General features: G+C 39.2%; 3 protein-coding genes across 3 annotated transcripts; all 3 read right to left on the bottom strand.

Annotated features, from left to right (window-relative positions):
- Positions 1-51,154: 51,154 nt before the first annotated feature.
- On the bottom strand, positions 51,155-51,601 carry LOC117341415 (uncharacterized protein F54H12.2-like). The gene has a single exon (XM_033903263.1). It carries the CDS (start codon positions 51,599-51,601, stop codon positions 51,155-51,157), a length of 447 nt encoding a protein of 148 aa, XP_033759154.1.
- Positions 51,602-52,984: 1,383 nt separating this feature from the next.
- LOC117341414 lies at positions 52,985-53,869 on the bottom strand. The gene has a single exon (XM_033903262.1). The coding sequence runs from the start codon at positions 53,867-53,869 to the stop codon at positions 52,985-52,987; it is 885 nt and encodes a 294-aa protein (XP_033759153.1).
- A 5,115-nt stretch (positions 53,870-58,984) lies between these two features.
- Positions 58,985-60,973, bottom strand: LOC117341313. The gene is made up of 2 exons (XM_033903167.1): positions 60,449-60,973; positions 58,985-59,971 (listed from the first exon to the last, which is right to left on the bottom strand). The coding sequence occupies exons 1-2, from the start codon at positions 60,705-60,707 to the stop codon at positions 59,721-59,723; spliced, it is 510 nt and encodes a 169-aa protein (XP_033759058.1). The 5' UTR covers positions 60,708-60,973; the 3' UTR covers positions 58,985-59,720.
- Positions 60,974-72,089: the final 11,116 nt, after the last annotated feature.

Here is a 72,089-nt window from a genome sequence, read left to right as displayed (position 1 = left end):
TTTTTTTACAGATTTTATGTACCTGTAAGGATTTTCTTTTCTCTAATTTATAAACTGATCCGTGTCCGTCTCCCTGTTGTGGTAGCTTCAGTCAATGTACCGTTATAGATAAATTTTACATTTTTATACAACCTGATTCGTATCGTGTAGGAGGGTTTTACAATTGACACCATCTGTTAATCGAGGTGGTTCAAGATTAATTCAACAAATGTATACAGTCGTATTTCGCGCTATCAGGAAACACTATACTACACTCACGTATCGTCCTAAACTAACCATACCCGAGAAGGACGTTTAACACCGATTTACTGTCAACTATTAGGATGTATCACTATTTTTTTTACAAATTGATTCGTATCCTTTTTGAAGCAAAATCTGTTTCCTTAGACGGCTATCCAGGAGCTCTGGAAGGTGTAGACTTTACACTTCTATACAAACTGATTCGTATTCCTAGGGTATTAACATTAACACCATACCATCTGGACGATCTGTGTGATGAACGCGACTGTTTTGGGTTTATTATTGTTCAATGTCTATCAACAGCTTAGGTCACTTTAAGACTGCCTCCCGCGCGTGCGATAACATGTGTGGTGATAGGCTATGGTAAGTCCTAGAATCCCTGTGTGACCAAATATAAAATATGCCAACACTCACCTCTTGCATACTTTAATACTGTTATATTTAGGTAGTAGTTTTCAAGAAAAGCGAAGGCCATGCATTCATTTGACCTCCAATACTCCGTTAAGTACCGATGTTACATAAAGTATTCCTATTTACTGAAGCGTGAAGCGAAGCCCGAGTGCATCGCATGCAATAAACAATTAACCGTTGAACACTTTTTATTGTATTGCGTTTAACTGCAACCTTCTTAGTGTCTATAGGACCATAAATCTTTCTGCGTCTGTTTGTGGAAGGCAACAAGCATGTATTGCACTGCAACTGGAAAGGGGAACAGGTCCCTATAGTGCTGGCGATATAATATTTCATTGTTTTCTTGTGAGCCACTAGGCAGCTGTCACTGGTCATACCAATACGATTACTTACTCTTTAAAAGAAGCCGATCCCAGTATTTGTAGTGATTTAAGTCAGCGTAAAATGACCATACAGACATCGTCAAACGACCATACCGATCCGTGCAGCTACTTTTAAATAAGGGAGCTGATTTGAATAAGTCAGGAGATTCAATTTCATCAGCACGCGGCTTTGAGGAGCAGATCCCAACAAGATTCATGATTCGATACTTCATTAATATTTTTATTGTTATCTACAAAGGACATACCGATACGGTTAACTTCTCTTAGATAAAGGTTTGTTTGTGTTTTGATTCCTAATCCTAGTTAGTCTGGTGAATCGAATTAATTACAGCGCCGTTTTAAGGAAGGGAATGTATGCATCTCGAACACAGAGCAGGCCGTCCTTAAATGACCATAGGTGCTATAAACAATGCAGAACCGGGTTTACAAGTACAGGAAACGGACTTGTCCCCTGCTGGAACATCAACACCCTCTAAAACAGGAATGGAATACCGCCAATGTATCCACGAGGATTTAGACTTTTCCCTTATTTACAAACATATCCGTATGTATTTACTTTTTACGTCTTATAAATAGCTTATGTCATTTAAAGACGCCCTCCTGTAGGTGCAATGCGGTACGTTCGTGTAAATTCTCCTTGTCATAGTCTGGAACGTTTTTTTTTTACAGATTTTATGTACCTGTAAGGATTTTGACTTTTCTCTAATTTATAAACTTATCCGTGTCCGTCTCCCTCTTGTGGTAGCTTCAGTCAATGCACCGTTATGGATAAACTTTATATTGTTATACAACCTGATTCGTATCGTGTAGGAGGGTTTTACAATTGACACCATCTGTTAATCGAGGTGGTTCAAGATTAATTCAACAAATGTATACAGTCGTATTTCGCGCTATCAGGAGACACTATACTACAATCACGTATCGTCCTAAACTAACCATACCCGCGAAGGACGTTTAACACCGATTTACTGTCAACTATTAGGATGTATCACTATTTTTTTTACAAATTGATTCGTATCCTTTTTGAAGCAAAATCTGTTTCCTTAGACGGCTATCCAGGAGCTCTGGAGGGTGTAGACTTTACACTTCTATACAAACTGATTCGTATTCTTAGGGTATTAACATTAACACCATACCATCTGGACGATCTGTGTGATGAACGCGACTGTTTTGGGTTTATTATTGTTCAATGTCTATCAAAAGCTAAGGTCACTTTAAGACGGCCTCCCGCGCGTGCGATAACATGTGTGGTGATAGGCTATGGTAAGTCCTAGAATCCCTGTGTGACCAAATATAAAATATGCCAACACTCACCTCTTGCATACTTTAATACTGTTATATTTAGGTAGTAGTTTTCAAGAAAAGCGAAGGCCATGCATTCATTTGACCTCCAATACTCCGTTAAGTACCGATGTTACATAAAGTATTCCTATTTACTGAAGCGTGAAGCGAAGCCCGAGTGCATCGCATGCAATAAACAATTAACCGTTGAACACTTTTTATTGTATTGCGTTTAACTGCAACCTTCTTAGTGTCTATAGGACCATAAATCTTTCTGCGTCTGTTTGTGGAAGGCAACATGCATGTATTACACTGCAACTGGAAAGGGGAACAGGTCCCGATAGTGCTGGCGATATAATATTTCATTGTTTTCTTGTGAGCCACTAGGCAGCTGTCACTGGTCATACCAATACGATTACTTACTCTTTAAAAGAAGCCGATCCCAGTATTTGTAGTGATTTAAGTCAGCGTAAAATGACCATACATACATCGTCAAATGACCATACCGATCCGTGCAGCTACTTTTAAATAAGGGAGCTGATTTGAATAAGTCAGGAGATTCAATTTCATCAGCACGCGGCTTTGAGGAGCAGATCCCAACAAGATTCATGATTCGATACTTCATTAATATTTTTATTGTTATCTACAAAGGACATACCGATACGGTTAACTTCTCTTAGATAAAGGTTTGTTTGTGTTTTGATTCCTAATCCTAGTTAGTCTGGTGAATCGAATTAATTACAGCGCCGTTTTAAGGAAGGGAATGTATGCATCTCGAACACAGAGCAGGCCGTCCTTAAATGACCATAGGTGCTATAAACAATGCAGAACCGGGTTTACAAGTACAGTAAACGGACTTGTGCCCTGCTGGAACATCAACACCCTCTAAAACAGGAATGGAATACCGCCAATGTATCCACGAGGATTTAGACTTCTCCCTTATTTACAAACATATCCGTATGTATTTACTTTTTACGTCTTATAAATAGCTTATGTCATTTAAAGACGCCCTCCTGTAGGTGCAGTGCGGTACGTTCGTGTAAATTCTCCTTGTCATAGTCTGGAACGTTTTTTTTTTACAGATTTTATGTACCTGTAAGGATTTTCTTTTCTCTAATTTATAAACTGATCCGTGTCCGTCTCCCTGTTGTGGTAGCTTCAGTCAATGTACCGTTATAGATAAATTTTACATTTTTATACAACCTGATTCGTATCGTGTAGGAGGGTTTTACAATTGACACCATCTGTTAATCGAGGTGGTTCAAGATTAATTCAACAAATGTATACAGTCGTATTTCGCGCTATCAGGAAACACTATACTACACTCACGTATCGTCCTAAACTAACCATACCCGAGAAGGACGTTTAACACCGATTTACTGTCAACTATTAGGATGTATCACTATTTTTTTTACAAATTGATTCGTATCCTTTTTGAAGCAAAATCTGTTTCCTTAGACGGCTATCCAGGAGCTCTGGAAGGTGTAGACTTTACACTTCTATACAAACTGATTCGTATTCCTAGGGTATTAACATTAACACCATACCATCTGGACGATCTGTGTGATGAACGCGACTGTTTTGGGTTTATTATTGTTCAATGTCTATCAACAGCTTAGGTCACTTTAAGACTGCCTCCCGCGCGTGCGATAACATGTGTGGTGATAGGCTATGGTAAGTCCTAGAATCCCTGTGTGACCAAATATAAAATATGCCAACACTCACCTCTTGCATACTTTAATACTGTTATATTTAGGTAGTAGTTTTCAAGAAAAGCGAAGGCCATGCATTCATTTGACCTCCAATACTCCGTTAAGTACCGATGTTACATAAAGTATTCCTATTTACTGAAGCGTGAAGCGAAGCCCGAGTGCATCGCATGCAATAAACAATTAACCGTTGAACACTTTTTATTGTATTGCGTTTAACTGCAACCTTCTTAGTGTCTATAGGACCATAAATCTTTCTGCGTCTGTTTGTGGAAGGCAACAAGCATGTATTGCACTGCAACTGGAAAGGGGAACAGGTCCCGATAGTGCTGGCGATATAATATTTCATTGTTTTCTTGTGAGCCACTAGGCAGCTGTCACTGGTCATACCAATACGATTACTTACTCTTTAAAAGAAGCCGATCCCAGTATTTGTAGTGATTTAAGTCAGCGTAAAATGACCATACACACATCGTCAAACGACCATACCGATCCGTGCAGCTACTTTTAAATAAGGGAGCTGATTTGAATAAGTCAGGAAATTCAATTTCATCAGCACGCGGCTTTGAGGAGCAGATCCTAACAAGATTCATGATTCGATACTTCATTAATATTTTTATTGTTATCTACAAAGGACATACCGATACGGTTAACTTCTCTTAGATAAAGGTTTGTTTGTGTTTTGATTCCTAATCCTAGTTAGTCTGGTGAATCGAATTAATTACAGCGCCGTTTTAAGGAAGGGAATGTATGCATCTCGAACACAGAGCAGGCCGTCCTTAAATGACCATAGGTGCTATAAACAATGCAGAACCGGGTTTACAAGTACAGTAAACGGACTTGTGCCCTGCTGGAACATCAACACCCTCTAAAACAGGAATGGAATACCGCCAATGTATCCACGAGGATTTAGACTTCTCCCTTATTTACAAACATATCCGTATGTATTTACTTTTTACGTCTTATAAATAGCTTATGTCATTTAAAGACGCCCTCCTGTAGGTGCAGTGCGGTACGTTCGTGTAAATTCTCCTTGTCATAGTCTGGAACGTTTTTTTTTTACAGATTTTATGTACCTGTAAGGATTTTCTTTTCTCTAATTTATAAACTGATCCGTGTCCGTCTCCCTGTTGTGGTAGCTTCAGTCAATGTACCGTTATAGATAAATTTTACATTTTTATACAACCTGATTCGTATCGTGTAGGAGGGTTTTACAATTGACACCATCTGTTAATCGAGGTGGTTCAAGATTAATTCAACAAATGTATACAGTCGTATTTCGCGCTATCAGGAAACACTATACTACACTCACGTATCGTCCTAAACTAACCATACCCGAGAAGGACGTTTAACACCGATTTACTGTCAACTATTAGGATGTATCACTATTTTTTTTACAAATTGATTCGTATCCTTTTTGAAGCAAAATCTGTTTCCTTAGACGGCTATCCAGGAGCTCTGGAAGGTGTAGACTTTACACTTCTATACAAACTGATTCGTATTCCTAGGGTATTAACATTAACACCATACCATCTGGACGATCTGTGTGATGAACGCGACTGTTTTGGGTTTATTATTGTTCAATGTCTATCAACAGCTTAGGTCACTTTAAGACTGCCTCCCGCGCGTGCGATAACATGTGTGGTGATAGGCTATGGTAAGTCCTAGAATCCCTGTGTGACCAAATATAAAATATGCCAACACTCACCTCTTGCATACTTTAATACTGTTATATTTAGGTAGTAGTTTTCAAGAAAAGCGAAGGCCATGCATTCATTTGACCTCCAATACTCCGTTAAGTACCGATGTTACATAAAGTATTCCTATTTACTGAAGCGTGAAGCGAAGCCCGAGTGCATCGCATGCAATAAACAATTAACCGTTGAACACTTTTTATTGTATTGCGTTTAACTGCAACCTTCTTAGTGTCTATAGGACCATAAATCTTTCTGCGTCTGTTTGTGGAAGGCAACAAGCATGTATTGCACTGCAACTGGAAAGGGGAACAGGTCCCTATAGTGCTGGCGATATAATATTTCATTGTTTTCTTGTGAGCCACTAGGCAGCTGTCACTGGTCATACCAATACGATTACTTACTCTTTAAAAGAAGCCGATCCCAGTATTTGTAGTGATTTAAGTCAGCGTAAAATGACCATACAGACATCGTCAAACGACCATACCGATCCGTGCAGCTACTTTTAAATAAGGGAGCTGATTTGAATAAGTCAGGAGATTCAATTTCATCAGCACGCGGCTTTGAGGAGCAGATCCCAACAAGATTCATGATTCGATACTTCATTAATATTTTTATTGTTATCTACAAAGGACATACCGATACGGTTAACTTCTCTTAGATAAAGGTTTGTTTGTGTTTTGATTCCTAATCCTAGTTAGTCTGGTGAATCGAATTAATTACAGCGCCGTTTTAAGGAAGGGAATGTATGCATCTCGAACACAGAGCAGGCCGTCCTTAAATGACCATAGGTGCTATAAACAATGCAGAACCGGGTTTACAAGTACAGTAAACGGACTTGTGCCCTGCTGGAACATCAACACCCTCTAAAACAGGAATGGAATACCGCCAATGTATCCACGAGGATTTAGACTTCTCCCTTATTTACAAACATATCCGTATGTATTTACTTTTTACGTCTTATAAATAGCTTATGTCATTTAAAGACGCCCTCCTGTAGGTGCAGTGCGGTACGTTCGTGTAAATTCTCCTTGTCATAGTCTGGAACGTTTTTTTTTTACAGATTTTATGTACCTGTAAGGATTTTCTTTTCTCTAATTTATAAACTGATCCGTGTCCGTCTCCCTGTTGTGGTAGCTTCAGTCAATGTACCGTTATAGATAAATTTTACATTTTTATACAACCTGATTCGTATCGTGTAGGAGGGTTTTACAATTGACACCATCTGTTAATCGAGGTGGTTCAAGATTAATTCAACAAATGTATACAGTCGTATTTCGCGCTATCAGGAAACACTATACTACACTCACGTATCGTCCTAAACTAACCATACCCGAGAAGGACGTTTAACACCGATTTACTGTCAACTATTAGGATGTATCACTATTTTTTTTACAAATTGATTCGTATCCTTTTTGAAGCAAAATCTGTTTCCTTAGACGGCTATCCAGGAGCTCTGGAAGGTGTAGACTTTACACTTCTATACAAACTGATTCGTATTCTTAGGGTATTAACATTAACACCATACCATCTGGACGATCTGTGTGATGAACGCGACTGTTTTGGGTTTATTATTGTTCAATGTCTATCAAAAGCTAAGGTCACTTTAAGACGGCCTCCCGCGCGTGCGATAACATGTGTGGTGATAGGCTATGGTAAGTCCTAGAATCCCTGTGTGACCAAATATAAAATATGCCAACACTCACCTCTTGCATACTTTAATACTGTTATATTTAGGTAGTAGTTTTCAAGAAAAGCGAAGGCCATGCATTCATTTGACCTCCAATACTCCGTTAAGTACCGATGTTACATAAAGTATTCCTATTTACTGAAGCGTGAAGCGAAGCCCGAGTGCATCGCATGCAATAAACAATTAACCGTTGAACACTTTTTATTGTATTGCGTTTAACTGCAACCTTCTTAGTGTCTATAGGACCATAAATCTTTCTGCGTCTGTTTGTGGAAGGCAACATGCATGTATTACACTGCAACTGGAAAGGGGAACAGGTCCCGATAGTGCTGGCGATATAATATTTCATTGTTTTCTTGTGAGCCACTAGGCAGCTGTCACTGGTCATACCAATACGATTACTTACTCTTTAAAAGAAGCCGATCCCAGTATTTGTAGTGATTTAAGTCAGCGTAAAATGACCATACATACATCGTCAAATGACCATACCGATCCGTGCAGCTACTTTTAAATAAGGGAGCTGATTTGAATAAGTCAGGAGATTCAATTTCATCAGCACGCGGCTTTGAGGAGCAGATCCTAACAAGAGACATGATTCGATACTTCATTAATATTTTTATTGTTATCTACAAAGGACATACCGATACGGTTAACTTCTCTTAGATAAAGGTTGGTTTGTGTTTTAATTCCTTATCCTAGTTAGTCTGGTGAATCGAATTAATTACAGCGCCGTTTGAAGGAAGGAAATATATGCATCTCGAACACAGAGCAGGCCGTCCTTAAATGACCATAGGTGCTATAAACAATGCAGAACCGGGTTTACAAGTACAGTAAACGGACTTGTCCCCTGCTGGAACATCAACACCCTATAAAACAGGAATGGAATACCGCCAATGTATCCACGAGGATTTAGACTTTTCCCTTATTTACAAACATATCCGTATGTATTTACTTTTTACGTCTTATAAATAGCTTATGTCATTTAAAGACGCCCTCCTGTAGGTGCAATGCGGTACGTTCGTGTAAATTCTCCTTGTCATAGTCTGGAACTTTTTTTTACAGATTTTATGTACCTGTAAGGATTTTGACTTTTCTCTAATTGATAAACTGATCCGTGTCCGTCTCCCTCTTGTGGTAGCTTCAGTCAATGCACCGTTATGGATATAAACTTTACACTTTGATACAAACCGATTCGTATCGTGTAGGAGGGTTTTACAATTGGTTTGGTTTGGTTTGGTTTATTTTGTTTAACGTCCTATTAACAGCTCAGGTCATTACAATTGACACTATCTGTTAATCGAGGTGGTTCAAGATTAATTCAACAAATGTATACAGTCGTATTTCGCGCTATCAGGAGACACTATACTACACTCACGTATCGTCCTAAACTAACCATACCCGAGAAGGACGTTTAACACGGATTTACTGTCAACTATTAGGATGTATCACTATTTTTTTTTTACAAATTGATTCGTATCCTTTTTGAAGCAACATCTGTTTCCTTAGACGGCTATCCAGGAGCTCTGGAGAGTGTAGACTTTACACTTCTATACAAACTGATTCGTATTCCTAGGGTATTAACATTAACACCATACCATCTGGACGATCTGTGTGATGAACGCGACTGTTTTGGGTTTATTATTGTTCAATGACTATCAACAGCTTAGGTCACTTTAAGACGGCCTCCCGCGCGTGCGATAACATGTGTGGTGATAGGCTATGGTAAGTCCTAGAATCCCTGTGTGACCAAATATAAAATATGCCAACACTCACCTCTTGCATACTTTAATACTGTTATATTTAGGTAGTAGTTTTCAAGAAAAGCGAAGGCCATGCATTCATTTGACCTCCAATACTCCGTTAAGTACCGATGTTACATAAAGTATTCCTATTTACTGAAGCGTGAAGCGAAGCCCGAGTGCATCGCATGCAATAAACAATTAACCGTTGAACACTTTTTATTGTATTGCGTTTAACTGCAACCTTCTTAGTGTCTATAGGACCATAAATCTTTCTGCGACTCTTTGTGGAAGGCAACAAGCATGTATTGCACTGCAACTGGAAAGGGGAACAGGTCCCGATAGTGCTGGCGATATAATATTTCATTGTTTTCTTGTGAGCCACTAGGCAGCGGTCACTGGTCATACCAATACGATTACTTACTCTTTAAAAGAAGCCGATCCCAGTATTTGTAGTGATTTAAGTCAGCGTAAAATGACCATACAGACATCGTCAAACGACCATACCGATCCGTGCAGCTACTTTTAAATAGGGGAGCTGATTTGAATAAGTCATGAGATTCAATTTCATCAGCACGCGGCTTTGAGGAGCAGATCCCAACAAGATTCATGATTCGATACTTCATTAATATTTTTCTTGTTAACTAGAAAGGACATACCGATACGGTTAACTTCTCTTAGATAAAGGTTTGTTTGTGTTTTAATTCCTAATCCTAGTTAGTCTGGTGAATCGAATTAATTACAGCGCCGTTTTAAGGAAGGGAATGTATGCATCTCGAACACAGAGCAGGCCGTCCTTAAATGACCATAGGTGCTATAAACAATGCAGAACCGGGTTTACAAGTACAGTAAACGGACTTGTGCCCTGCTGGAACATCAACACCCTCTAAAACAGGAATGGAATACCGCCAATGTATCCACGAGGATTTAGACTTCTCCCTTATTTACAAACATATCCGTATGTATTTACTTTTTACGTCTTATAAATAGCTTATGTCATTTAAAGACGCCCTCCTGTAGGTGCAGTGCGGTACGTTCGTGTAAATTCTCCTTGTCATAGTCTGGAACGTTTGTTTTTTTTACAGATTTTATGTACCTGTAAGGTTTGTCTTTTCTCTAATTTATAAACTTATCCGTGTCCGTCTCCCTGTTGTGGTAGCTTCAGTCAATGTACCGTTATAGATAAACTTTACATTTTTATACAACCTGATTCGTATCGTGTAGGAGGGTTTTACAATTGACACCATCTGTTAATCGAGGTGGTTCAAGATTAATTCAACAAATGTATACAGTCGTATTTCGCGCTATCAGGAGACACTATACTACACTCACGTATCGTCCTAAACTAACCATACCCGAGAAGGACGTTTAACACCGATTTACTGTCAACTATTAGGATGTATCACTATTTTTTTTACAAATTGATTCGTATCCTTTTTGAAGCAAAATCTATTTCCTAAGACAGCTATCCAGGAGCTCTGGAAGGTGTAGACTTTACACTTCTATACAAACTGATTCGTATTCTTAGGGTATTAACATCAACACCATATAATCTGGACGATCTGTGTGATGAACGCGATGGTTTGGTTTAATTTGTTTAACGTCCTATTAACAGCTAAGGTCATTTAAGGACGGCCTCCCGTGCGTGCGACATGCATGTGTGTGGTGAGTGCGTATGTGTGTTTTGGGAGGCTGCGGTATGTTCGTGTAAAGTCTCCTGGTGATAGGCCGGAACTTTTGCCGATTTAAAGTGCTACCTTACTGAAGCATACTGCCGAAGACACCCAGCAGCACACCCCATCCGGTCACATTATACTGACAACGGGCAAACCAGTCGTCCCACTCCAAATATGCTGAGCGCTAAGCAGGAGTAGCAACTACCATTTTTAAAGACTCTGGTATGTCTCGGCTAGGGGACAGAATCCAAAGCCTTCCTCACAGGGGCGAACGCTCAACTAAAGGCCAAAAGTGAGGCAGTGTCACGGGAGACGTTAGGAAGAAGAAAGTTGTTAAGGACGAAGAGAAAAGATAAGATCCCAAATTCAGTCGCCTCTTACGATCATGCAATGGGGGCAGCAGGTACACTGCGAGTGTGTTTTGGGTTGATTATTGTTCAATGTCTATCAACAGCTAAGGTCACTTTAAGACGGCCTCCCGCGCGTGCGAGAGCATGCGTGTGGTGAGTTCATGTGTTCCCGATTGAGTATCAAATTAAACTTTCCTTTATTTGTATTTTTCAACTGATCTCTTACTATCCTTCTCTTTCCTTTCCCATTTCTAACAGATTGTAAAGGAAAAACATAATGATACCCTCATTGCACAGCTAGAAAACTGTTCATGGCCAGAGAAAATATTCCTGACAGAAAATTCAAGTCACTAGTTGATCTACAACTTTCAAATGGAGCAACTGCCTTTCATTCCGATTCTGGTAAAGGCAAAATCTACACCTCTCATCGTGCTGTGTCAGATATGCTGAAGGCATTAGCAACTATTGCTAAGGAACAAGTAATAGCAGCTGTACAAGCCAGTCCTTTCGTTGGTCTTATGTTTGACGAATCTCTTGATGTTGCTATTAATAAAAAAAACTTGTAATGTACTGTAAAGTGTTGTGTCAGGGAACAGTCAAAATTAGTTTCTGTGGAAATGTTGTTGTGAAAGATGGAAAGGCTGACACCATTTTTGACACTGTTTCACAATTTCTTACTGATAACAACATTCCCATTTGTAAAGTTTCTGGAATAGGCACTGATGGTGCCGCAGTGATGACAGGCAAAAAGGGTGGTGTAGGAAAGAAGTTTGTTAAGTCAATCCAAATATAGTACATATTGCTCTGGTGTCATTTTGGGCGGCAAAGAATGTGCCATCTCTACAAAACATTCAGCAAGTGTTGACAGAAATATATAATTATTATCATTACTCTGCTCAGAGGTATAGCCGCATCAAAGAGATGCAAAATGTCATGAACTCATACTGCTCATACTCACAAAAATTGAATTTTGTCGAATATAACTTTATTAACGTCCTATTAACAGCTAAGGTCATTTAAGGGCGGCCTCCCGTGCGTGCGACATGCATGCGTGTGGCGAGTGCAAATGTGTTTAGGGAGACGGCGGTATGGTCGTAACACGAACTTTGAGATGAAAGCTCCAAATTTAGATCATATTTATATGATCCTTGTCTTTAAAATATCAACCACAAGATTTAACATTGTGATTACTATGAAATTATATTATTTTTCGTATGTTGCATGTATGTAATAGTTCATCTGACATGGAGTTTAATTTTTTAACAGATTTTTGACGAATTTGGAGACAGCTTTATGAATTTGATTGTGGCCATTCAGGGTCCAGTCTACGTGATCTCCGCAGACAGGATGTTGATTTCATCGAGTTGGTGTGTCGGAAGGAGATCCTTACCACCCTGAAAATATCCATATAGGGATTGTAGTAAGTTGATTTCTCCTTAAAATGCCTTTTAGCTCATCTCTTAAGATTAAGGAGAGCCAAGGTTGTCACCACGGCATTGGCCTTGGCATTTGTTCTAATATTAACATTTTGGTGGAAAAAAAAACTCCTTTTTGACATTTTTTGGACCTCTGTTGGAACGGCATTAACACAATATTTTATAATCGTTTTTTGCATTTTTTAAGATATTTAAGATTTTTCAGGTATTTATGAATGGTGTCAATTATTTTCGAAGTGTTAGAGCACAGAACAGTTTGTAACTAACCTCCTTTTTTCCTGACGATATTTTTACTGCATATTTGTTATAGAAATCATTGATATCCATTTACTTAAGATTACTTATAGCAAGTTATGTCCAATATGAGAATATATTGACAATTTCTCTTTGTTAATGATTGGTTTGGTTTGGTTTATTTTTTTTTAACGTCCTATTAACATCTAAGGTCATTTAAGGACGGCCTCCCATGCGTGCGACATGTATGCGTGTGGTGAGTGCGTATGTGTGTTTTGGGAGTCTGCGGTTTGCTAATGAAATGACACTTTGCTGTGAATACTTACAATGAATGAACCTTTTTATTTTGAAATTCATTTCACATTTTCATGGTTGATTTTGTTGCATCTTTTTTTTGTGTCAGCGATTTTCAACATTCCATGTTGTGTGAACTAAAGAGCAGACCAGTGGCAAGCCATTTAAAATTGAAGAATAGGGAACACATGCTGTTAGGGGAGATGATGTTTCCTTCTTTGAGGAAGGTGAAATTTGCTTCTCCCATTCATGTTGTTTGGGTTCCAGTGAAGCCAAATAGTAAATGAGAGAATTCATGTCAGAAAATCACAATATCCCAGTTACAAATATTACCAAAAACGGAAACTAGGAAACAACAAAATAGATATTTTTCATAAAAAAATTAAGACCTTTCTGTTGATACTATATTTTGTGAATATCGTGAGCTTGACCGTGACCTTTGAACTACATCTAAAGGCCTAGTTCAGTGTCAATCCACTCTCCCAGCTATGTTGTCTTCTGATATCTCACCGGCGGCAGCAATCGCACTCTGCATTAATTTTTATGTATGTATGTATGTATAAGCATGTCATTTTAAAATTGTATGTCACATAATATCACTCCTAGACCTCTAATGGATGTATAAACCAAATAAGAAGGGTGTGGACTTACAAGCTTTTCAAAACTAACCCCAAAATCTTTAATGTGAGTTTTTGTGTCAAAAAAGTAAGTCCACTAAAAAGTAAAATTCCAAAATGCCAATTTTTTCTGCATGATTTGCCACAGGATCACTCCTGGATCTCTAATGAATGCATAAACCAGTGTATACTTTTGGACTTACAAGTCCACAAAATGGTAAAATGCGAAAAAAAACCCTTTTTTTCTGCATTATTTTGCCGTAACAACACTCCTAGACCTCTAATGAATGTATAAACCAAATAAGAAGGGCATGAGGTATATACTTTTGGACTTACAAGCTTTCCAAAAACCAACTTCAAAAACTTTAAAGTTTTGGGATGGGACGCCGACGCCGGGGTGTTCTCCGTTACTCGTAACCGGTGAGCTAACAAACTATGAAATCAAATTTCAACGACATACCTTTAGCCTGACGAAACAATACACAATTTGTCAATTTGGAATATGAAAGAAGTTTTTGATGATGCTCTGTAGATTCTAAATATCTATTTTTTTCATAATCTTTCGAGATTTACCGACACATTAAAAACAACGAAATTCCTCTTTCTACTGGGGCCGCGCATACACGTTTTCGTGCAGATTCGATCCCAGTGCACGGTAATGTAATGAGGTTTCGTCAGTAGTTCGTCACGGGGTCTGTATAACCATCTGTAAGCATGGTTGTTACCTGTGATTACCTTCCAAATTGGAATTTCTTTAATGTTGACTCTATAGGATGTTATGTATGTTGTAAACGTTAGGCCCATTTTGTGAGTGCGTATGTGTGTTTTGGGAGGCTTGGATCGGTTTATTTAGTTTAACGTCCTATTAACATCTAAGGTAATTTGAGGACAGCGTCCCGTGCGTGCGACATGCATGTGTGTGGTGAGTGCGTATGTGTATTTTGGGAGGCTGCGGCTGCGGTATGTTTGTGTAAAGTCTCCTTGTGAACTTTTGTCGATTTATAGTGCTAGCTCACTGAAGCATACTACCGAAGACGCCCAGCAGGACACACCACCCGGTCACATACTGACGAGCGAACCAGTCGTCCCTCTCCTAATATGCCGAGTGCTAAGCAGGAGTATTAACTACCATTGTTAATGACTCTGGTATGTCTCGGCCAGGGGACAGAACCCAAAGCCGTCCTTCCAAGGGCGAACGTTCAACTGAAGACCAAATGTGATACATTGTCAAGGGAGACATTAGGAATAAGAAATTTGTTCAGAAATATAAAGATAAAAATATCCCAAATTTAGTCGCCTCTTAAAAAATCATGCAATGGTGGCAGCAGGTACTCGACGATACAGGGTTGTGAGCCGGGGGCGGTTTAAATTTGTATACAACAAACTGGGCCCGTCTCTATGGCGCGGGAAGGATGCCATAATTAAATATCGAATATTGCCTAGGCTGAAATAATTTTGCCTTAGTGATATTCGATTTTTCCTTGGCAGAAATAATTTTGCCTAGGCAATAATATTTCATTTTTGCTTAGGCAAAAATATTTAATTATGACATCCTTCCCCCGCCATACGTTTCGCTCCGTTTGTTACTGCAGTGATCTCGTAATTCGCTACAGAGCTGTGTGGATTGCTGAACATGTATGCGATGTTAAATAAAGTTATGGTTTCCATTTTCATCATGTGACGGTGTTCCCGTTAAATTTAGCTTAATACATATGATATGCACTCCATCCGGAAATATCTGATTTTTAAAGTGAATGTATATGCCCACTTCATAGGCCTGGTCAACACGAAAGCTCAATGTCACATGATGAACAGGAAATGCCTATGCACGTAGGGTAGACATTGGCTGTTATAACTACCATACCTTAGAAGTTTAAGAGGTGAAGACAGGAAAGCAATATGGCTATCTCTCCTTGACATGACCCAACAGGTTTTATACAATTGGGACGAGTTAACTCAAAGTAAATCACACGACATATTAAAAGAGCAAATGTGATCCAATATAAGGCACATATATAAAGGTACTTGAGAGCCTAAACAACAAATGACTTTTATAGAAAGTATTTGCTTTGACAAGTTATCGATAAAGAATGCACCGATTACCCTTTGTATTAACAATACTTTCATGCTAAATCTGGGTCGAGTTGACGTATTTTGTTAGGGTAATAGGTCATTTCGTCCCTCACAATGAAGTAATTTCGCCACTTTTTGATAACGCCCCGAGTATTAGGCTTGTTGTGACTTGTTCGTCATATATGAGTTAAATACCGTTAATTCATCGCTATAATTATAAACGATGATATCAAATAACATAATAATGGCCTCGGCTATTAATAGTAAGGAGCTGTACTGAAATGATTTTGACAAAACAAATTTGTGTTTCTATTTTTAGTAACGTGGCCTGAATTCCTTTGTGATTGCGAACTGAAATGCGTGGCGTGGCCACATGGACTCGGACAAGAAAGCAAAAGGTGTCCTGATGATTCTGTTAAAGATGATTGTTTAATTGCTAGATAGCGTAAATTATCTACAAAACTGGCGTGGTTAGGCAAACATTTTGCCATTTTCGTGATGGACGATTTCGACCACGACGCGAATGACATTAGTCCTACCTGAGGCGTCACAACTGTGAAACATCCGCCATATTGTCAATATTGTAGGCGGGGTCAGGAGACGAGAGTTCACCACACAAAAATACTCCGCCTTGTGTGTTTTTTTTTAGAATTACAGTTGGACAATGGCGGAACTTTAGCAATGGCCAACAATCCATTAATAGTTAAATTATAATTACAATGTATAGACTGTCCACATTGAGATACACATTGCCGAAATATTAATGTCATTTTCAAACACAATCACTAATGTCTGGCAATACGATGGGCACATCTAACTTCCCCGTGTCGGTAAATAAACGGTTGTCAGGGGCGTAACTGGTTGCTCTGTTATGTGGATTCACGAGCGCCGCAGGCGCGAGTGTTCAATTTTAGGCGAGGGGTCTGGGGGCCGCCTAGGCCCCCAGCGGGTCCAGGGCAGCGCCCTGGTAGGGGGCCCAGGGGGGCGAAGCCCCTCCGGCGGAAAATCATTATAGCAACTTTGTGATCATTAAGGAAGCTTTCCAGAGAGTAATTTGCTTTATTTCACAGATGTATTTTAACATGTAATTAATTCTATTATTGACGCTCTAGTTTACATTATAAGTCTGGAATACCATCCACTTATATTTTATTGTAAAACACTTCGCTTTGACAAAACATCACTCGACTGAAAACAGGAATAAGCTGATATATAGTATATTTGATACAATGCCAAAAGTTGCATGAAAAACCCTACAATTTGTCTCAATAGCTATATTAGCCCCCATCACGTGTCCATCGAATGCGTCCCGAGCTATACCTAACACTCGTTCTCCAAATATTTCGACATTCTCTTCCCTACCCTGTTTGATAGAGGACAGAATATCTAGTGCATGTTGCATGTCTACCACTTCCGCGAAACGGATTTGAAGTTGGCGGCGCAACTCTGCCCATGTTGCCTGCGGGAACTCGGTAAGGTGGCGCTGTATATAGTCTCCGACAGCCCCCTTGGCGGTCTGAAATGCTACAAATTTTACCCTATCGGCCGGTATTTGAGTAAGCGCCGAGTATCTTTCAATGGATTTTATCCATTCCTTAAACTTCTTTGGTTCGCCTTCAAAAGGCGTTACCAGTTGAGCGACGCTTTGTACTGTCATCGCCATATTCATGTTACCCATTTGTATTGAAAGGCCCTGTAACACCGCCCCCATAGCATCTTGATCAGCCATTTTTGTTTTACTTTTGAGGTTAGGTAATGAAAAAGCCAAAACTACTTACCTATGTTACGGTCTGGTTATTATTGCTGAGCAATCCTGTACCAATCTGGGCTGGACTATGAACGGTTCGGGTAGTCTCCGGTCAAAGTACTCGGGTCAAATCGAAATTTCTCTTCACTCGTCGGAATATTCAAAAAGTCTTATACTTGTATTTTCCATTGAAACACAGATTGTTTCAAGTAAATCCTGGTCTTAAGGCACCAAATCAGAAGATGTGACACAGTCACCGTCACAAGCTTCTTTGTAATTAAATAGTTCAACCACAGGTTCCAATTTGATTACTTTAATATGGTTTTCCAACATACAAGTTTTCACAACATACAGTTCTTAGCCAAAGAAAACCCGCACTCACTAAAATGACCCGTGATGTGTAGTGCTTCGGAGTAGTGGACACGACCAAGATGTTGTTGGCTTGCTGGTCCAGGAACCTACTGACTATACCTGGTGAGCTCCAGTATTTATAAAGCTATACATGCCCCAAAACTATTACCATATTTGGGGTCTACTGGGCAGCTTTCACCGAGGTAACAGACTACGTCATCTATCACCTCCTACCCAGGAATTACCATATTTGGTCGTACCTGGCCACGTTGTCCAGCTTTCGCTGGGTCAACTGACCACGTCATCTCCCGCTTTAATTAAATAGATATTAGAACTGGGCCCCACTTTGTTAAAATTCTTCAAAGGACTGTCGTGACTTTTTAGGCCAAAAGTCACGTTTGATCGGACATATATTACCATAGGTCGTGACAGAGATAACAATTATTAAAATTCTCCTAGGAACTATCATATCCCTCCAAGCACTTCACAATAGTCACTCCAGAGTGCTAAATTTAACTTACATATATGTTCTTATAACAAATTAATAAAGTAGTAATGAACTTATGAAATTGCAATTAAGTAATAATTAAGTTATGTAATGATTGCATAATGAACCTCATTTTGTTACACTAAACCGAAACCTTACAATTATTACTGGTGTTAAACCAACCTTTTATACCTTCTAAACAAAGCAATGCAATTGTTTCTAGCACTTCTGCCAAAAACGAAAGCCACATAATGATCCTGATCTAACATTAAATGGAAGCAAAATTCCAGTTGTAGAGCAAACCAAATTCCTCGGACTAATTTTCGATTCAAAACTCTCCTTTGTTCCACATATTAAACACCTAAAAGATAAGTGCTCAAAGGCAATGAATATTTTACGCGTACTATCCCACACCGTCTGGGGTGCGGACCGTGAAATGCTCTTGCGCCTTTATAGGGCACTTATTCGATCAAAACTCGACTATGGGTCCATCGTTTATGGATTCTTACACATTTGTGATAAATACTTTCGAGTCCCGAATATGAAAACCCTTTTCAGTTCCGTGGATTCGAAAACAATATTTAGCTACTTGAAAGAAATCGATCTATTTTATAGACTTTGATGTCTTTTACGTTACTGTCTTTGACGTTCTATTTATATAACAAAGTTCACATAATCTATTCGTACATATACATATTTTACCATTTTTAACCAACTTTTTATGGAGGCGTTTACGCCTGCCATATTACAATCACCTACGAGTTGTGACGTCACAATCTCTCACTTTCATTTTCGTTATATTTCCTTTCACAGTTCATTTTGTAGTTTCTTTCGGTTCATATATGATGTAGTTGAACTATATATACATTTATGAAAACTATCAAGACTACAAATAAAGTGCTATTACATGAAAAAAGGTATATTCAGTATAAATTTCTCTTCGGCGGAAGCCCGGAATTTGAGACACCTGGTGGTAATTTCTATAACTAGGGGTAATGATTCGCTTATACTATTAGTTCCAAGTATGAGGCACGTCATTGTAGTCCGTCATTCAAAGTAGATGTGCACAGAAATGTATTAACTATGCTTATAATGTTGTGAACATTTCAGGAACTATTTTGAATAAACAATAAGAATAATGTCTTGTAAATATCTACACCTGCATCGATTTTTGCAAATCTATATCGAAAATACTGTTTGAAGGGAGATAACTGCGAGATTCTGACGTTACCTTACAGAGGACACTTGTTTAACTACTAGGAATAAAGACGGCATAACAACCAAGTGCAAACAAATTCCCGATTTTCATAATACCCTCCAGGTTTGGGCTAACAACATTTCTTTTGTTTAAAACTTGGTAGTTTGTTCACGAGATTTTGTGAGATTTGGTCCGATATTTAGCGATCACGTGTTCCGTCTGTTTTCGTGAGCGAGCACTCTGTCAAAATGGAGGCACGTGGACACGGGCTTCACACGAAGCATCAAAGTGTGATGTTTGTCGCTAGAAATTAATATCTATCAACATGAATTAAAGGCAAGTTGCTTACAAAGTTTAAATCTTTTGTTGACCCACTGAAATAAGCGTTTGTTTATTTAGGACGAAACTGTTTACGATAAGTTGTTCAAGCCTGGCCAGACCACAAAATCACAATATCTACTGCGATTATAGTCCGAATTTTCTGACGATCTTCTTATATACTATATGCAGACTTTAATCAGCGATATCAACACCAGAACCCTTCGGATTACTGCGATAACTGATTGAAGTCCCTGTGTTTCAAATCTATGAATCGGTAGACCTAACGTGATCGGTGATGGCGTGATGGAATTCGATCGTTTATTTTTTAAAACTAAGAAAACTGGCACATATCTGTCGTGGTGGTCATTTGTGCTGTACCCTCCCCGACAGAGACAATATACATAATCTGGGCTTTTGTGATAAGGTTTACTGCAGTAGCTACTCGCACTCGTAATATATATGAAAATGCTAAATTATTATTGAACCAGCTTGTCTTATTTATATATTATTCAGCTCACGATTCAACCTTTTCAAATGTTTTCATGTAATATAACTTTTTGTTGTTTTCATGAAAAATGATAAATACATGTATATCTATTGGCAATCGATATATCAAATCCATATAATATAAGACTTTCTCAAATATCAATATTCCTCATAACTTTCAAAATAAATCTATATTTGCTTTTGAAATTTAATTAAAAATGTTTGATTTTCATGTCACGAACAAATCCCTTAAAATGATCATCAATCTCCTTATTGGTCTCCAGAAAGTGTGAAAATAAATGAAACTTTTTTGTCAATAATTCTATTTATTATGAATTCATGTATAACCATTTAGGTTTTTTCCAATGTTGACCTTTAAAACTATATATATACAAGCAACAATCTGTGGGATGTCAAATATGGAAGGCTATATAGCTGTTTCAGGATAAATTGCCAAAAATGCTTATAAGTACTGTTTCTTATCACTGATCACATATATTGGGTTTTTGACTATTATGTGTTATTGCTACTTAAGTGTGAATTTTTTCGGCTTAAGTGATAATGTATTTCTTTGTACTTGTGTGCAACAGACATCGCAAGAGTTGAATTCTCCTACATATAATATTGACTCCTACAAAAAGAAGTTGAGTGATCATGAGTGGTTGACTACGAGAGGCATTTTATCAAATCTCATATTGACCATACTGATTGCTCATGATCATATTTCATCCGGCCTAGTAAACTCTAGAAAAAACATCTTAATTTATGAAAGTAGCTAACTCCTTTAATGTATGTGTAAAAATTAAGTATATATATATATCGTACAAAACATCAAACTTCTAATATGGTAGATATGAAACATACATTTAGGCTGACTGCCTGATAATATGATACAATTTGTACAGAGTTTACAATCCTTTGACATTCAGCTCATAATATACACCATTATAATTTGATCTGTCGTCATGCGTCGGTCTTCTTCTTAAGACCAAGATATCGCAGAAGGGTGTACAAAAGGTTCTTAAGCTATTTTATCAAAATTGTTAATTTCATGGCCCCCTATGTGTCGCATTCCCCCTGGGGAGAGGATACATTTTACTATAGTTTATATAGGAAACTCATCACACATATTTTAGCATAATTTGTTTCATTTTCATTGGAAATTGTTAGCACGTGGTTAGGGCAAACTTTTCTCAATGATATATTGTCAGAGAATGTCAAGGCCAACGACTTGTTATGGGTTCGAATGTCAAAAATAAAAATCTTATATTGATTATTTTTTTCATTTCATATGAACGAACATAGTCCACTGAAACAGAATGTGCATATTTTATTGTCATCAGATAAAAATATGGCAGAAAGATATGGCACTTGGAAAAGAATCCTAAAGCTATTTTCTCCAGCCAAAATTAAAAAATAATCCAAAATTGCAGAATAAAGGTTTCTGCTCTTTTATCTATAATATACACATGAAGGCTTGATGTTTGGCGCATCGATAACGTATGGCTGGCTACAAATGTTATACTTATATTTGACCTTGACCTTCATTTAAGGTCACGGGGGTCAAATGATGAAGAAAATTCAAAGTTCTTTCAAAATTATTAATTTGGGTCACATTTTAAAGAATCGGCCCTTTTAAAGGTGTGTGCAATGTATCAAGGTCAAATAATCAAAATGACGCAGATATGGCACTTTTAAAAAGAAATTCCTACCAAAATGAAAAAATGACCCAAAACTGCACATACACATGAAGGCTGGATATTTGGCAAACAGATACATGTAACATGTGTAACTGGCTACAAATATTGAGTTTATCTCTCTGACCTTGACCTTCATTCACATTTTAAAGAACCGGCTCTTATGAAGGTGTGTGCGAAGTTTCAAGGGCAAATTATTAAAAATGATGCAGACATGCCCTTTAAAGAATGTTTTCTTGCCAAAATCAAAAATTATCCTTAAACTGCAATTCAATTGTTGGCTCAAAAGGGGTCAATTTGGCTCAATTGACATAAATAACTTCTTCTTTGAAACTAAGCAATCGATATAGCTCATACTTGACTGGTAGCATCCTTTTGGGTAGGGATTCAAAATTGTAAAAATGGTGGGGTTGATCCCCGGGGGGGCAGGGTCAAAAGGGGTCAATTGGTTTCTCTGAAACTAAGTTATGGATATAACTCACATTGGTGTGGTAGCAATCCCTATGGGGTTGTACCCAAAGTCAATTTCATTTCATGGATTAATTGCACAATTTGGTATAAAACCTGCATTTGTATGGTAGCATGGTTATGGGGTGGGTATTCAAAATTGTACGAATGTTGGGGTTAACCTCCCGGGGGCTGAAGGATGGGACCAAAATAGGTCAATTTCGCTAAATTGACATTTTTTCACAATCCTGATGTAAAAATAGGCCCAGGGTTCTTTCCCCACCCCAAGGGACTTATATAATCGTATTGAATTGATATCAAATATGAAAGTTTTCTTCAATATTTTGCATGTAAAACGCTGTATATTTATATACAGTATCTATAGCTACTAGGCTATTATCTACATCTTGGTGGTAAATTAAAAAGCAACAAATCACAGTTTATTGTTAATATTGACATTGGATCTATTAAAATAGATGGAATTGATATCTAATTTTGAAATAATTGTCCTTAAAAATGAGGTCTTTGTTAAAAAAAAGTGTAATAACTTTTAAAAGCTGTCAATCTAATTTTGATATTATTCTAAGATCAAAATAGAAAGGAATAACCAATTTTGTTTACAAGATATTGAAAGACATTGTACACTTTCAACAAAAAAGTAGCAGACACTCCCTGTATTTTCAATACATATCGTGTATTGCTTAACTTATCGAAATGCATATCTTATTGTTTCGTCATTTCTAATACCCAGGCCTATGAAATATAAGTTTGTTTTAAACACATAAATGCAAATAAGAAATGTTTAACTTCTTTTAGAAGTAGGTTTGCAACTTTTCAGATGGTTAAAACCATTATGTACATCGGAACAGTCTAAACCATTACATTCATCAGGACTGTGAAAACCATTATGTCCGGTTGGTTTGACACATTTAAGTGGAAATGTTTAGTCATGTTGATATCAGTTTAATTTGTATTCTTGCTTTATTTCAAATATCTCCTTTTACGTCTGACTAACGCCTCCTACAGTACTTTCAGTACTTTGATTTATCATAATGATCTAAATATACAATACGGATGCTTTTAAAAATGACATTTTATCTGATTTTAACTTACAAAATAAAACATGTTAGTATATTGTTTGGCCCTAAATGACCCTAGTTGTCGATGGGCCGTAAAACATAAACAAACAAACAAACAAACAAGTGATAATAATATACTATTTATTCTATTTGATGATATGTGTAGTTATCTTAGAGTTTATGGTGGCATACTATGGGAGAGTTTAGGTGTATTGGTGGTATCTTGAGAATGAACAATACTTGCTTGCTTGTAAATAATCAGTAGTGTTTATATATAACTATTTATATGATTCAGGAACGCCTTCGAGAAGTTACAACAATGGGTGACACTGTCGAGAACACGAACACCCCACCGAGTGACACCACCACCATCTTGAAAGCAGTGGCTCCCTCTATGGACACCCCAACAAGGGTGGGTTTTCTCAATAATGTATACTTTGAATAAAGTTGGATTTTCTTTTCCCGTTAGCTGGTCAACATCCGTTATGAATTATGTATGGTGTTGGGAGTTGGGAGACGAGGTTATTCAGTTGCTTAATAGTGAAAGCAACACTTGGAGGAAGATAAATTGAACAGACAGTTACTTGTCTGTGTAAAGTTGCACATACAGCGACAGCATGTAAATTTGTGCTTAACGTGATCATTCTGTGAGGAATATTATTATTGACAGCTACAGCTGCGCCACCTGCTGCTTTGATTCCTATAGTTGTACTATTATAAAGCGAGAAATTTCTAAGGGTAATTGGGTTTTTTTAACATGACCTCCTGTAGGCAAAATAAGGCAGGTCTAAACTCTTTAGATAAATTTTGAAACTTCTATATTTGCCCGTAGTCCGCGTATATTCCATTGTATGATAGTGTTGTTATTATTGGCCATTATCCTGGTTCATGCTGGTCGTTCTTCGGGCTGCCTGGTATAGGCTGTCTAGTAACAGCAACGTTGGTTATATGTTGTTCACTGTCGTCCATAAGAACGCCATACCGGTTTTTAGGTCACCTGAGACGAAGTCTCAAGTGACCTATTCTAATCGCCTTTTGTCCGTCGTCGTCCGTCGTCCGTCGTGCGTCGTGCGTCCGTAAACTTTTTACATTTTCGACTTCTTCTCCAAAACCACTGAACCAAATTCAATGAAATTTGGCAGGGAGCTTCTATGGCTAAAGTTCAACTAAAATTGTGAATTATATGGTCCCCATCCCCCAGGGGCCTGAGGGGCGGGGCCAAAAAGGGTCAAATTGACTAAAACTTCAAAAATCTTCTTCTCTACTCTCAGATAAGGTGGAATCAATCACTCTTCATAGATGGAAGGGTCTTAAGGTGCTTTACCAAAATTGTGAATTTCATGACCCTAGGGTCTCACGCTTGCCCCTGGGGAGGGGGTAAACTTTACTATAGTTTATATAAAGAAATCACATTTTTGACTATTATTTGTTGGATTTGTATTGGAATTCATTCTAACTTGGTTAAAATTATCAGCATGGGATGACACTTTGATGGTATGTGCATGTTGGCTCTAATTGACCCCCAGGGGCTGGTGGGCGGGCCCAAAAATGGTCAAATTAACTAAAATTTCAAAAATATTCTCCTCTACTCATATCTTCAGATATGATAGAATCAAATACTCTTCATAGATGAAAGGGTCTTAAGGTGCTTAACCAAAATTGTGAATTTCATGACCCTGGGGTCTCATGTTTGCCCCTGGGGAGGGGGTAAAGTTTACTATAGTTTATATAGGGAAATCACATTTTTGACTATTATTTGTTGGATTTCTATTGGAATTCATTCTAACTTGGTTAAAATTATCAGCATGGGATGACGGTTTGATGGTATGTACATGTTAGCCCTGGTTGACCCCCAGGGGCTGGTGGGCGGGGCCAAAAAGGGTCAAATTGAATGAAATTTCAAAAATCTTCTTGTCTACTCTCAGATATGGTGCAATCAAATACTCTTCATAGATGGAAGGGTCTTAAGGTGCTTTACCAAAATTGTGAATTTCATGACCCTGGGGTCTCACGTTTGCCCCTGGGGAGGGGGTAAACTTTACTATAGTTTATATAGGGAAATCACATTTTTGACTATTATTTGTTAGGTCATCTGACCCGAAGGGTCAGGATGACCTATAGCCATCGTGCTTCGTCCGTCGTCGTCCGCCGTCCGCCGTCCGCCGTGCGCCGTGCGCCGTCCGCCGTCCGCCGTCCGTAAACTTTTCACATTTCAATCTTCTTCTCAAGTTCCACCAGTGGGATTAAGCTGAAACTTGCCAGAAATGATCCTGAGATGGTCCTGACCAAGTGTTGTTATTTTTCGGGTCGGTCCGAAATCCAAGATGGCCGCCATAGCCGCCATTTTGAAAACATATTTTAAACTTCTAAAGTTCCACCAGTGCTGTTGGGCTGAAACTTGCCAGAAATGATTCTGATATGATCCCGACCAATTGTTGTTATTTTTCGGGTCGGTCCGAAATCCAAGATGGCCGCCATAGCCGCCATCTTGAAAAACACATTTTTAACTTCTTCTCAAGTTCCACCAGTGCTGTTGGGCTGAAACTTGCCAGAAATGATCCTGAGATGATCCCCACCAAGTGTTGTTATTTTTCGGGTCGGTCCGAAATCCAAGATGGCCGCCATAACCGCCATCTTGAAAAACACATTTTAAACTTCTTCTCAAGTTCTACCAGTGCTGTTGGGCTGAAACTTACCAGAAATGATCCTGAGATGATCCCCACCAAGTGTTGTTATTTTTCAGGTCGATCCGAAATCCAAGATGGCCACCATAGCCGCCATCTTGAAAAACACATTTTAAACTTCTTCTCAAGTTCTACCAGTGTTGTGGGGCTGAAACTTACCAGAAATGATCCTGAGATGATCCCCACCAAGTGTTGTTATTTTTCAGGTCGATCTGAAATCCAAGATGGCCACCATAGCCGCCATCTTGAAAAACACATTTTAAACTTCTTCTCAAGTTCCACCAGTGCTGTTGGGCTGAAACTTGCCTGAAATGATCCTGATATGATCCCGACCAAGTGTTGTTATTTTTCAGGTCGATCCGAAATCCAAGATGGCCACCATAGCCGCCATCTTGAAAAACACATTTTAAACTTCTTCTCAAGTTCTACCAGTGCTGTGGGTCTGAAACTTACCAGAAATGATCCTGAGATGATCCCCACCAAGTGTTGTTATTTTTCAGGTCGATCTGAAATCCAAGATGGCCACCATAGCCGCCATCTTGAAAAACACATTTTAAACTTCTTCTCAAGTTCCACCAGTGCTGTTGGGCTGAAACTTGCATGAAATGATCCTGATATGATCCCGACCAAGTGTTGTTATTTTTCGGGTTGGTCCGAAAATCCAAGATGGCCGCCATAACCGCCATCTTGAAAAATACATTTTAAACTTCTTCTCAAGTTCCAGCTCTGCTGTTTGGCTGAAACTTGCCAGAAATGATCCTGAGATGATCTCCACCAATTGTTGTTTTTTTTCGGGCCGATCCGAAATCCAAGATGGTCGCCATAGCCACCATCTTTAAAAACACATTTTAAACTTCTCAAGTTCCACCAGTACTGTTTGGCTGAAACTTGCCTGAAATGTTCCTGATATGAGTCCGACCAAGTGTTGTTATTTTTTGGATTGGTCTGAAATCCAAGATGGCCGCCATGTCCGCCATCTTGAAAAACACATTTAAAACTTCTTCTCCAGTTCCATTGGTGCCATTGAGCTGGAAATGGGTGAGGATGTCGAGGAAGGCGAGCCAACATAGTGTTGTTATTTTTTTGGCCTCGAAAAACTTTGACATGGCAGCAATGGAGGCCATTTTGTTACATGATTGCGCAATCATGGTTTTCCTGAACAACACCTATTTCAAACTTCTTCTCAAATTCCACCTGTGGGATTCAGCTCTAACTTACCAGAAATGATCCTGAGATGTTCCAGACCAAGTGTTGTTATTTATTGGGTCGGTCAGAAAGCCAAGATGGCCACCATGGCCAACAGTGCCACTATATACTTGCTAGAGAGAATACATACTACAATAATATAAGGGTTTTTATTTAGAGTCAGATGACCGTTAAGGCCCCTGGGCCTCTTGTTGGATTTGTATTGGAATTCATTCTAACTTGTATCAAATTATCAGCATGGGATGACACTTTGATGGTATGTATATGTTGGCCCTAATTGACCCCAGGGGCTGGTGGGCGGGGGCCAAAAAGGGAAGGATCTTAAGGTCCTTTTCCAAAATTGTGAATTTTATGACACTCGGGTCACAGGTATCCCACTGGTAAAGTTTACTATAGTTTATATAGGGAAAACACATTTTTGAGCATTATTTGTTCAATTGCCGTAGGAAATAATACCAATTTAGTTAGAATTATCAATATGAAATGCCTGTTGAAGGGTACGCACACATTTGCGACTGACTGACCCCCCGGGGCCTGAGGGGCAGGGTCAAAAATGGTCAGATTGATTAAAACTTCAAAAATCTTCTTCTCTGCTCTCAGATATGGTGCAATCAAATACTCTTTAAAGATCCGTCTTAAGGTCTTTTACCAAAATTATGAATTTTATGACGCTGGGGTCTATTAATTGTTTCCCCCTGGGGAGGGGGTAAAGTTTACTAGTTTATATAGGGAAAACACATTTTACAGCATTGTTTATTCATTGTTATAGGAAATAATACAAACTTGGTTAGAATTATCAATTTAAAATGACTGTTGACTGGTACCTACAGAATGCCACTGACTGGCCCCTGGGGGCCTGAAGGGTGTGGCCAAAAATGGTCAAATTGAATAACGTTAAACTTTACATAAATACATATTAATCCCTTTCAAGACCTTTTTACTAGCCTAAATAGTCCACGGACATAACAATTAATTAGTGTTATGAAGGTGACGTTCACAAAACATGCTAAAGTCCGTAATAAAAGCAAAGGCAAACGTTAAGCTTAACTAGGCCTAAGTTTTACGAAAATACTGAGTACCGTCAGCTGGGCTGGTCAGCTCTCTGGACACCTCGACTGCTCCGGGCCAAAAACTCTCCGGGTAAAATATATCCCCATATTTGTATATCCTCCTTTCCCATAAAAAAAACACATTTTAGTTTTTCGAAATAGTAATCCTAGTTTTCAGCATTTCCAAGAACAAAATTATCAGGTTTTTTTTTTTTTGCGTTAATTTCCCGCGAAAAGAAATCACGTGATCACATCTCTGTACCACAGAAAATCTCCACAACCATGGCGAAAAGAAAGCTACCTTTTGAGGAAGATGACGATGCCCTGACGGGTTACTTGTACGATATATCTGATGTAACCTTAAGCCAGTCCGGGAAAGTGAAGTATTTCACTGCAAAATTCCAACAAGACAAAAACACAACAAGGAAATTAGTATCCTTCGTGCCAGAAAAACACCCGAACTTTGTTACCGCTGCTGAGAGTGACAGTCCAGTGAAATTGAAGAACGTGAAGCTTAGTCCTGGCAATGACGGAAACATTTCGGTAATTGTTCAGAAGAGTTCCGAAATGACAGTTTCGACGAAGTCGTTGCCGTTCAAGAAAGTACAACACACATCGCCAACACTGAAGAGAGTGACAGCTAACGAGGCAACGATCTCTGAAATAATGAAAAAAAATGGAACCGAGGACATGAAGGTAAGCCTGCACTTCCTTTCTTAAACTAAAATTTGTCTTTTCTACATTCCTGTTAGAATACTGGTATATTTCACAACACGGATAGATATATGGTCTGATGATTACCTACCACATCGCTCAATTTCGGTCACTACTATAGTAACATATAGCCTACCATCACATGGACATGTCTAATTTGACATGTAAAAAAATAGAAATAATTAGATATATGTATTGATGAAGGTATCTCTAACTATTTTTAAAAATATAAAACTATAGATATGCCCTTGTGCCCCGTAGCTAGGCACATAAATCCGTAGAATAGGGCTAGCTACTTTTTCTTGTATTGGGTAAGATTTCAGCAATAACAAATTCAAATTTATAGTTTGTAATCCTAATCACTGATGCACCCCTCCACAAATGTTATCATGTGGTATATTTGTGAAGAGGTGGTATATTTGTGAAGAGATATCATAGTTACAGGTATATATTTATACAACCATATGTTTGTAATAAATCTTCAAACTTAAATATCAATACTTTGGCAAAGAGCATTAAAATGCCCATGGCCAATATACATTTTCCAGGTTCAGCACACTCGGTCAATACAGCTACATATAGGCCTATATAGCTACATATAGGCCTATATAGCTATATATAGCTAGCTGTAAAGACTTTACTATATAATGGCTATATTGAACTATCTGATAAACGTCTTTTGAGCTATTCATGAATTTTCGTTTTTAAAGAAAACCACAGAAAGTAGCATTTAAAGGGAAATCACATCTTGATAGTTATCTTAAGTTGATAATAAAAGTAATGATAGATGAAATTTCATAACAATGATTCTGGAAAAAAAGTCCATTTAATAATCATGCAGAAATAAGGCTAAAACGATGTCAAGATGGTTGGTAAGTATCAGGAAAATTTTGATAGAAAATCTCAAAGAATGGAAAATAATTTGGGTGTTGTGCAACTAAAAATATAAACCTAAGTTACAGGAATTCGCTGGTGGTATTAATATTGCAGGACACCACATGACTATAGACATGCTCCTTGTCACGTGGCCTATTTGAACGATGTTTAAACAGAAACAGTGGGGAACAGCATTCATGCCAACATAAGCTTTTTTTTAGCTAGCTACATTAGTCTAATATTAACCATCTTTGTCGAACTGGAGAATACTATAGATGGTATCTGTTAAAATATATGGTTTTCAACAATTTGCAAATATATTGTATATTACAGTATACAGTTACATTTTCTTGACAAAATTTTAATAGATACACGTACGTTAACCTGTGGCTATTTATCAAGTATTTGAATTGGATGTTCTAGCACATGCACTTTCACGGGTACGTGCCAAACCTCTTGATAAACAATAACATGCACACTGACCTAAGACATTCAACAACAGGTCATGAACTTTCCAACTTCTGTATATTCGACAACAATTGTTAATTATGTCACAGTATGTTTACAAACGATAAGTTTCAACTGATGCTGTACCAATACTTTTAAAAGTCTCATAACTCTCACAGCTATAAGTCAGTTTGAACTATATCTATATAAGTAATCAATATGAATGTTTGTCACCACTCCAATGACTTCATTCTTCCATGGATTTTCGTCAAACTTTGCATACTTCATTTGTAAAGGATGAAAATATCGTGGGACAAACTTAGAATCTTTATTATTATTATTTATGAATGAAATACTTTGAAATTTTCAATAACTCCACCTATATAGCTAGGCCTTCACGGCTTCAGTTGTTGTGTAGTTACAGTTTACATAGCTTTATGTGATAAAATCATTAAATACACAAATAAATTCAAGGTTAACTGATTCAGTCGTCAGTACAGTTCGTTCCGTGGCATGAAACAACTTCACATTCTGAACATTTCAGTTTTTGTTTGTCATTTAACTTTATTACATATGCATACCAATTGAGAAAAATTGGGGTCAAATTAAAAAAAAATCACAAGAGGGAAAGTACCTAAGTCGTCTGTTTAATGGCTAAAAAAATCACTTGACTTGTGCCACAATATGATGTGATACATTTCAATACAATACCAATGATTTTTCAGCCTTTATAATATTAATGAGGCAGGGTACTGATCCCATTCTCAATGAGATTTCACCAAAATAATTCCAAATTGCCCCATTGAATTCCCAAGTCCATTCAACGCAACTGCATTATATTGAAAATTAAAAGTTCACAAGTTTACAGGAATATTCAAGTGATGTTAAAAATGAATAGCCATCTTCATCTGGAATATTTTTATGACTGAATATTTTACCGTTTCCACAGCCTTTGGTATATACTGCTAAGGTATATACTTCAGAATAACATAGTCTCATTAAGAGCCCGGGTACCCCACTCTCAATTACCCATGCCCTGTGAGCTCTTATCAGGTCATATAAAATATTGCTGAAATATAAATTGTGATAGAAAAAAATGTGTTAACTCATTCTGCAACCCCTGTACTGCAGTATAGGACATGAATCAAAATATCTTTTTGCAAGACTTTTTCTCAGTGGTTTGGGAAAGAGCCTTGTTGGACATCTCATTTTGGGCAAGAAAATTTGTGAATTTTGTATCAAATTTTTTATGGAGCAATTAGAAATATGTATTCAGGCAAGTGTATGTTTGGGCTAATTGCATGCCTGGGGCAAGTTATTAGTCCCCTGCCATTTGAAAAACGGGGGGACTATAGGTTTACCCTCCGTCCGTCTGTCTGTCGGTCTGTCATGCAATAGTTGTCCGGACAACTCCTTCTAAAGTACTACTCCGATTTTGATAAAACTTGGTATACATGATCAGTATAACATGTAGTTCTGCATCCCACTTTTTTTTTTTCACAAATTCATTTTTCAGAATGGCCGTCGACTTCTCATTGGTTGAGACTTGTCCAGACAATTCCTCCTAAAGTACTACTCCGATTTTAACGAAACTTGGTATACATGATCAGTATAACAGGTAGTTGTGCATCCCACATTTTTTTTTCTTCAAAAATTCATTTTTCAAAATGGCTGCTGGCTTCTTATTGGTTGAGGCTTGTCCAGACAACTCCTCCTAAAGTACTACTCCGATTTTAACAAAACTTGGTATTCATGATCAGTATAACATGTAGTTGTGCATCCTACATTTTTTTTTTCGAAAAACCAATTTTCAAAATGGCCGTCGACTTCTCATTGGTTGAGACGTGTCCACACAATCCTTAAGTACTACTCCAATTTTAACGAAACTTGGTATACGTGATCAGTATAACACATAGTTTGAAAAATGGGAAATAAATAGTTGCACTCCTGGTTCAGACAGGGGACTTTGTATTGCTGTTGCAATACTATCCATCCTTGTTTTAATAATTTTTAGTATCCCTGCAAGGGATGCTGGGTCTCATTAAATTATTAGTTAACATTGCCAAATCCATTCAAACCTGATGTACAAGATCTAGAATCAATCCTGAATGGTTTCACTGCAGTAAAACCCCAAAATACCTAGTAAATACAAGTCATCAGTTTTCGCCTTAAATTTTTTCAATTTTTTAACAAATGTTTTTTCCCAAAAATAGCCTGAAATCACTGGTCCATACAAGTTAAATTGGATTGCCCCAGCCGGGTATCATCTTTCACAGAGGTAGAAATAAAGAAATTACTGAAAAAAATATTAGCTTTCTTTTCTAATGAGTTGCCATATTTGATGTATTGCTTGACTTCTACCCAACATCATCACCGAAGCATATTTGACACGTTGACAATGATTTGCCATCTAGATCTAGCTGAGGAAAGATCTTTGAGTGCTTTCTTTCAAGTTTCACCTCCACCATTGTTACATGACTACAAACTTTGATAAAATAGCTGCTATTAAACACATTTATTATAAGAGACAATCGATTGGTACATTACCTGCAATGTGTCACTTCTAGTCCAAATGAAGTCTATACTTTAAACCAAACAAAATTGAAAGACAGCAGAGCTTTTTTTGGGGGGGGGGGGGGGGGGGGGGGGGGCAATTTCAGCCCCCATTAAAATTTCCAAAAATCTGGATAGTGCGGCCTCTTTTCCAATTTAGTGGTTACCTTGCAAAAATACTGGACAAGACTAACGCTATATATAACCATATTTGTGTCTACTTCAAATTCTATATCTTAACTTTATATAAAGCTTTTTCCAAATTTTACCTTTTACCACAGATTTTTCCCAATCCAGAAGCCATGGACCCCAATTCTAAAGTATTGGAAAAGCTCTGGACAGCAAAACCGAATTGTATCTCGAACCGAAGCAATTAAGCAAAGTTTTTGATGTACTGCGTATGCTTCAACTAATCTCCTCCCCCTCCATAAATCACCTGTTAATATATAGGACATAAACAAAAACAACAAGAGTTTCATTGCTTGCCCACAGTACTGCCAACACCTTATGAAACATAAACACCACATGCCTGCTTTTATATTTTCATGACAAATCCTTTTTCTCTTTTCTGTTTTCAGTTTACCGTACATGCCAAATTTCTGGGCTTCACAGAAGACACAGTTACAGTAAATACCAGATTTGGTGAAAGAACAAAGCGATCCAGTCTAATAGCAGATGCCAATGACACAATCAAGCTCACCGTTTGGGGAGAATGTGGGAAAATCTTGGAACAAGGACAAACATACCAGATGAGGAATGTCTGCATAAAAAAGTTTGAAGGCGAACTGCTTTTAAACACATTATCAACAACCTCATTCACTGCTGCAACTGAAATACTGACAGAGGATGTTAACTTAAGGGAACTCTTAGAACCTCAAACAAAGCCAGTGACCATCAGTCATCTACAAATAAATGCGGCATCATATTGCATCAACAAGCGTTGCAATGCAGTGATAAATACGGATGTCTCTGCAACAACGACGTACAAATGCACAAGATGCCAATTCAAAATGAATAGCAGGTTGCTGACAAAAACATTAAAAACAACTATATTTACTCATGATGATGAGCAATTCAACATTGCACACAAAGTCATGGAAAGCTTCCTTGTAACAGAAAATCCCTTGGACCTCATGGACAGACTTGAAGACTACCTTCTTGAAAAGTCAGATTTCATACTAGAACTGTCTCCCAATACAACCACTGTGTTGAAAATTACAACAAACTGACATGCACACTTGTATGCAACTACAGCGGTGCAACAGCACAGTCATATTTTGTTTTTTAAAAGTTAGTTAGTACATGTTAAATTATTATAAGGCCTGACATGCGGCTGCGGGGCCATTTTTCTGTTTTGAGAAAATTAGATAGTATATTTGTTAAATCTTGATTAGGTCTAGATCTGACATGCAGCTGTTAGGCCATATCTTGTTTTCAGCAAAAAGTATGATAAACTGTTTCATCATGATAATGTATGACATGAAACAGCATAGTCACCTTTCTGTTTTTTAAAAGTTAGTTAGTACATGTTAAATCATGATAAGGCCTGACGTGCGGCTGCGGGGCCATTTTTCTGTGTTTTAGAAGATCAGTAGAATCATGATAAGGCGTGACATGCAGATGCGGTGCCATTTTTCTGTGTTTTAGAAAATTATATAGTATATTTGTTAAATCATGATTAGACTGACATGCAAACAGCCTTCCTATTTTTCTGTATTTAGAAAATTAGTATGTTAAAACATGATTAGGCCTGACATGCGGCTGCGGGGCCTTTTTTCTGTTTTTAGAAAATTAGTTAGTATATTTGTTAAATCTTGATAAGGTCTGACATGCAGCTGTTTGGCCATATTTCTGTTTTCAGCAAAAAGTATGATAAACTGTTACATCATGATAATGGATGACATGAAACAGCATAGTCACCTTTCTGTTTTTTAAAAGTTAGTTAGTACATGTTAAATCATGATAAGGCCTGACGTGCGGCTGCGGGGCCATTTTTCTGTGTTTTAGAAGATCAGTCAAATCATGATAAGGCGTGACATGCAGTTGCGGTGCCATTTTTCTGTGTTTTAGAAAATTATATAGTATATTTGTTAAATCATGATTAGGCTGACATGCAAACAGCCTTCCTATTTTTCTGTATTTAGAAAATTAGTATATGTTAAAACATGATTAGGCCTGACATGCGGCTGCGGGGCCATTTTTCTGTTTTTAGAAAATTAGATAGTATATTTGTTAAATCTTGATAAGGTCTGACATGCAGCTGTTAGGCCATATTTCTGTTTTCAGCAAAAAGTATGATAAACTGTTACATCATGATAATGGATGACATGAAACAGCATAGTCACCTTTCTGTTTTTTAAAAATTAGTTAGTACATGTTAAATCATGATAAGGCCTGACGTGCGGATGCGAAGCCATTTCTCTGTGTTTTAGAAGATCAGTAGAATCATGATCAGGCCGAACGTGTAACTGCGAGGCCATTTTTCTGTGTTTTAGAAAAGTAAATAGTATATTTGTTAAATCATGATTAGGCTGACATGCAAACAGCCTTCCTATTTTTCTGTATTTAGAAAATTAGTATATGTAATAATGTTAAATCATGATAAGGCCTGACATGCGGCTGCGTGGCCATTTTTCTGTTTTTGAAAAATCAGTATATAAATCATGATGAGACTCCACTGCAACTGCCAGCCCATTTTTCTGTTTTTTAGAAAATCCTTAGAATATGTCGATCTTGATTACGCCTGACGTCAATGCAACTGCCTTCCTATTTTCTGTTTTTTAAGAAAATTAGTATATATGTTAATTCTTGATTAGGCCTGTCATGCAGCAGCGGGGCCATCTTTTTTTTTTATAGGCAATTTGTAAGTTTGGTAAGATGTTTAGTCAGGATTAGGCCCATCATGTAACTGCCGTGTTGCAGGGCAAATTTTCTGTTGTTAGACAATTTATTAGTATGGTAAGATGTTCATTGAATTGTGATTAAACTAAGCCATTTTTCTGTTTTTAAAAAATTAGTTAAAATAATCAGATGTTGAATCATGATTAAGTCTGACATGTAGCTAAAGCGCCATTTTTCTCCTTTTATTTTTAGACAATTCATCATTATGATAATGTGTTGAATCCTTATTAGGCCCGACTAAAACTGTGAGGCCATTTTCCTGTTTTAAGACAATTTGTTAGTATGATAAGATGTTAAATCTTGATTAGGTCTGACATACGACTGCAAGGCCATTTTTCTCTTTTTAGGCTATTTCTTAATTTGCTATTACCTTTAATCTTGATTAACCCCAACATGCAACTGCAGATTCATTTTCCTCTTTTTGAACAGTTTGTTGGTGGAAAGATTTTGAATCGTGAATAGACCTGACATGTAATTCAAATGTTAGCCCATTTCCCCCTCTTTTATTGGACAATTTTTAGCTCACCTGGACCGAAGGTCCGGTGAGCTTATGCCATGGCGCAGCGTCCGTCGTCCGTCCGTCCGTCCATCAACATTTGCTTCAAATCGCTACTAGTCATAAAGTTCTTATTGGATTTTGACCAAATTTGGCTAGAAACATCCTTGGCAGAATGGGAACAGATTTTGCATAAATGTTGACTCTGACCCCTGAGGGGCCAAAGGGGCTGGGCCCAATAGGGGAAATAGAGGTAATTCCTTTAAATCGCTACTAGTCATAAAGTTATGAATGGATTTCAACCCAATTTGGTAAGAAACATCCTTGGGGGAAGGGGAACAGAATTTGCATAAATGGTGATTCTGACCCCCGAGGGGCCAAAGGGGCGGGGCCAAATATGGGAAATAGAGGTAATTCCTCTAAATCTCTACTAGTCATAAAGTCATGAATGGATTTGAACCCAATTTGGTCAGAAACATTCTTGGGGGAAGGGGAAAAGATTTTGCATAAATGGTTGCTCTGACCCCTGAGGGGCCAAAGGGGCGGGGCCCAATAGGGGAAATTAAGGTAATTCCTTTAAATCGCTACTTGTCTTAAAGTTATGAATGGATTTCAACCCAATTTGGTAAGAAACATCCTTGGGGGAAGGGGAAAAGATTTTGCATAAATGGTGGCTCTGACCCCCGATGGGCCAAAGGGGCGGGGCCCAATAGGGGTAATAGAGGTAATTCCTTTAAATCACTACTAGTCATAAAGTTATGAATGGATTTGAACCCAATTTGGTCAGAAACATCCTTGGGGGAAGGGGAAAAGATTTTGCATAAATGGTGGCTCTGACCCCAAAGGGACCAAAGGGGCGGGGCCCAATAGGGGAAATTAAGGTAATTCCTTTAAATCGCTACTTGTCATAAAGTTATGAATGGATTTGAACCCAATTTGGTCAGAGATATCTTTGGGGGAAGGGGAACAGATTTTGCATTAATGGTGGCTCTGACCCCAAAGGGGCTAAAGGGGCGGGGCCCAATAGGGGAAATAGAGGTAATTCCTCTAAATCGCTACTAGTCATAAAGTTATGAATGGATTTTAACCCAACTTGGTCAGAAACATCCTTGGGGGAAGGGGAAAAGATTTTGCATAAATGGTGGCTCTGACCCCCGAGGGGCAAAAGGGGCGGGGCACAATAGGGGAAATAAAGGTAATTCCTTTAAATCACTACTAGTCATAAAGTTATGAATGGATTTCAACCAAATTTTGTCAGAAATATCCTTGGGGGAAGGGGAACAGATTTTGCATAAATGGTGATTCTGACCCCTGAGGGGCCAAAGGGGCAGGACCAAATATGGAAAATAGAGGTAATTCCTCTAAATCTCTACTTGTCATAAAGTTATGAATGGATTTCAACCCAATTTGGTAAGAAACATCCTTGGGGGAAGGGGAAAAGATTTTGCATAAATGGTGGCTCTGACCCCCGATGGGCCAAAGGGGCGGGGCCCAATAGGGGTAATAGAGGTAATTCCTTTAAATCACTACTAGTCATAAAGTTATGAATGAATTTGAACCCAATTTGGTCAGAAACATCCTTGGGGGAAGGGGAAAAGATTTTGCATAAATAGTGGCTCTGACCCCAAAGGGACCAAAGGGGCGGGGCCCAATAGGGGAAATTAAGGTAATTCCTTTAAATCGCTACTTGTCATAAAGTTATGAATGGATTTGAACCCAATTTGGTCAGAGATATCTTTGGGGGAAGGGGAACAGATTTTGCATTAATGGTGGCTCTGACCCCAAAGGGGCTAAAGCGCATGTGGGTTAATGTTGCATTTATAATTAAAAAGAACAAAAAACATCATGTTTTAATAGAAATTCAATATTTAATAATTTCCCGGTTAGTTCTGTTTGTTTTTTTGATCGGATTTTAATGTTAGGTGTCCAACGTCTTTATCGGGATGTTTTCGTCGTTCCTCGTGTTCTCGCGTGGTCACGTGACCGGCACGAAGGACTACATTAACACTTGGTCGGTAAATATGGCCAGAGCACCCGACCAACGTATTTTGTCGTACAAACAAATATGATACACTTATTCATCGTGCTAAGAAACCGATAAAAAGTGATGTACATTCTTCTATTTATTCAAGTATGGTTACATAACGGCGTTATAAACTGGTGTTAATTGAAGAAATGCCGATTAATTGACTACTTTTTAAGTAATTTTGACGATGTTTGTCATTTTCGTAAGAATGTACAGCACTTTTCGTTGCTCTCATACAATTACCTTCACGCTCGTACCTGTTTCATAAGTATTGATTTAGGGTAGTCGGGTGCTCTAGGACGATTCATAGAGCAAGTGTTAATGTTCATTCTCCAATATTGGAACTCTTCAGTGTTTTAAGTATCGAAATCGGCATATAGAAACGAACAAACGTTAATAAACGAATGCAATGGATCGTAATTAATTCAATTAATTATTTACAGATGATTCCCAAAGACATAAGGTATAGTTAGAAGTTTTCGGCTGTACACATGCAAGTTTGTAAATTCGTCACTGTGATGAAACCACCGTCCTCGTCGTTGCCATGACAGCCGATCGAAGCTGCGATCACGAATGCACTGACAAAGTGAAAGTTGAAGTATTTTTCGCAACATGCGGTTTAAACTTAAAATTACAATCACACCTCGTGTTGATTGGGGTTGTTTAATCATACCTGATCAATTGAATTATCAGAAAACTAACAAAAACATTAAAAAACACAGAATGAAGCCTTCGTGTCAGGCAGTGCAGACACAACGCGGGATCTGTAAACAATGTGACGTCATTGGAATGTACAAGTTGCAACAATGTACAACAATGTATATTTTACATGAATACACTAATGAGCAACAAAACGGGACGCAACATTAACCCACATGCGAGGGGCGGGGCCAAATATGGGAAATAGAGGTAATTCCTCTAAATCGCTACTAGTCATAAAGTTATGAATGGATTTTAACCCAACTTGGTCAGAAACATCCTTGGGGGAAGGGGAAAAGATTTTGCATAAATGGTGGCTCTGACCCCCGAGGGGCAAAAGGGGCGGGGCACAATAGGGGAAATAAAGGTAATTCCTTTAAATCACTACTAGTCATAAAGTTATGAATGGATTTCAACCAAATTTTGTCAGAAATATCCTTGGGGGAAGGGGAACAGATTTTGCATAAATGGTGATTCTGACCCCTGAGGGGCCAAAGGGGCAGGGCCAAATATGGAAAATAGAGGTAATTCCTCTAAATCTCTACTTGTCATAAAGTTATGAATGGATTTCAACCCAATTTGGTAAGAAACATCCTTGGGGGAAGGGGAAGAGATTTTGCATAAATGGTGGCTCTGACCCCCGAGGGGCCAAAGGGGCGGGGCCCAATAGGGGTAATAGAGGTAATTTCTTAAAATCACTACTAGTCATAAAGTTATGAATGGATTTCAACCCAATTTGGTCAGAAACATGCTTGGGGAAAGGGGAACAGATTTTGCATAAATGGTGATTCTGACCCCCGAGGGGCCAAAGGGGCGGGGCCAAATATGGGAAATAGAGGTAATTCCTCTAAATCTCTACTAGTCATAAAGTTGTGAAGGGAGTTGAACCCAATTTGGTCAGAAACATCCTTGGGGGAAGGGGAACAGATTTTGCATAAATGGTGGCTCTGACCCTAAAGGGGCCAAAAGGGAGGGGCCCAGTGGGGGGAAATAGAGGTAATTCCTTTGAATCCCTACTAGTCATCAAGTTATGAATGGATTTGAACCCAATTTGGTCAGAAACAGGGGAACAGATTTTGCATAAATGGTGACTCTGACCCCCGAATGGCCAAAGGGGCGGGCCCAATAGGTGAAATAGAGGTAATTCCTTTAAATCGCTACTAGTCATAAAGTGATGAATGCATGTTCTATAAACAATTCTTGAGGTCTTTCAGACCTTAGAGAGTCTGGACTTCATTAATCTTTAAAGCAGTTCGGATTCCCACACTATAACCATATATAGCATTGTTAGAGTTTTACAAATAAAACAATTTGAATATGAATATTATTTCAACATTTGGTCTAATCCAACCAGGTGAGCGATACAGGCCCCATGGGCTTCTTGTTTAGTATTATGAAGAAGTTGATTTATGATAATGTCTGACAGGCAACTGCACAACCAGCTCTGTCTTATTGTGACAATTTCTTGGTACTTTATAACCTTCAATAATGATCAGGCTCAACATGCCATTGCAAAGCCATTTCCCTCTCTCTTTTTTAAAACAATTTGTTAGTATCTTAAAATGTTAAATCATGATTAGGCCTGACATGCGGCTGCAACCATTTTTCACTTCTTTTTAGCTCTATTCTTAATATTTTCAGCAAAGCCATATTTGTATCATAATTTATCATCATTCTTGATCAACTTTATCAGCATGTAATTGTTAAATAACAACTGCAAAAAGAAAAAGTGCATTCATAACGTTAATGCTCCTCTCTGCATCCCTTTTGCTTCAAATATGCACACCGGATTATGATATTAAATGAACCTCATTCATTTACTTAGCTCATTCCTCCAACAAATTATTATATATAGTACCAAATTAAAAAGCATTCCAATTCATCATTTCATGGTGTAACTCTTTTCATCTGTTTCCTTCACTCTGTGACAAATATTTTCACAAAAAACTCTCTTAACTATGTTTATTGAGACAGTCTTGCATTAATTTTTCAAATAATATTTCAGTATTTGTTGTCATTGCTTTCTAACACTGTCTGAATGTATGTTCTCCTCTTCCTAAAGGTTAATTGAAAAAAATAATTGACAAGCACAAGCTTGATAATTGTACTCATCCCCTCATTCTGACAAATGAATTTAATCTGCCAAAAGCTTCTCAATATGTACACCCTGCCTCATTTCGTCCATTCAGATGTTGTTTTCCAGATACTAACTTAACATGGCATACACTGGAATGATTTAAAACAAATCAGTTCCAAACTTGATACGAAAATTTATCGGCCCAAACTTCAAGCGAAGGGAGGGTTACTTATCAGGGTTCATCTGTCACACTTCGTTTTCATACATTAAAGAGGCTTACCCGCAGACAGACCGGTAAACGGCACATCTCCGATCACTAAATAAACTTCAGTACACGTTTCTATGTGACAAAATTAGAGGCTTTCCGACTTTATTTCTTGAAAACAATTACAGAATATGTATTTAAAAGACGTTTTAAAACTCAACCTGAGAGGGAAATGTATGGAATATAACGGCAAATCTTCTTTGTAAATCGCCGCTGCCTTTGAGGTTATCACTGTGCGGCACTGTGCACGTGCTTGTTTCTTTGATGTGTCAATCAAATTAGACTTATTGCGGGTTGCGATTAGATAAATAATATTTAAAATGAGGTTTTAATATCACTTTTCAGTGTTTTATAAGGAAAATAAAATGAAAAACTCAACAATTCCAACAATCTGTCATGTTTAAAAAATCTTTTTCTATTAGCCAATTTTTCTGATCTCTCTGCGGGCAAGCCTCTTTAACTGCAATGAATATCAACTGATTTCCTTTAAAATTATTGCTAAATTTCAAAAATTTAAGAACTCTGCTAACATAGATTGACAATTTTGTCAAACTTTGTTGCAGACTTATATAATTATAGCCTCTTCATTAACAAAAAGTGGTTTTGTATTTGCCAACAATATGCAAGGGATATGAATTCCACCATTTTGTTTGTTGGCATCAGAATTGAAACATTTTAACCACTTAACCAAATTCAATGAAATTTGGCAGAAAGTTACTATAGCTGAAGGTCAACCAAAATTGTGAATTATATGGTCCCCACCCCCCAGGGGTCTGAGAGGTGGGGCCAAAATGGGTCATATTGACTAAAACTTCAAAAATCTTCTCTACTCTCAGATATGGTGGAGTCAAACACTCTTCATAGATGGAAGGGTCTTGTGGTGCTTTACCAAAATTGTGATTTTAATGACCCTTGGGTCTCACATTTGTCCCTGGGGAGGGGGTAAACTTTAGTAAAGTTTATATTGGGAAATCACATTTTTGACTATAAATTGTTGGATTTGTATTGGAATTCATTCTAACCTGGATAACATTATCAGCATGGGATAACAGTTTGATGGAATGCACATGTTGGCCCTGACTGAACCACAGGGGCTGAGGGGCGGGGCTAAAAAGCTTCTTCTCAATACCTATATAAGATATAATCAAATACTTTTCAAAGAAGGAAGGGTTTCATGGTGTTTTACTTAAATTGTGAATTTCACGACCCTTTGGGTATCGAGTTTGCCCCTGGGGAGGGAGTAAACTTTACTATAGTTTATATAGGGAATTCATATCTTTGACAATCATTTGTTTTATTTCTATTGGAATTCATTCTAACTTTCTTAAAATTATTAGCATGGGATGACAGCTTAATGATAAGCACATATTGGCCCTGACTGACCCCAAGGACTGATGGGTGGGGCTCAAAAGGGTCAATTAAATTAACTGAAATATTTCAAATCTCAGGTGACCGTTAAGGCCCTTTGGGCCTCTTGTTTGTTTAGGGAGGGATGCCTATTGATCCGTACCCTAGATTTTGGTGTTCTTTGATGTTGAGGGGGTGTAGTGGCAGGTCGTTTGGTAATTCTGGAGGTGTCGACCGACGGCTGTGACAGAGTTCGTCGCCTATGGTGGTCGGCATCTACCTTAGATTTTCGTTCGTTTGTGTTGGTTTTTGTAGTCGATGGTGATGGTTCGATTGGTGGTGGTGTGTGTTTAATGGGTTTTGAAGGCTCTGGAGGTTTGGTGGTGGCACTCCAGCGTGAGGCTCTCCCAAATGATTGTATTTTATCATTTATAGTATCGGCATATACAATACAGAACATCATGTTAATTGCTTTGATTAGTTATTCTTCAAATTCGTGAGTTAATGAAAAAATGAATTTCATAAAGTAACTTTCATACGTACCTTTTTATGTGGGACTGTATCTCTCCCAACAATTCATAGTTCTGCACAATGTCTACAAATTCATGTGCGCTAACGGTGGCGCATCTATTATTCCGTCCATTTATATGGACATAGGTAACGCCCCTGTAAACAGACAACTGGGCATACCTGTCCATTACCGAAAAATATCTTGCTGCCATATTTTCAAAATTAAAATCTATACAGATGGTCAAGCGATTGTGAGGAGAATGGAGTTGTAGTCTCTTTTATAGTGCGGGGGATCTGGAAAAGCACCATACATAATTCTCGGAGATTTTAATGGGCATAACAGTCTGTGGGGCTCCCCGAACACAGATGAGAGAGGAAGACGTATTGAGGAATTTATAGATAAAAACAACCCGTGTCTTTTTAACAATAATACCCCAACATATCAGGCTCCCATACCCACATAGACCTATCATTATGTCATCCATCCATTTTACTCGATTATGACTGGAGGGTAAATGATGATCTATGTGGGAGTGACCACTTCCCTATATTTCTTAAGAATATTGGGAACCCTCTTGATAAACCACTTCCTCGATGGAATGTGCACAAAGCAGATTGGGGCCAATTCCAACACCTATGCAACGAGGAGCTTACTGTTGAAAAATTCACTAACCTCGATGACCCAATTAAAACATTCAATGAAACGATTACTTCTGTTGCCACAAAAACCATACCAAAGTCCGTCCCAAGTTCCTTTTATCTGAAGAATCTTTTATCAATAGATCCGGCCGAAAGGCAGCTCTAAGACGATTCCTGACTTCCCCTACAACTGAAAATTACAATAATTTTAAAATTTGGAGGGCGAAGGCTCGGCGATCTATTAAATCCGACAAAAAGAATAGCTGGAAGGAATACATTTCTAAAATATCTTCAAACACATCATCAAAAAAGATATGGGATCAGATACGAAAAATAAGTGGAAAACGAAAAACGGCACCAGCATCCCATCTTATCAACAGTAACCAAATCTTCTCTTCTACATCTGAAATTGCAAATGCATTTGCTAAAAATATAGCTCAGAACTCATCCGCCAAAAATCACTCCAAAAAATTCCAAACTTTCAAAAAAGACAAAGAAAAGAAACGTCTTAACTTTAAATCATCCAACACAGAAAGTTACAACAAGCCTTTCGATCTACAGGAGTTGCTTGAATCGCTAAAAAGATCGACCGATTCAGCAGCTGCGCCAGATGAAATTCCGTACCAATTCCTGAAACATTTACCAGAATCATCATTACGATCCCTGAGTCTTGGAAGGAATCAACAATTATTCCGATTCCAAAACCTGGTAAGGACGCCAATGAACCAAATAATTATCGCCCCATCTCTCTAACAAGCTGCATCTGTAAAACACTTGAACGGATGATAAACAATAGACTAGTTTGGTTCCTTGAATCCAATAATATTTTGAGTCCACTCCAAAGCGGATTCAGAAACCGCAGAGGAACAGTAGACCACCTGGTCAGATTAGAAACCTTTATTCGAGAAGCTTTCGCAAAGAAGGAACATCTTGTTGCTGTGTTCTTTGATCTGGAGAAAGCATACGATACTACATGGCAGTATGGTATTATGAAAGACCTGCATGAAATTGGTGTACGTGGGAATCTCCCAAAGTTCATTTCAAACTACATATCTGACAGACATTTTAAGGTTCGCGTTGGCTCAACGTATTCTGAAACAGCTAAACAGGAAATGGGAGTCCCTCAGGGTGGGATCCTTTCCGTAACTCTTTTCGATCTGAAAATCAACAGTATAACTAAATGTCTCGGTAAGTCAACTGAAGGGTCTCTATTTGTTGATGACTTCTTGATCTGCTATAGGTCGAAGAACATGCACACGATAGAACGACAACTTCAACAATGTTTGGGCAAACTACAAACATGGGCAGATGAAAACGGCTTCAAATTTTCTAGATCAAAAACTGTCTGCATGCACTTCTGCCAAAAACGAAAGCCACATAATGATCCCGATCTAACATTAAATGGAAGCAAAATTCCAGTTGTAGAGCAAACCAAATTCCTCGGACTAATTTTCGATTCAAAACTCTCCTTTGTTCCACATATTAAACACCTAAAGGATAAGTGCTCAAAGGCAATGAACATTTTACGAGTACTATCCCATACTGACTGGGGCGCAGACCGTGAAATGCTTCTGCGCCTTTATAGGGCACTTATTCGATCAAAACTCGACTATGGGTCCATCGTTTATGGATCGGCACGGAATTCTTACCTGCAAATGTTGGATCCTATCCATAATCAAGGATTACGTCTAGCACTTGGTACTTTCCGAACAACACCAGTGCAGAGCCTTTATGTAGAGACAAATGAACCATCTTTAAATGACAGAAGGAAAAAAACTTTCTCTTCAATATGCCGCCCAATTGAAATCCAACCCGAAAAATCCGGCTTTTGACCTTGTTGTCAATCCGCAATACCGAAACATATTTACTCAAAACCAAAAACTCTTACCAACATTTGGCATTAGAATTTCGAATTTTCTTCATGAACTTAACATAAGCTTAGACAACATAGGCGAATACACCGTATCGGATGTACCGCCATGGCTTGTCGAAACACCTGATATTAACCTTACTCTACACGTGAGGGCAAAATTGAGTGTATTACCCGAAGAACACAAATCCTCCTTTCGGGAATGCATTAAAGATTTTCCCGATCACGTTCAGATCTACACTGATGGCTCAAAAGATGGAGTAAAGGTCTCTGCAGCATGCTATTCCGACCACCATTGCTCTTCAATCCGCTTACCAGATGATGCCTCTATCTTCTCTGCGGAAGCATGTGCCATCGATTTGGCCCTCGACCATATCGAAGAACAACGCATTAGAAAGGCAATAATTTGTTCCGACTCTCTATCTGTCCTTCAGAATTTACAATCACGAGATCCAAAGAATATACTCATACAAAACCTTGTTTTACGAATATCTCGTATCTTAAAAAAGTGCAAAATAACATTACTTTGGATTCCGAGCCATGTCGGAATTAAAGGCAACGAACTTGTTGACCGCCAAGCAAAACTTGCTCTAAATCTGCAACAAACAAATATTAAAATACCATATACAGATTTCAAACCTGTAATTAGTTCTGCCATTCACAGTAAATGGCAGCAACGCTGGTCTCTCGAGACGAGCAACAAACTTTTTAAAGTACAACCAAAACTTAAAACATCAAAACCAAGTCGGAAGGATCGTAGAGAGGAAATAGTCCTCTCTCGGCTCCGTACCGGGCACACATATCCTACTCATTCGTTCCTTTTGAAACGAGAGGATCCACCGATGTGTTATGCATGTGATGCTCAATTCACAGTGGAGCATTTTGTAATAGAATGTTCCGATTTCAAGCACATTCGTGATAAATACTTTAGAGTCCCGGACGTGGAAACCCTTTTCAGTTCCGTGGACTCGAAAACAATATTTCGCTACTTGAAATAAATCGATCTATTTTATAGACTTTGATGTCTTTTACGTTGCTGTCTTTGACGTTCTATTTATAACAAAGTTCACATAATCTATTCGTACATATTACTTCATATAATCTATTCGTACATGTATATATTTTATCATTTTTAACCAACTTTTTTATGATAATGATCTAAATATACAATACGGATGCTTTTAAAAATAACAAATTTGATCTGATTTTAACTTACAAAATAAAACATGTTCGTATATTGTTTGGCCCTAAATGACCCTAGTTGTCGATGGGCCGTAAAACATAAACAAACAAACAATCCAGCACAACCGTTAATACGTCCCAGCGGACGTTACAGTATAGTGTGTATCATTATTAGACGAAATTTACTAATTGAGAACTTACGAGTTACAACATAAGGATAAACATACCAAATATGGAAGCAGGTGTGTTGAGTGAAGTGGTCCGTAAGGTAGTGGTCGGAGAAGTTTCACCAGAAGTTGGAGACATTGTGGTCCGTAAGGTGGTGGTCGGAGAAGGTTCACCGGAAATGATCAGGTGTAGGCATTCCAGTGATAGCCCGTACTTTCTCCATATCCAGTTTCAGTCCACAATCTGTAATGACATGTCCCATGTATGGTACTGACCTTTGGCGCACTTTACACTTTTGAAAGTTCAACTTCAAGTTGTAACTGGTTGCACGTTCTACAACTTCATGTAGAAACCGGTCATGATCCTCGATGTCTTTTCCTGCTATCAGGATGTCATCAATAATGGCCTCAATCATGTTGTCCATAATCTTCTAGTAGATTTCAGGGGCTGATTTTATTCCAAACGGTAGGCGGAGCCATCTGTACCGTCCTGTAGGCGTATTAAATGTTAGTAGTATATACGTACGCCCGTTACCCCGGACGCGCAAATCTACCTGTGGTTGCTAAGGAAAACCACGTGACCGGAAATCAGATATACAGTTAGGGACATAAGCAGGAGACATTAAAGGGATGAATGAAGGCTGGGTTAATCCCTTGTTAGAAAAGCTTGATCGACAAAGTACCGTAATGTAGTGCGGGTATATTTGAATGGTCGATTGATCCTGACGAGTGTCCGAATAATGAGATTAAGGATAGAACCTTTCTAAGGGGGAGATGTTTGTAAAATGATTATATGGATGATTGGTTGTAAACGAAAACAATAAACGTAGAGAGACGTGTAGCAAAAGCAATATAGGTTTTTGTTGTAACGTTCATTTGAGTTATATTTTTTTTGCGGGAGAAGATACATAGATACAAAAGCGACCCGACTGTCGAACTGTTTAACGATTCGGGTCGTGTTATAGCTAGTCGGTGTCTGATGAGATAGTATTTCAAATGCGAATATACGGATGCTCGACGGTAAATTAAAGGTAAACCGATGTAAGTAGAGAGATGAGTTCCGGGTGTATAACGTGTTTTTACGGATAATTGATTTCGGATCGAGTCTAACAATAGGATTAAGAGGAGTATGTGGTTGTAACGAAAGGAAGCGAGTAAATGTTTACATTCTGCTCAGCGGTATGTTCAGAGAGAATGATGTAATGTTTGATATGACTATAGGATTAAACGCAATTAGAACATGGATCGTGAAGAGGATCATACGGAATTGCGATTCCTGAGAATACACGTTCTCGTAACAGAAGTTCAAGAGTCCATGCTTGGTTCGTTAGTGGAGATATTGACAGAATTGTTACATTTGATAGGAATAACGATGGTGGATACGACGGTTGGAATATAGGTGTGAATTTGATTGAAACTGAAGGCTATGATTGGTTGGGATATGTCAAGCAACATTAAGATAACCTAACGTGGCACGACAGATCTCACCACAACTGCTCTCGACTTCGGACAGTTCACTATGGCAAACTCAGCTTTGAAATCTATCGGAGACGATGTGTATGTGTATCTTGGAAACTACCAAGAGGAGGCACGAATCAAAATCAAAAAGCTGAAGGAAGACGCAGAAGGGAGGAAAGAACAAGATGGATACAAAGGTAAATGAAATGTTATATCCAAACATGTGTCGCTGTAGTTGTCTATTTCACAAGTTTTCATATATATATTTATATATTTTTTAAATTACCAGTTTCATTGACAGTGATTTTGATTTCTATCTTACAGGTATTTCCCTGACGATAGAGCAGTGGGAGAAACTGTGTAAGGCGAAGGAGGAAATTTCCGAGCATCTGTCACTCGTAGAGGACAGGGATGGCGAAACAAAGAGGGCGTGGCGTATATCGCCAAACAGATTCATTTCTGTCGACCGAATCAGGTCGGCGTTTATAAACGCTTTCGTGACCCTGATTAACATCAGGGTGTATTTCATGGGAGGCACCGATCTACACTGATGGCTCAAAAGATGGAGTAAAGGTCTCTGCAGCATGCTATTCCGACCACCATTGCTCTTCAATCCGCTTACCAGATGATGCCTCTATCTTCTCTGCGGAAGCATGTGCCATCGATTTGGCCCTCGACCATATCGAAGAACAACGCATTAGAAAGGCAATAATTTGTTCCGACTCTCTATCTGTCCTTCAGAATTTACAATCACGAGATCCAAAGAATATACTCATACAAAACCTTGTTTTACGAATATCTCGTATCTTAAAAAAGTGCAAAATAACATTACTTTGGATTCCGAGCCATGTCGGAATTAAAGGCAACGAACTTGTTGACCGCCAAGCAAAACTTGCTCTAAATCTGCAACAAACAAATATTAAAATACCATATACAGATTTCAAACCTGTAATTAGTTCTGCCATTCACAGTAAATGGCAGCAACGCTGGTCTCTCGAGACGAGCAACAAACTTTTTAAAGTACAACCAAAACTTAAAACATCAAAACCAAGTCGGAAGGATCGTAGAGAGGAAATAGTCCTCTCTCGGCTCCGTACCGGGCACACATATCCTACTCATTCGTTCCTTTTGAAACGAGAGGATCCACCGATGTGTTATGCATGTGATGCTCAATTCACAGTGGAGCATTTTTTAATAGAATGTTCCGATTTCAAGCACATTCGTGATAAATACTTTAGAGTCCCGGACGTGGAAACCCTTTTCAGTTCCGTGGACTCGAAAACAATATTTAGCTACTTGAAAGAAATCGATCTATTTTATAGACTTTGATGTCTTTTACGTTGCTGTCTTTGACGTTCTATTTATAACAAAGTTCACATAATCTATTCGTACATATTACTTCATATAATCTATTCGTACATGTATATATTTTATCATTTTTAACCAACTTTTTTATCATTATGATCTAAATATACAATACGGATGGTTTTAAAAATGACAAATTTTATCTGATTTTAACTTTAAAAATAAAACTTGTTAGTATATTGTTTGGCCCTAAATGACCCTAGTTGTCGATGGGCCGTAAAACACAAACAAACAAACAAAATCTACCGGACAAGCCGACTAGGTACGGGATCACACTGAGACCTAGGCAATGGCGTAATCTGATAGAGAAAATGGACGAAATAAACTCTGCAATAAGACCGGATAATGAGGCGGAGAAAAGGAAGCAGTTGCTCCTCGAATTGTTAGCTGACAGGATGCTGGACTTGATAGAGGAGGCATCAAAAGAGAGTTGCGCCGGATGTAAAGTGGATCATCCCTCGCAGGTGAAGCACATGTCCGGCGGATGTTTATCGGAAATGGACGAAAAGATATCGCACTATTATGACGAATGCCGGGATAGGTTAAAGGAAATGGACAATAAGGTGACCATTTTGCGTAAAGCACTGATGCTAACGGACACAAAAGTGGAAGTTAAAATCTGGGGAGAACTACTAAGTCTAATGGAGACCTCAGACGAAAAAATAAAGGCGACAATGACAAGCCCTGTGGAAGAATGGGATTTTGTTATTAGACAATAGACTCGTTTGTTTGTACATTTGTATGTTAAAAAAAATAAAAATCATTTCAAAGCTGTAAAATCTTTATTCGGGAAATCATATACAATATTAAACGAGCATGAACTAAAAACATCTTTGTTTGTTTTGTCATATAAGAAAACCAACACAAAATATTCGCAGTGCACAGGACTTTCGTGGTGTTTTATAAAATATTATCTATACACGTATCTAAATCTAACCACGAACGTCCCTGAATTGCGAATATTTCGTGTTGATGCGAATCGTTCACTTGGAAATTACTATGACGTTACGAGTCTGGTCTATTTCAAAGACGTCGTCGAATTCAGAGTACAATATGCAGGAGACAGTCTCCGTTAGCGTATTGGAAAAGGCTATCTCCAGTCTAACGTCCGCGTTTTGACTCGGAGACAGGTGCTCGTCCTCGCCAAAGGTCGGAGTCAACTGAAAGCCGTACAAAGCAAAGCCACGCGACCAGTCGTCACGGTCGAGGGCATTGTCCGTATCGAGGTCGGCCTTGTCGGCGACTTCAAACAGACTACGGAAGACCGTGACGTAGCACTGGGTTTTGTTGGCGAACTCCAATTTGTGGGGTCGATACGGTACACTGACGTTGTTTACAAACAACCCAACGCTCGATGCACCGTAGGACTGAAAGTTGAATGGATTCCTAGTGTATGAACCTGTATAGGCATCGCCCGCCACCAATCCCATAATGACCTTTGAGGGTAGTTTGCCTTGATAGAGATTGTCCCAGATAAAAGTCGACTAATTTGCGGGTATCGTGGCAACCTTGACATTAGAGCTTGTAAAAGGGTATTTGGCCGGAGACACCTCTAGGGCTTTGTTGTGCCCGACGAGCACGCCTGTGTTGACCTGAACACGACATAGACGGAACATGACCTCCTGTAGCTCGATCCTGTAATCCGGGTTCTGGACCCCCGACATCAATACGAACGGAGTCCTATTTCTATAGAGTTTAATGTCGAGATCGACTCCGTTCAATATGTATCGATTGAGATGACAGACGTCCTCGCACAGTCTGCCCAACATGTCGACCGTAGCGCTGTTCTTACTGAACTCGTTCCGCTCGAATAGTCCGCTATTAGCACCGTCCGGATCTGTCTCGTCCATACTCCCGGGCGTGTCCTGGTAGTAGAGTTGAGAGGTGGCCTCTTTAAGAACTGATCCCGTAGTTCAAGAGTGTTTGTATATACGCCTTATATGCGTAATTACCCGAATTCAGCGACAGTAGCTTCCCTTGCAATGAAACCTCGACCTGACCCCAAAGAGTCTGGAGCGGCAGGTTGACGTAACCAGTCTGTTCCTTGGCGGAGAGGGGCGTGCCGTCCTGTTTGACGATGCGTGCCTTCACATACAATACGCTCCTGTCGAGTGCTATATAATCGCTGCTCTGTCCGGAAATGTGAAACTCGACAGGACCGCTACCGCTGATCTGGGAGACGGGTCTGCAGTCCACGTAGTATAGCTTCTCCACCGCGGCCTGCGTCGGTGGAAGGGAGAAAAGCATCAGCTCCGACGGAAGTCCTTCGTCCTGCATCACGAAAAATTAGTCTTTCTTCTCTTCTGGCGCGGAACACGCATCGCTGATTTCCGTTTCCCCTGAGGGGCCTCTCGTCTGAGCTCCGATTTGGCTTGTTCGACCGTCTGTTGGACGGGGGAAACTATACGTATTTCGTCTCGTCGTTTCAAGGGCACTATGGAAGCACGTGCAGGACGTCCGACGCCGCCACTGCGTCGCTGCAAGCTAGAATCGGAAGCGGATTTCACAAAGAATCGAGTCCACTTCTCCACGTCCGGCAAATATACGGTCATCTCAGGTAGTATCTAGGCTTGAATGCAGAGTCACAGTGACGGGTTGTTTTAGGAATGTCGCGAGTGTTCCGTCGCTCGTCCTAATTGTGAGGTCAACCGAGCGAGTGTCCTTTATTACCACCGGTATGTAATACGGCGAGGAAAACACGACCTGTTCTGTCTGTTCCGCCCGAACGCGTCTTAGCAATGGCTTCTGGTCTCCCGCCACGAATACCGATCCGATCAGATCGCTATACACGTAAAGGGGCGTGTCAATCTGATCTATGTCGATCTCGCACAGACCGGCACACCATGTGTATTCATCAAATCGCACGGGAGTTTTAAGCTCGGCGGTGAAGCAATAAGGCATGTTTGACGGATGACGGGACAAGCTATCGTCGCTTGACGCGACGACGTAAAAATCCATATCATATCATATCGTATGTAGCTCACCGCATCGGCATCTATCCAGCTATTATAATCGCTCGGCCAACCCATCCACTTAACGAGTAACTGTTTCTTCCTGTTACGTAACCTCTTCTTCAGGACGCGTTCTATGCGGTATTGTAAACTTTCCGGGTCAATAACTCTCTGTAGCTCGCTCTCGTACACCGTCCCGCTAATCTCCCGTCCATTGTAATCCTTTAGTTTATAGATTGGAATGTTTTGTTTGTAAAACCGAGCAGCTATCGTAAATATCTCCCCAGTAAAGGTCCCGTGGAATGTTCTCGTGAAAGCTTGCCTCAGGTGTGAAATCCTCACTGCGTCGCCAACCTTGAACTTAAATACCGATCGGAGTTTTGGTTTTTTTACTTCTTTTTTAACACGTGTTGTCTTCTTCTTCTTTGTCTGGGGATAGTAGAGTTTCAGCATGACCTCGGCTTCGTTCTCCTCTGTGACGTCTGCAGGCGCTACCCCGTGCAACGCGGAATGCGGAGTCTGGTTGTAGCTCTTGACGATCTCGGGGAGAACGTCCAGGTATTGGTGGGTCTGCTTATGGTTCATGTAGCGGAAGAGACCGTTTCTTATCGTCTTTATCACCCTTTCCGCTACCGCTGCTTTAACGTCATTGTCCGTGACGAAGTGTTCTATCCCCTTACGGCGGAAGTACGCCTCCGACTTCCGGGAGCAGAATTCCGCTCCTCGGTCTGTTCTGACCTTGACCATCGTCCATTCCCCGAGCGGGGCGACCATCAGATATCGACTAAAGTCGTCGATGCATATCAGTAAGAACCTCACGTCCCTGTTGTCGGCAGAGGTTCGACACATCCATCAAGTCGCAATCCCACTCCTTGTTAGCTCACCTGGTCCGAAGGACCAAGGTGAGCTTATGCCATACCGTTGCGTCCGTCGTCCGTCGTCCGACCGTCGTCCGTCGTCTGTCGTCCTTCGTCCGTCCGTCCGTCAACAATTGACTTCTTCTTCATAACCACACATCAGAATTTGACCAAATTTGGTCAAAAGCATCCCTATGGGTAGGGGACTCAGAATTGTACAAATGATGGGGCTGACCCCCTGGGACCCTCTGGGGCGGGGCCAAAAGGGGTCATTTTTGCGCTATTGATATAAACGACTTCTCTGAAACCAAGCAATGGCTATCACTCATATTTGCCTGGTAGCATCACTATGGGGTGGGGATTCAAAATTGTACAAATGATGGGGCTGACCCCCCAGGGGCCTGAGGGGTGGGGCCAAATGTGGTCAATCTGGCTATATTGATATAAACGACTTCTTCTCTGAAACCAAGCAATGGCTATCGCTCATATTTGCCTGGTAGCATCATTAAGGGGTGGGGATTCAAAATTGTACAAATGATGGGGTTGACTCCCCAGGGGCCTGAGGGGTGGGGCCGAATGTGGTCAATTTGGCTATATTGATATAAACGACTTCTTCTCTGAAACCGAGCAATGCCTGTCACTCATATTTGCCTGGTAGCATCACTATGGGGTTGGGATTTAAAATTGTACAAATGACGGGGCTGACCCCCTGGGGTCTGGGGGGCGGGGCCAAAAGGGGTCAGTTTTACAGAATTGATATAAACGACTTCTGCTCTGAAACTAAGCAATGGCTATCACTCATATTTGCCTGGTAGCATCACTATGGAGTGGGGATTAAAAATTGTACAAATGGTGGGGCTGCCCCCCATGGGGTCTGAGGGGCGGGGCCAAAAGCGGTCAATTTGGCTCTCTTTATATAAACGACTTCTTCTCTGAAACCAAGCAATGGATATCGCTCATATTTGCCTGGTAGCATCACTATGGGGTGGGGATTAAAAATTGTACAAATGATGGAGCTGACCTCCCGGGGGCCTGAGGGGCGGGGCCAAATGTGGTCAATTGGGCTATATTGATATTAGCGACTTCTTCTCTGAAACCAAGCAATGGATATTGCTCATATTTTCCTGGTAGCATCACTATTGGGTGGGCATTCAAAATTGTACAAATGGTGAGGCTGACCCCCCGGGGGCCTGAGGGGCGGGGCCAAGAGGGGTCAATTTGGCTGAATTGATATGAACACCTCTGAATCTAAGCAAGAGATATCGCTTATATTTGCATGGTAGCATCCTTTTGGGTAGGGATTCAAAATTTTATAAAGGAAGGAACTGACCCCAAATCCCCCCGGGGTGCAGAAGGCGGGGTCAAAAGGGGTCAATTGGTTTAAACAACTTCTTTTCTGAAACTAAGCAATGGATACCACTCACATTTGTGTGGTAGCATCCCTATGGGGTTGTGCCAAAAGTTAATTTTATTTCATGGATTAATGCATTTTTTTACATCAAATCCTCACGTACCCATATAAAATGCCTATGATATATTGACATTGGTCAATTTGGCTATATTGATATAAACGACTTCTTCTCTGAAACCGAGCAATGGCTGTCGCTCATATTTGCCTGGTAGCATCACTATGGGGTCGGGAATCAAAATTGTACAAATGATGGGGCTGACCCCCCAGGGGCCTGAGGGGTGGGGCCAAATGTGGTCAGTCGGGCTATATTCATATAATTGACTTCTTCTCTGGAACCAAGCAATGGATATCTCATATTTTACTGGTAGCATCACCTTGGGGTAAGAATTTGAAATTGTACAAATGACGCGGCCGACCCCCCTGGGGCCTGAGGGGCGGGGCCAAAAGGGGTCAGTTTTGCAAAATTGAAATAAACGACTTCTGCTCTGAAACTAAGCAATGGCTTTCGCTCATATTTCCCGGGTAGCATCCCTATGGGATGGGGATTCAAAATTGTACAAATGGTGGGGCTGACCCCCCAGGGGCCTGAGGGGCGGGGCAAAAATTGGTCAATTTGTTTAAACAACTTCTTCTCTGAAACTTAGCAATGGATATTACTCACATTTGTATGGTAGCATGGCTATGGGGTGGGGATTCAAAATTGTAAAAATGTTGGGGTTGACCCGGGCTGCCAGGGGGCTGAGGGGTGGGGCCAAAAGGGGTCAATTTGGCTAAATTGATTTAAACAACTTATTCTCTGAAACTAACCAATGGTTTGACTGGTAGCATCCTATTGGGGTAGGGATTCAAAATTGCATAAATGAACGAGCTGACCCCCAAGGGGGCAGAGGTCAGGGTCAAAAGGGGTCAGTTGGTCTAAACAAGTTCTTCTCTGAATCTAAGCAATGGATATCACTCACATTTGTGTCGTAGCATCCCTCTGAGGTCGCGGATTAATGCACTTTTTGGAATTTTCAGTATTAAAATAAAACCAATGTACATGTACCCATATAAAATGCTTATGTTATATATTGACATACCAATACCAGCGACAAATATACTTCAGCATCATTCTTGTTTCATATCTCATGAAACCAGGTGAGCGATACAGGCCCTCTGGGCCTCTTGTTTAGCCCGGCGGTAAGTATTTACTGGCGACGGAAGCGCCGACGTACAGGTCGGTTTAGGCTGTAGGGTTCCTGTCTCTTTAACCAATGTCTTATCCTCCGGAGACCTATGCGATGTTTCCCCTCCCTCCTAACTAGGCGATACAACTGCTCGGGACTTCGGAATGCCCCGGGATTCGACCAGTCAAAATATTTGTCGGCGAGGTATCTATCGACGTCGGCCATGTTCGACGAAGGCGCACGACACCAGAATGACTTCCTTTAAGTCGCAAAGCTGCGAGAGTGTCTCTGGAGACAGGGATAATTCGCGTTTGCCCTTCCTGAGTTTGATCCAGCATCGCGTTTTACGTCGCGATATGCTGACACTGAGCCCTTCGTCTATAACACAGACCACCTTGTTACGCCCTTTCCATTGAACGTCCATAATGAGTGCCTGTCCACTTCCGTTTCTCACCCCTTGTTCTATCTACGTTAGCGGGCCGACGCAGAGTGGTAAGACCACATTCACGCGTCGATTAATAGATAACATAGAGCGTGGCGTATTGTCTCCTCCCCCGGAAAGGGTGATATATGCCTATTCCCAATGGCAGCCGGCTCTAGACCGATTAGAAGCGGACCGACCCGATGTAATCTTCTTTCACGGTCTACCGCACAAACAGCAGATCGAGTCGTGGAGCGCTGGCGGTAGGTCTTTACTTCTAGTTTTGGACGACCTAATATTTAGAATCGTAGAAGATAGAGATTGTTTGGAATTATTCACGGTCGGTGTTCACCATAGCAACATCACCGTGGTTTACCTGTCTCAAAACGTGTTCCCACCTGGCAAGTACGCGAGAAGCATAAATCTAAATGCTCATTATATGGTGCTCTTTAATAATCAGCGTGACGCCTTTCAATTGTCCGCACTCGCCCGGCAGCTCTTCCCTAAAAAGCGTCGTACTTCACCGACAGTTATAAAAAGACAGTGGAGGATAAAGCGTATGGATACCTAGTCGTGGACCTGTCGCCTAGGACGCCCACCAACTTGCGCACCGAAGTGTTTCCGGGTGAAGTGCCGACAGTGTATGTGCCGCGAAATCAGCAGCCACCTGACGGGCTAGTATGAGCAAAAATCTTAAATCGAATTGGAACTTCGTGACGCTGCTTGCTAGGACACACGCCGCTCAGCGGAAGCGAATGCTAGAATCGCTCACTGTATCTCAGACTCGTGCATTGTGCGAAATCATCAGAAACATTGTTTATAACCCGAAACTGCCGCCCTCTCCCCAGTACCTTCGACGTCTGAGGAGACATAAAAGGATACTATTGCGTCTTGCGGAGAGGAATTCTTCCTTGTCCGATAAAAAAAGGATTTTACAACGTGCCGGTGCCGTTATAGGCAAGGCCTTGAAACCTCTGCTACCGAAATTAGAAAGTGTTATAAATGGCAACCGAATACGTTAGCATTCCGAAGGAGCGTTACGAGAGGATGAAAGAAAGAAAGGAGACGCTTGAGAAGACAGAGAAGGAACCTAAAAAGAAAATAGTGACAAAGACCGTAAAAGATGTGTCATACTCTCCTCCGGGAGAACGCGTGGTGCCTATGAACTGGATTAAATGATACTCTCTGTCTATTATATATATATATATATATATATGTGATCTTTTTTTTTTCTCTCCCTAAAAGACTTAGCCCCTAAGTCTCTTTCGTCGGAGACTCACCCCCCGAGTCTCCGATGGACAGGATTCCCGTGTGTAATAATTGAGAGTCTCCATAACTGAGACGGCATTTAAATGTCTCCATGACTTAGACTAGTGTCTCCATAACTGATTTACAGTGTCTCCATAACTGAGACTAGTGTCTCCATAACTTAGACTAGTGTCTCCATAACTGAGTTACAGTGTCTCCATAACTGATTTACAGTGTCTCCATAACTGAGACTAGTGTCTCCATAACTTAGACTAGTGTCTCCATAACTGAGACTAGTGTCTCCATAACTGAGTTACAGTGTCTCCATAACTGAGACTAGTGTCTCCATAACTGATTTACAGTGTCTCCATAACTGAGTTACAGTGTCTCCATAACTGAGACTAGTGTCTCCATAACTGAGTTACAGTGTCTCCATAACTGAGACTAGTGTCTCCATAACTGAGACTAGCGTCTCCATAACTTAGACTAGCGTCTCCATAACTGATTTACAGTGTCTCCATAACTGAGTTACAGTGTCTCCATAACTGAGACTAGTGTCTCCATAACTGAGTTACAGTGTCTCCATAACTGAGACTAGTGTCTCCATAACTGAGTTACAGTGTCTCCATAACTTAGACTAGTGTCTCCATAACTGAGACTAGTGTCTCCATAACTGAGTTACAGTGTCTCCATAACTGAGTTACAGTGTCTCCATAACTGAGTTACAGTGTCTCCATAACTGAGTTACAGTGTCTCCATAACTGAGTTACAGTGTCTCCATAACTGATTTACAGTGTCTCCATAACTGAGTTACAGTGTCTCCATAACTGAGACTTATCTCTGAGAATTTTCTCTATAGAAGAGGGAAAATAAATAAATAACAGCATATATATTTGGTTTTTCTTAAATTTTATTATCGTTAATACGTGTATATCATTTAGTCACACACACAAACACACACACACACACACACACACAAACCCTCACACAAACACACACAAACCCTCACACAAACACACACTCACACTCACACTCTCACAAACCTATTTGTATCTTCAAACTCAGATACGCATACAGATTTGTACAGATACATACAGTATCTTTGCACTTTGAAACCAACGCGCTTTCAAGTATCATCTACACACAAAGACATTCAGATACATCAAACCTATACCTACAAACTGTCATGATATCTACACATTTAGATACATCATACGTACACCATACATACAGTTTAACTGACACAGTATCTACAGACTCAGATACACCATACATACATAAAATTTAACTGATACAATATACATGTACATACATACATTTTGACTGATACAGCATCTACACCTACGTTTTAACTGATACATTCAGATACATACATACATACAAACATTTTAACTGATGCAGTGTCTACACATTCAGATGAAATCTACAAAACTGTTTCGGTATCTAGATACGTCATACACGTGCACACAGAAAATCTCAAAACTAACACGGTCAGTCAATTTTTCTTTTCTTTGCGGTGGCGTCTTCGGGGAGATTCCTGCAGTTCCAATGAACTTGAACCAACACACTCTTCCTCGTCGTCTATCGAAAAGGCGTTCCCGTATAGGGTTTCAGCAGGAGGCAGAGGTTTAAGTTTTGATGGCTTCCTTCTTCTCCTGCAGACTTTGCCGCATCCGCGGCGAAGGGTGAGCAGTACCCCGAGAACAATCACCACCGTCACCAGAACCGCAATAATGATGCTTAAGACTGAAAAAAAAAAAAAATTAAAATTATATTTTATAGTACTACGTGTAGTATAATAAACCGACTAATATTTAATTTATCTTAAAGCGTAAATACTGCTTGTCACAGAAATGGACAAAACTAACACCCATTATACAGAAATGTATCAAATTAAGGCATCAGACGAAAAATATTAACAAAGTCCGTAAAATTGCTGGAACTTAACTGATACTTTCAAATACAAGATAGAGAGGAGGAATTTTGTCGGGACGCACAAAATTATTATCATTTTTTTTTTTGCAGTTGAAACTTTTGAAGGGTGGTAATATCACAAAGTTTGTAACTTTTGTTGTTGTATCAAATTATATACTAGTAACTGCCTATTCTAGTTTTCAATCGACCATATTGCTTTGTCGGCGATGTAGCATCTTTAATCGACTTGTAATAGACTGTGTTATCAAGGGATTTTAATTTTCTAAACATCTAATGTTCTGAACTAACCTCTGATCCTGGAGTTTAGCAGAGAGTCTGTTGTAGAAGTCGTCGTCGTCGTCGTCGTGAACAATTCCCGAGGGACGGGCGATGACGTTATATCCGGCCATGTGTCGTTGGTCGAATTATCGTGACCGGTGGTGACGGTGGTGGTTGTAGTAGGTCTCCATGTTTTCGGATTAGGAAAGGGCTGGAAATAAATAAATAGATCGAATCTATCTATCAGAAATAGCTCGCGCCCGAATACACAGGACCGGACAGTGGACATCAAACGTAATCGGCTTAGCTTTTATCCGTACAGTACATGTACCAGTCTCTGACTTAAAAAAAATTTACAGGTGAGTTGATAACTTTTGTTACAAACAAAACAGACAAAAAATAAAACTACCAGGAGAAAGCATGTTAGTCATTCTCCATTTTGGTATATGATATTTCAAATTTAATAGCAGAATCAGGATGTTATCGACGTTTCCATCTTAACAGACCACCGATGCTAGAACCGCAGTGGGCGGGGCTTAACTAAGCCTTAGGGAACTTTATAGATCTATACACCGACCATCGGTCAGCTACTAAATGTTATGTAACGATTGTAAAGATCAGATAAACGGTATGTATCTTTCTCGTTTTAAATGTCCTCCTTGTCACAACGGTAGAGGTCGTTTTCACAGTGGTCTGGGTAACCTGAAATTTCAAAATTAAAATAAATTATAACGATGATCCTTTTAATTACGAGTATGTTTTTCTCATGTATTTATTAATTTATTTATTGTTATCTACTTTCGAAATTATTTATCAGTACACAGCAATAACTAGCGCCCAAATACACACAGTGGAGATCAAACGTAATCGGCTTAGCTTTTATCTTAGATAGTCGGTTTGTGTACAATGACCATCGCTCCGGCAGTCGCACTGAGACGTTGCGTAATGATTGAAAGCTAAAAGGAACGATGATCATTTCATTAAATACGTAAGTCTTAAAAATAAATCGTACCTTTCTTGTTCCACTTGTTACAGTCGATGTAGTTTCCGCCGTCGTCGTTAAATTGAACTGAAAGTATATAATTGTATGCATAAAAAATATTTATCTATTTTTTTTTTATATATTTGTACTTTTAAAATTATTATCCCACCCACGTCTACATAAGACTTCAGCTTAAGTCAAGATAAATAAAAGAGAAAATTAAAAAAAATTAAGACTCACCATTATAAAACATATTTCAATAACATGAAATGATGTTATTCATTTAAAATGGATCAACCACGTCTCGCCGATAAATGTTAATAATAATTAAAACAACAACAACAACTTACTTCGCATGGGATGCTGTTTAGGAAAACAATCGGGAACCCTTCGAACACCGAACAGTTTAGGTTTGTTCTCGACACTCCTATGAAGGTGACGTTTGGAGCCTGGTCACGGGTCAAATTGAAAAACGTCAGTCTTTCGAAGGTTATCCATGTCACTTCGAGGATGTCCGAGGAGGCAGCTACAAAGACATTCCCCGGACATGCAAGGATGTCTCCTTTTGGTGTACATTTCTGTGGAAATGGATCTGCGAACGTCCCACCGACGAGTAGAAAAAGTGTTGCTATCAACGCCATCGCTGTCATCTGCCTTGTAGCTGACCTGTAGTTTGACCCGTTGCGCATGTCCACCTCGGGCTCCACCTACCTACCCCCACCCCCTCCCCCTTCCCTCCCCTCCCCTCCCCCTCCTCCTCGATCTCGATCTCGCTCTCTCATGCGCTACCACTATACCTTTCATACGCTAAACTTTTTTTTTTAGGAGCTACTTATAACTAAATATGTACTATTCACTAAACTACAAATATATGCATTTATCTATGTATATTATTATTATACACCTATACGACATGATATATATATATATATTTTGCGATGCTAGGCAAAAACTCTTTTCAGACGACAATGGGAACATCCACCGAATACAAATATTAAACAAGATACATATATAATTTTCTTACTTTGTAGTGTACAATAAAAAATGAAATACTAACAATACGTAACTATAATATTTTATCCAAAAGGTAATCTACGTATTCGTCTTCAGATGCTGGAGCTGAGCATGATTCTACAATATAATGATAATAGTGATGATCTACAAGTCTTTCAGACTCATCAATATCAATATTGTCTGCACAAGGAATATTTCTTGCTAGAACCCTCAATATCCGTTTAATACCGCGGTCAGTGAACAGTTCACTCGGAATACAATATTCCAAAAGATAGAAAAGTTTGATGTTTGGTGTTTCGAAAAGTGCACACTTGAACGTATTTTTTACAGCATGGAAGATGTGATAATATTCGGGATAACATTTCCTAAATATAGCTACAGCTTGTGGATAGATTTTGTTTTCCAAATCCCCCATTAATGTTTTCTGGTCCTCGTTACACAAGTAATACACCATATAGTTGAAACTGAAAGTATCTATTGAAATCATTATTTGTTTAATGAGGTATTTCATGCGCTTGTCAAGTTGTTCACATGTCAGTCGAAGAAGCGATATGGGTGTCGTTTCTAGAACAGATAAATGAATATGTTAACAAGTTAGATAGTTATATCTAGAGGCTCTGTGCGTATGCCACATGCTAGGACTTTCCTTTTGGGATAATAATTACTAAAGCCGTTTCGATCTTGTGCATATGTAACCATACGGTTATCTACCACACGGAAGCCTCTGTTTGTAGCCCCACGGAGCCCTGAATTGAATAGTACATCTTTATACATGGCGATTGGATGCCTCAAATTTCGCTTGTTGACACCTTTACAGCTAAATTTACTGTTTGTTTGGTTGGACTCGGTCGTGTGTTCCACGCAGTATGTCTTGGAGCAAAGTGCCACCATCGCGTCGCCCCTCATTTCCTCCTTAAAGAGACCAGGGGTCCTGCGCGTGTACGCTTTTGTTTCCGGTGAACTAGGGTCCGGGAACCATTGTTTTTTTTCGTTATCAAAATCGGTTTTCATAGCGGGGAACACCAGGTCTTCTATGTTTTCGCTTGAAAGAGCCATATAATATGAATCCGTGTCCATTTATATTAATTCGAAGTCATCTCGATGTATGTACTTATCGAGACAATTATAATAGAAACTTAACATGCGCAGTTTTGCATACTGCAGGATAAAATAACCTATCTGTATAGGGATATCCATACGAATTTGTTTTTTCGCTGTTACCACTTCGTATTGACCGTGGCCAAGTTCAGTCAGACTTCGGAAATGTTTCGAATTCACGATTTCGTATACTTGACATTCTGAATCGAGATATTTTGTGTTCGCGTGTTTATCCTTTCGCATTAACATTGAACCGTAGGACGCGTTTCCTTTTAATTTGCTTGTTTCACTAATCACACCGAGTCTCGGGTCCCTATCCCCAGCACGCCTAGCATCGCTGATTTTCTCTGTGAATTCCTTAAAACAACGATCGGGTGAAAATTCGAGCACTGTATGCACGCGAGTTACTTCCAAACCGTGATTGATGTACCATTTCAATAGCGGCGTCGCTATCAGCATTTTTTTAGCCGCCATCGCACCAATAAGGAGTTTGCGCGGTTTCTGAGACACACAGAGTTGATCAGCCACCTGTTTCATGTAGTCGCCTACCTCATCGGGAGACACGTGGGCGTTTCCGAACAACGGGGACATCTCGGAGAATTTCTCACGTAAATGAACGGGAACAGAAATATCAACTTCGACCGCACCAAATAATTCGTTCCGTAAAACATGATCAAGGACCTCGTCGGTCGTCATGGTTTTCTTATTTTCCGTAAATCTTCGGTAACTGTCACAGTGAGAATTTAATGAGGTATCCTCCCTTACCATACGGTCAAACTCGCATTCCCACATTCTCCGGATTTGATAGCCGCGTGATCTTATATAGCGACTGCGCTTTTCACTGTGTCTCATGCGTTTCCTCTGTAGCGCTGCATTTGGATTGCGTAGGCATGTATGGGAATGGTAATAGCACCCGTCGAATTCAAACACCGTTTGCGATCGATTGTCGAATCCGTCCACGCGATATGGTCCTATACGAAATTCTCTGTCGGAATTTAACGCGTGTTTGATATCGACGTCTTCCGTTTTAGATATCCAGTCCAACCATTTAAAAGCTTTAAGATATTTGTCTCTCCTTTCTAATTCGAATCCGGTTTCCTCGCGTCTTACGGAACAATAACCAGTAGGCATCGGTTCTGCCAAACATCCTAGATAAAGAGAATTTGCATCCAGACCCAAAATGGTCTTGCACACTTTTTCTCCATTGCGAATACGCGTTTTACCCTTTTCGTGGTAACGATTGAAGACTATAGACGGACCACCGACTATATTCTTCTGAATAAGCTCGTGCACTTTTTTGTCTCTATTGCTGAACAGTGAAACATGTGTCTTACCTTTGACCGATCGAAATAGTAGATTACGCGCTACACCCGAGACTGATATGGTAATTTTGAAGACATCTACTCTCTCTTCCTGAATATAATAGTTGAGTAGTTGCTGCACGGCATCTCTGAAAGGCCCTACGTCTAAATTATTGTAATATATAAGATAATCTTTGAATGTTTTCATATTCTCATTCACCCACAGGCGCTCTAATTCGGCATATTTTTCCTCGCCGGATAAGGGTTTCTCCGAAACATTCATGTGTGACAGAACTTCACCGTGCGAATAACCATCTCGAATTAAAGATTCGTATTGAATTATTTCTTCTTCTAAAACATTTTGTTGTTTAAGAGAACTGTAAAAACTTTCATACGGCGGTAGTTCTCGGTAGTTGAGCTTGTCGGGTGAATCCAAAAACTCATAACAGAAATATCCCTTGCGTAGGTTTCCCGGGTGATATGCTTTTATAAATGCATCATAGGACGAACCAGCCGCTAAATAGTTACTGATGTCTATAAACTTGAACTCGTCAGTTGCGATACACATGAACTGGTTTGTTTTCTTAACAACGAAGTTATCATCGTTCTCGCTTAATTTCAAAGCTCGAACTAATCTGGTTTTAATCAAATTAATGTCGTATTTCTGTGAATTGAATCCTATGACGGGTATTTGTCCTATGTAGGTTTCAAGTCGTTTCTTAAGTCGAGATAACTGTTTGCTTCTATGCTTATCTTTTTCCTCGTCTGCGTCATCATCGTCGTCGTCGTCGTCATTTGTCAATTCTAATTCAATGCTGTTTATGATGTCGTCGTACTGTGACAAGGCTGGTTGCTAGGGAATTAGCTCGTATAGGCCAGCGTTGTCACGTAGTATATAGGAATCTTCAACAAACAAAGATGAATCTTGTTTCTGTGTCCAAATATATGTTTTATTCGTGGCGTCTTGTTCGAAAGTAACAAGAACCACCTGGACACAGTAAGTTAAGAATCATCGGAACTTTCCTAAACCAATCAAATTACGTTTTACAAATTACTTCGGCTGAAGTTTCATCTATTAACCAATCAAACCTAATTTAGCGTAATGGTCAGTAGCTCTGTTTGTTTACCGAACTGGCCATGACCGGTTAATTACTGGTTTAGACCTGTCACCAATATCTCAGGTTAGCTGAGGTATTGTGACGTAACAATTGTCACTAGACCCCTTAATTGCCGGCTAAGTGAAAACATTTCTTTTGAAGTTATTGGACATATGGCCTGACACTAATTCCTAAAACGACTCAGAAATAACAGCTTGGAACACCTGTGATCGAATCTTTTCAGGACAGCTTTTTATATGTTTGTTTATCGCTGACATATTGACTGACATTCTAACGAAGGCTTATATCTTGTAAACACTTTGTAATCCTGATGTGTTATAATACAACTTTTAAGGAATAGCGGACATTCCTGTTCAAAATAAAATCTTAAAGTCAAAATTATCTTTCTCATTTTAAGTGAAATACAAAAATTAAATTATCTAAACTAGAAGTCCTATTGATATAAAATATATCGTTTAATTTTTGCTTTATTTTGAAACCAAATATGACAGAGTGTTTAACACTGCGACATTTCCTCCGGGCTTCAAAAACCAATTCCTCCGGAATTGCAAATTGATATAGGGAAAGAAAAAAACAACAACATAAAACATGTTTGAAAAATCAACATATGTCAAACAACGAAATTAAAAAAAAATGTAAAAAAAATAGTTATATACAACATCATAAGTAAAAGAACATGTTCAATCAGTAGACATGAGATGGATCACACCAGGCTTGTGTCAATGGATATAGTTGTTGTACACATGTCACGGAAATGCAGGAGAGATAAATCCAAGTCACGAAATAAATCCAAAGGGAGAAAACTCAAAACGAAGGTGCACAGGTATAATCCGTAACGAAGTAAGTTGGGTCCCTTTCACAACTACTTTATTGAATCCACTTTTATGTACCGGAAGTGGAAAAACACAGATTGTACGTCTCAAGGTTTCCTCGCAGAATCGTGCATGGATATGTTGACGTCGACATTAAAACAACACAGAATTAATCCACCAGTGAATACACTGTTTGTTCGTGACCATGTGTGTTCCTTATGGAAATTGTCACATTAACTATCACAATAAAAATGCCTGTTTGTTGTGTGATCCAGTTAAACGAACAAGAAATACGAGAAATTCAAAGGTTATCATGCATTCCCAGTACATATGATGTGATGGCAAAGCAAACTCTTAAGTATACGATGAAAAAGGTTAAAAGAGAAAAAAAAAATCATAATAAAAATCATAAAATGAGATATCTACATATGTATAGTGTCAAATGTGGGAGGATTGAAAATCCATTTGAGCATGGAGTTCATGCCGTATCTGTCAACTTTGGGTAAACCGACTCGACGGTGGGCTCAGAGGTTGCAGAGAGATCTTTGACCTGAACTGGTAAGATGACGTCACCTATGCGTTTATATAGCAATGCATTGAAGGGCTTTGAAATAATGTTATGGGTCCTGTATGCCAAAAGAGGGTCAAGCTTTATGTCACTGGGCAAACTCCACTTTGTATTAAGTCCGGTTACTTCTACGTTCAAGCCTGCCCAGTCAACAAATAAAAATGATCGTAACCCGAAGCTAACTCTAAAATCTTTCAATGGGTATTCTGAAGTAAACGACAACGAATTATGGGCGTATGGTATTTTCCGTATGGGAATAAGAACTGTTGATTGCTCGTTAGATAATTCGAGCACCAACTGAAGCTTATTAGACCTACAATATTTGTATATCAGATAGATCACCAGGGCAATGATTGCTAACGTGTCTAAAATTTCAGATGTGGAATACACATGTTGAAGAGGAAAGGTAAATGGGAGTTCTGTTGTAGTTGGAACGGAGGGTGTAGAATAATGAAATATTGGTATTGAGTAAGTCTTTTGAGCCTTGTGCAATAACGTAACAACTGTTGCGAGTTGGCGATATTTTTGAAAGAGAGCAACGAATGCTAAGAAACTCAAGATCGCTACGGAAGTAGATAAGAGCGAAAACATTAGGGCATAATTGAAACTCGGAACAAACTTAGCTGCATCATCTAGCATTGTTTCAGATAGAGTTTGAAAAATGACTCTATTTTGCCTAGCGCTTTCCGAAATGGTCTTGATATCAAGGCTGGCTTTTTGCTCACTAGCTATCAAACTTGAAAAATTGTGGGTAAAAAGTTGAAAATGTGGAACTTTAACATCTAACGGTTTTAAAAATGCCGAATCAGGTGTCAAGTCGTCTAGAGAGGAATTGAAAAACTGCTGTAGTAAAATAAGATTCACCGCATGGACCATCGTTATATCGTGTGTTTGGTTCTTCCTACATCCAGACCAATGTTGCGGTATAAAGAATGATTTGGTTGACAGTGAACATTTACATGGAACCGAAATGGTACAGAATGAGCATCCTTCATAAGTTGTACTACTGTCTTCACAGTTTATGTCAAAACTTGAAATATTGATCAATAGAAAATGAGAAGAATTCAAGCTTACAATTTTTGGAGCAATGACATCTTGTTTGAAATGAAATACACAATTTTGATTGATCGCTCTTAATTTGCTATGAAAAAGACTCAGGAAACATGAGTTTTTAGTATCATTCCGAAATACAAGATGTCGTTCACAGTGCCAAATGTGATTGTGATGTGCACAAGATTTCAAATCTCTCCTTTTCAACTCAGCGAAATATTTATTGTTAGATGACAAAAGTAAAAAATCATTGTCAGAAACTAACTCAGTTCCATGTTTGCTTGTGGAATTCAGGGGTATTGGAAAACTAGCAACACTAAACAATTTAGCTTTAATGGCCGAAACAGGAAAATTGACCGCTATAAAAATGCTTGAAAATTGTCTAAAAATCACATACTTTGCGTTTCGGTAATAAAATGTAGGATGTGAATGGGTTAAGAAAAATCCATGAGGTTGAAGTTTTTCTTCAATATAATTTAAAATATTCGTTAGGACATCGTCCGGAACTAACAAGGGAGATAATTTGCCCTGTAATGTACTTAATACACCCATCAGTAGCTCCTCATATCGGGTCAATACTCTAAGAGACAGTCTTGTTTGTTTTGTCATAGCAGCTACTAATTGCGCTTGTGCAATTTCTGCTGAAATGAGGGACTTATTGAAATTATCTCCTATTAATTCAATTGCATTATGGTTATCAGTTACAGCATCAAACGTGTTGGTAAGCCTATGGTCAAAATTCCTAACAGCAGCAGTAAAAGTACCTATCTGTTTCGAAGCAGCCTGTGCCATTCTCTGTTGGTTTGCCCTAATCATTGCGACATTTCTAGATAATTGCTCTACATCTGAGGTGGTTGAAGTGCCAAACAGAGTTTTAGCTAAAGAGCCTATAAATGGGAGAAAAGACCTACGTTTCCTACTCATCGAAAAACGGTTTAGATTGTGATGAGGTAAAAGTTTCTTAATCTTTGACAAAATTGTTCCTACATCTAAACGCGTCTGCTTATGTAGAGCCACAATTTCAGTTATTGCTTCTTGATACCATGGGCATTGTCTACAATTCAGGGGTTTTTCCGATACAAAAGGAAAAAGAGGTAAGTCCAACTCAAAATAATGTGTCCACTGGTCTGCCGTTGGGTAAAGTGATCCTTCATTCTTGAAGGTAACACCATAGTTTGGTAAGGTTTTTATACCGTCACGGGTTGTTATTCCTGCTTTCCCAATTGATACGGCCGTACAGAAAAGTAAACAGAAAAAAGGGAAGGTGGCCATCTCGTCAAGAGAACCTACAAAGACACCAAAGGGAGATTTTTAAATAAAAAGAAATAATTTCATTATCGATCAATGGTAGTGAAAAAAAAGGTGGGAAATATGCGTCGACTCATATTTAACCCTAGCACTAGTTTACCCCTAGATTTTCTAAGGTAGGTATTGTTTTTAGACTATCATTGATGTCCACTATCAAAAATAGAGAAAGAAAAAAAAATGAATCTTTAAAAACAAAAATGGCCCCTAGAACTTATTTCTGAGAATTTTCTTAGGATTTCAGCAGATAAAAAGAATAAACAAAATTCTGTATTCCATGACACGGCAAAGACCTTTATGGCTTCACATTTCAATATCACCTAACTACTCTTGAAATCTGGATTTTATCATGAACCTACTATATATTCCTATGGTTCACACAATATCAACTTTAAAGAAAGGACAACTGAAACTACATACATCTCCTACAAAAATTCGCTTGACATGTTACTATACGTATGCGAAATATTATTGAATCGACAATATATCGAACGTTATGCTAACCATAGTGCAATTAAGTGTTAGCATCTCTTAGCTAACTACACTTTTCAGGCTGCTTACCACGAAAGAAAAAAAAAATTCAAATACACATCTCATGTACACTTTCCAATTAAATATTGAAAAGAAAAAAAAATACCTCTTTTATTCCACTTTTCTACTAAACTTATCACTCTCACATTGAAATGGAAATACTGCTTAAATTAACACTAGTTTTGTGTCTATGGTAACGATATAATGGTCTATACACTTTTAAAATACTTTTTAGCCTTACCTAACCTTTTCTTTTTGCGCCCTTGTTTTGTATGAGTTCTGTTATATTCATCTACCCATTCTTTTTGAACATTGCTGGCTGGCTCCCATGTTGTAACGCTAGTTCCTTGCCATTTAATTTTTAGCTGTTGAATCCCATTCCTAACTCTACTGCCTAAAATTTTCTCGAATGGATATTCCTCTTGGGATCTATCGTCGAGGGGTTCAGTACTAGCAGGATCGTCATGTGTAGGGCCGGGGTCTGGGATATTCTGTCTCTGAAAATCGACTAGATCATCCTGTGTCTGGTGATCGGGATTCTGGTTCAACTGAGCCTGAGGTTGGACCTCATTGAACCTATTTCTTTGGTCAGTGTGATAGTAGTGCTTTAATCTAACTGCATTGACTAAGGACTCTACAAGCTTACCTGTGTCTACGTTACGTAGTTTGTAGGTGTAGTTGGGACCTAGGCGTTCTATCATGTAAGGACCCTTCCAATTGAGATGAAGTTTTGATGACTCACCTTTTGCGATGTGTGGGTCTGACAATAATACCGCATCACCTACCTTATAGTCTGGGACTTTGGCTGATGCGTCGTGGTGTACCTTTTGTCTTTCCTTTGCCTTTTCTATGTTTACTTTGGCTATTTTGTGTGTCATGGACTTATTGTCGATGTATTCCTGAATAGCTTGTCTATGATTTTTGCCTACCTTGTCTTTTGGGATCAGTTGAACATCGATTGGCATCCTCATTTCGGTGCCATGCACCAAGAAATACGGGGAGTACTCAGAAGACGATGATGGCGCCATTCTGAATGCCATCATGATACCTGGAATTTTTGACGGCCAGTTAGTCTGGTCACCGTCACTACAAGCTCGTAAGCACTGTGCTAGCGTACTGTTCATACGCTCAACCACGCTGTTCGTTTGTGGATGGTACGAGCTAGTAGTGCTACGGCCAATGTCAAATAATTCGCACAGGGCACCTACTAGTTTGGAAGTGAAGTTCTTACCTCTGTCTGATACGAGATAGCGGATTGCTCCATATCGTGCTATGATATTGGTATACAATACTCTAGCAACTTCAGTAGCCTCTTGGGAACGCAAACAAAAAGCTTCCGGCCACTGTGTGAAGCTATCTACGACCAACAAAATGTAGGTATATTTGTCCTTACTTGTAGGTAGTGGACCTAGGATGTCCATGTGCCATCTTTCAAACTTACCTGCAACCGGTAGCGGTGTTAAAGGTACCTTAGTGGCATGGTAGTTGCGTTTAGCCAACTGACACGCTTGACAGGACTGAACATAGTCCTCTATCTCAGCGTACATATTAGGCCAGTAGTACCTAAGTTTGATAGCACCGTACGTTTTTTCAAAACCCAGATGTGCACCGCCGGCATGGCTATCATGGAATGATTCCATTACATTTCTATGAAAGCCATTTGGGACAGTGACACGTATGACAATTCTGGAAATACCTGGAACAGCTTTTGCGGCGAGATTCAGAATGTGATACAAAACACCATTTTTCCCAACTTCATAGGAATTTGACTTAGCATCAAGCTGTCTAGCAGCTCTTTTGTTTTTAGGAACGATACCCTTTTCCTTATAGTCCAAAATTGGTTTAAAATGTGTATCGCCATGTTGTGACTGAATAAGTTCTTGCAACTGCAT

Source organism: Pecten maximus, chromosome 13 (assembly GCF_902652985.1).
Source record: "Pecten maximus chromosome 13, xPecMax1.1, whole genome shotgun sequence".
Classification (NCBI taxonomy): Eukaryota; Metazoa; Mollusca; class Bivalvia; order Pectinida; family Pectinidae; genus Pecten; species Pecten maximus.
The sequence above is the reverse complement of the archived record's forward strand: the minus strand, read 5'-3'. Positions and strand labels throughout refer to the sequence as shown.

Bases quoted from the DNA above. Each gene is read 5' to 3' on its own strand.
- LOC117341415 (XM_033903263.1), bottom strand. From the start codon at position 51,601: ATGGGATTGGTGGCGGGCGATGCCTATACAGGTTCATACACTAGGAAT.
- LOC117341414 (XM_033903262.1), bottom strand. From the start codon at position 53,869: ATGGTCAAGGTCAGAACAGACCGAGGAGCGGAATTCTGCTCCCGGAAG.
- LOC117341313 (XM_033903167.1), bottom strand. From the start codon at position 60,707: ATGTCCACTGTCCGGTCCTGTGTATTCGGGCGCGAGCTATTTCTGATA. The intron at 59,972-60,448 runs GTTAGTTCAGAA...TTTTTTTTTCAG, and splicing joins GCTAAACTCCAGGATCAGAG to TCTTAAGCATCATTATTGCG.